The following is a 60,948-nucleotide window of genomic DNA, read 5'->3' on the forward strand; positions in this document are numbered from 1 at the left end:
ATATAATTATTACCCATTGTCTCATGCAACGAAAAAGAAAATTACTTACAATAAAATTTCTATGCCAGCTTTCATCCAAGGATCTCAGAACACTTTATAAACATTTATCAAACTATACCAACACCCATTTTACTGCCATTTTACAGATGAATACTTTGAAGAACAATTAAATGACAGCCCCAATATCACAAAACAAGTCAGTGGCAGAGGTTGGAACTAGAACCCAGGAATCCTGATGTTTATTCTTGTCTTACAACCAGTACACCACACTGACTATCCATTCAGAGGTTTCAGCTCTCTCTTTACAAAACAGAGAGAGGCAATGGACTTCTGAAGTTTCAATCATTTACACAGCAACAGTAGAGCCTTTTTGAACGGTATATATCTATTAACAGAAGAAAAATGCTTCAAAACTACAACTTCTTGTTAACAGAATACAACACTGGTGCAACAGGATTGTGGGTCTCACACACCATTACTCTGCACCTTGTGTAGCCATTTCCAGCACAGCACAGTGGCTGTACTAGCGTTCTCATCTGGTAGCACTTTATACCCAGTTTGTACTGTTGTAAATGACTGCATAAGGTGAAGGATAAGAGAGTGCCAGTCCTATGTGTTTAAAAGTCTTCCTGTATCACACAGGGTAGATATCTGGAGCTCAGACAGCTTGACATTATGGATCAGAGAATCTGTCTCGGTACATTTCACACCTGATGACACCTAGTGGAAGAGAAAAGCACTTAGAGACATCCGATGAAGTGAGCTGTAGCTCACGAAAGCTCATGCTCAAATAAATTGGTTAGTCTCTAAGGTGCCACAAGTACTCCTTTTCTTTTTGCGAATACAGACTAACACAGCTGTTACTCTGAAACTTGAAAAAGCCTTCCATGTTCTCTGAATGCACAACTTCAGATTTTCAGCACATACATGTTCCGCTTAGCTGAAGTAGCATGGCAAAAATCACCACAATAAAAAAAAAATCCAAAACAAAACACTACTGCATATAGTTCTCCCCTTGGGGAGAAGATGAGAGAACAAACAAGTGGCAGATGTTAGTCACATTACTTAATGCTCTACTTCAAGGTGCTCAGACACTATAATACTGAGCACTTCAGTATAAGAACAGAACAGATTAGAACAGAATAGAATGCAGTGACTATACCAAGAATTTTGAAATGCAGAACAAGGAATCGCAAAAAGAAAAGGAGTACTTGTGGCACCTTAGAGACTAACCAATTTATTTGAGCATGAGCTTTCGTGAGGTCATGCTCAAATAAATTGGTTAGTCTCTAAGGTGCCACAAGTACTCCTTTTCTTTTTGCGAATACAGACTAACACGGCTGTTACTCTGAAACAGAACAAGGAATGTTTCCACTTTTTCATGGGAGGTGTCTCCCTGTGATTCAGACAGTTGACCACTAGCTGTCCCCATTGCTTCACACAAGTAAAACGATCAATGTCTTGCAGTTGAAAGAAACCCTGACTTTGTTTTCCAGTGCAACATCTGTCTTCAAAATCCATCTTGCTGTTGCTCCTGGGGAAAGTGAACAGCTCATAAGAAAATAAAAGGAGATACCATGGTTGTATTCCCCCCTCCCCCCGACAGCACACCCTGTAACTATTTTTCTCTCTCTTATTCATCTTTAAAAAAAAGTGACAGTCACTTCAGCTTTTCCAGGACTACTATAAAATGTTTTATGGAACATAAAGGCCAAATTCACAGAGCCACCCCAGTTGCATTTATTTATGCTGCTGTTAAATTTGGCCCCAATGTTTCCAAAATGAAACAGAAGAGAGCTCACCATCTGATGTCAGCCTTATTGTATTGGAGCTGCATCAAAGCTCTTCCTTCTTTTACAAGGGGCAAGGAGACAGGAGAAAATCTAAATATAAACATCACCAGAAGGAGGGCTAAGTTATACAAATAAATATTTACACCTTAAATCCCACAGTGCTGCCAGTTTCTAGCTAACCAAGTGGAACCCCAGGAGAACATGTGTAGGTCTGCATTCTCCAGGAGTATTCATGTGGTTAGAGATTTGGAAGAGATCAACTTCAGAGGTTCAGAAAGTCACTTATTCAGATCTATTACACTGTGGAATAGCTAAAGGAAGCAGTGGAAGCCTGGTCATTTAGGAACAGAGGAACTGCCAGACCTGCATCAGACCAATGTAATGATCTTGTCTGGTATCCTGTCTCAGTTAGAGGTCAGTACCAGATGTTGCAGAGGAAAATGTAAAACCTGCATAGAGGAATTTTTTTTTTCAATAAATGTTTCTGGGGAAAGTTTCTTCCTAACCCCAGACTGTTAAAACTATTAGAACTAAGCAGTTGAGAGAGAAGCCATTGCTTTGGTCAGAGACGGGGAAGGAATGACAATGAGAGAGACAATGATCAAACTCCAAAATATGGATTTAAGACTTTCCATATTTGGGGAGAGTATAGATTTGGGGGTTGTTCGGGATTCATCTCTAGCTTAATATTCCTTTCTTTCCCGTTTCTATGACTATCTGTCATTTCCACCTGCACTTTGGCTTCTCAGCATGAATCCAAAACACAGGCCTGTTACCCACTTTACTAGATCTATGGGGCATCTGTTTTCTCAGAGAAATACAGTCTGTCTTTGATACGCTTGGGGATTACACCCACAGATGAAGAGGAAATAGATCCTTTTATGCTATAATGCTTAAGAATGCCTTTAAAAAGCATAAAAAAAGTCAAACATTGTTCACTGAATGCAGTAACTGATTAATTTTGAGATTTATTTTTTCCCATGCTTTTGTGGATCATCACAATCCAGTCCTATTATTGGCTAATCTATCCAGTGATCAAAATTAGTCAACAACTCTCAGAGCCAAACACAAAGGTATTGGGGTGTCAGAAGCAGTCACACAAATATTATAACTAAGGGGGAAGATTTATGCATGCTGAGTGAAAGATGAGCATTTGATCCAATCACACAATCTGGTTCTGGAAGCTTTGAAAATACTAAAATGTCAAAGACATTCAGATCCGACATTCAAATTCTCCTCCCTTGTGCTGTTCACACACACAGCCTTGTCTACAATAGTAAAATTAGGACTCATAATTCACAACCAGGGCGGCTCCAATGTGGTGGCAGCATGGTGAAAGCTGTGTTGTAGAGAGGGCTCAAGCTTTTTTCCCCACTGTGTCACTTGAGGCTCTCAGTAGGGAAAAGGTGAAACCACTCCTCACTATAGTACACATATAAAAGGTAGATGTGATACCGGCTGCCTGTCTGGGTCACTGAAGCATATGAAATTATTTAGATCAGAATATGCCCCTTTTCTAGCAGAGCCAATCAAGGACAACAAACCGAGGGAATACTAGGGTTATATTTTCCCTCAAAATATATTCACAGGAGTGGAGTGGAGGAAGGGCCCAATCTTGTAAAGGTCTGAGTTTCTTCAGCTTCCATTCAGGAAGGAACTTTCTCCACTCAGCAACTCCCATCCCTCAAACCCCTGGATGGCTTCTTGTAAGGAGCACCTATTTGGTCTGGTGATGGAAAATATACCAATACAGCATCAATTATACCAAGAAAGATTCCCAGACACCCCTCCCCCAGCAAGTAACACACATCTCAGTCCCTCTCTGCTCTTACATTTCCCCCGAATACCAGATCAATATCTTCCCCCATACAAAGTATCAGAACAAATACTGCCCATGCAAAAAGGGGATTTTAATGATATATTCCCATTAAATCTAACCATGTCTGCTTTGAGGACGAACAGCAGGCCCTACCAGTGATGAGATATGGCTATGAATAGCTGGAAGAGTCACCATACTAAACAACAGACATGCTCTTTCATCAGTGGAAAAACCAACCAATGTTTTACTAGATTTTACAAGGCCCAGGTCAACTTTACCAGACAAGCGTGAAACATCACAGCCTGATTCTTGGTGCAGAAATCCTAACATCATCTATGGCAGTTTTCACGATGACGGAGGATAAAATATGTCCCTAGAAGGTTTAAGCCTTAGTTCCTGATCCACCAGCTGTGGAAGTAGCATGGTTCAATGCAAAAACCTCATTCATATCTTATGCTGCAGGCACCTCAGAAGCCAAACCCAGCTCTGATAGGAATTGTGGATAAATTATCATCTGGTTGGAAAGAGGCTGCACTGTATCTGCTTCCCTTAAAGATCCTGCCACAACTGGACAGATGCCAGAAATTGCACAATGCACCAGCTTTGGATTTTCATCTCTTTTTTTTGTTTGTTTAATCAAGGTTGGCGGGTTTTGGGTGGGAAACTATAGAGGAAAGGTGCTCTATTTTCAAGATGAGATACTGAAACGATCTTCGTTACTGCATACAAAGTAGCGTGGTGCCTAGCTGCTTGATTAACCAGTCTATTTTGGGTTGAGTCGTATGTGTAGGGGGCAGGAAGCTAGTGCCCTAGGAACAGACACAATGAAAGCATCACCCATCAACACAGAGCACAACAGAGGGACTCCCAGATGGTGTCAGAGAACAGACGCTCATCAGGAGAAGCCTCAGGAGTCAAATATAGCTGAATCAATGCCATTCAGCACCCCAAAACAATATAAAAATCACTGGAACAAAGAACACTTGAAGCAAAGCCCCAGATCCAAATGGTCTCAAATTTGGAGGGGAGGAGTTCAGAATCCACATGTGGATCTGAAATTTGCAAGGGGCCTGAACTAAAACCCTGGATCCAAAATTTCCCAAACTTTGGACTGTTCAATTTCCAGATCCCAGTTAGGAGCCTCTGTCTAAATAGCATCAAGTCTTAGAGCCTCAGAAACATTGGGTAACTCAGGGGGGCTAAAAAAACATTATCGGTTGACTCTCTCTGTGAAGTGAATCGTGATTCTTGATGTTATCAATGTTTAGATGTATTGTATTAGTGCAATGTAACTAAATAGATTCATACACTGTTTCATACAGAAACTATGTAGTGGCAGGGAACTCCTTCAGGCTGACTATTTCCTGCATTCTCTTTTGTCTTTCTGTTATCCCTTTGATGTTAAGTATTTGTAGTTTTAAAAATTCTTAGCTTAAACCAAAACTATTTTTCTCAGCATGACAGATTTTCAAGAAGTGTCATACTACATGTGAGCAATTTTTGGTAAGATAAAAATATACAAATATGTCTACACATCTCTACATAAACTAAAATCCAACAGAAAATAAAAAGATGGGTGTGTGACACAACAAAGACACAGAAAAAAGGCAGGAATAAACAATAGGAATGTATTTTTCTAGACACAGGCTGCTCTTTGCTCCTGATTCTGGGAGTCATGTTGCAAAACCAGAACAGAAAGTGGAAAGCCTCATTATTCCCAGCTTGTAAAACAGGGAGTTATTATCATAACAGATAAAGTGATTGATTAAAAAAAAAACATTATATACAAGTCAATGATCTTTATACTACACCACATAGGGAACTCCAGATTTAAGACTGACAACAGACTGGTGGGAAACCTCATTTTTCCTTAACTCTTTTACTTTAAAAGATTGGCATTAGCTAAAGAATTTTATATTTCCTTACTCATAAAAATATAGAATGATGATAACAAATGGGACAACAAATAAGCCAGCCATGCTATCACCAGTATGATTCAAAACAATTCTCTCTTACAACAATGTTACGGCCGTAGTGTAGAGAATTCTAGCATTGCTACAGTCTAGGAAACCAAATATTCCAGAACATTGGGGAAGAGCAGGTCACGATCCAAACTATGCTGCTGAGGCCAATCTCCCCTGCGGTGTTGTGGGTCATTACTTTATTATATTCCTAAGGGTTACAGGGCTACAATGCTGAATACACATACTGAAAGCAACTGGAGGGCTGGGACTAATGCTACAGTAAATGAGCTCCACTCCAGCTGCTGACCCTTCCTCTGACTGATTTATTGTTACCCCGGCATTTGAGGGGGTTATGTTGTGTGTGTGTTTTTAACGGGAGGGATACAAAAATAGGTGGGGGGGTTTTAGAGGAAAGGAAACTTAAATGAAGTTCCTGCAAAGAGCAAGCAATCTTTCTGTTGAGCCATTTCGCTAAGGGTCCTATCCTGACAGCTATTAAGTGCCCACAAATCTCATTGACTAGATCCTAAAATTGTTTCCAAGGTGCTGGAAGGGGGAGTCAAAGACACTAGAGAAATCCATGAAGGAAGTTAACAGAATAGGGTCCTAATCATGTGTTGGGCTCAAAATGTGTAGACACTAAAATGACTGGCACCCTAGAAACACCAGAAAGGTAATTAGAGAGAGAAATTAATAGGACTTGATCTTGCTGGTAAAGATAAAACCAAACTGTATTATAAAAATATTCTCTCCCAACAGGAGACGATTTCTCCCATGGTGTGAAGTGGCACAGCTCCATTGACTTTATGGCCCAGGACTGTAGCATGGTTCCACAATACAGCTTGAACCCATCTATACAAGGAACTCTAAACCAAGGCCCTAATCCAACCGGATGGATTTTATACCAGTGTGGCATCCCGCTGACATGCCTGCCGCTCACATGGATGGATCAAGTGTCATATAACAACATGTTCAGGACTCTGCCATGTACAGATGAATGATTTGACCCATAAGCCATCATTTATTTAACAAGCTTAACCTCTTTTTGTGTTTGTGGATTATCCAGATCCATTTCCTCAAATGTATTCATTATTCATTTCTCTCTCTTTTTCTTTAACTCTGTGGATTGATCAAGAACAGTTCTTTGCAACTATTTGATACCTATTGGTTAAATTTGTTTGGCCAAATAAGTCACATGGGTACCTGAGCTAACTGGATGAGTTTAAGAGCCTTTTTGTTCTGTGATTGTAGAGCATCTAGCACAATGGGATCTGGTGTATCACTGGGGCCCTAGGTGTGATGATAATACAATAAATAGATAAATAAATATGCATATACACAAATGCAAAATTTAATTTCTGCAAACATTCACCCCCAGGATTTTATAAATTCCTTTTCAACAATTATGTCAGTAAAACAGTGATGCACATACTAACAGGAAGCAAACGGCAAAGGGGCACATGGCTGCCAAAGTGAATTAATTTAACATTTTTAACAAATAGTAATGGAAAATTGTTTGCACCACTCACCCAGCTCTACTATCATGTTCTAAAAAGATTCCCACAAACACAGATCCAGGACCTAATGTGGCCAGGGCCTGAGGCTATTGATCTCTCATAAGAGGAAACTGCAGAGGCGTTGTCAGGTGTGTGATGAGATTCTTTCCTTCTGGGAACCAGAAGGAGGGACCTGTAGGTTTAAACAGTGTCAAAGTGCAAAAGACCCTTAAAGAAAAAATACACCTCTGAAGAAAGGAAGACATCATTATACTTTGCACCTGTTTAACAGACATATCCCTTTAACATGTCAGCTCATTAATAACGGTGCAATTAAGTACCACATCATTAAAGGGGACCCTGCTTTCCCAAAAACTAAAATACAATGCACTTTCATAAGGGACAGTGCCGAGGTGTTTCACCTCATTTATAAAAATCTATCCCCTCTCTCCTCACTGTTGATTAATAAACAGTCCCTTAGAAGCTTAAAAGTGGGAATTTTTTTAATTGCATTGTTTTGCTCTATTATTTGTTTGTTATTGTAGGGTTGTTCATGAAAGTTGAGCTGCTCATACAGTTTTTTTCAAAGATAAAGGGCCAGATTCTGCTTCACGTGTTGATGCTTATGGGGTGCTACTCATTGTGAGTAATGGTAGCAGAATATGGCCCAACTGAAACAGGGTTTATTTAGGGAAATTACAGATAAGCAATCACATCTTATGTGGAGATGATGGCAAACTTGGGGCTCTTCTGAATCTTAACAGAGTGTCTTTCTGTTAAATTTCTGGGTGTGATTACGCAATCCTTATTCACAGCAGCAAGCACTTACACCTAGGAATAGACTCACTGACATCAAGGGGACTAGTCATGTGAGTAGACATCCGATGATGTATGCATCCGATGAAGTGAGCTGTAGCTCACAAAAGCCTATGCTCAAATAAATTGGTTAGTCTCTCAGGTGCCACAAGTACTCCTTTTCTTTTTGTGAGTAAACACTGTGTCTTCTTATGTATGTCCTTAACAATGCGATATGGGTTAAAACGAATAGAACTGCTGTGGTTTGTGAGTACTCACCAACCTGAGTAAGGATTGAAGACAATGAGACAGCCTGTGTGAGTAAGTGCACAGCTACTGAGTAAGTGTTGTGTACTGTAGCCCTTAGATTTCAATATAAAAGAGAATTTTTGGCATTGAACATTCTGGCTCTTTACCAGAGAAGGAACTATTGAACTGACAGATATCTGGTTTTAGACAAATGTAACTTGGGCCATCTCTACACTACCACTTATGTCGGCAAAACTTATGTCGCTCTGGGGTGTGAAAAAACACCCACACCCCTGAGTGATATCAGTTTCATTGGCATAAGTGGCAGCGTGCACAGTGCTATGTCGGTGGCGGCTCATTGGGGGTGGTTACACGAGAGATCTTACAGCAGTGCAGCTGCATCGATACAGCTGTGCCGCTGTTAGCTCGCTGGTGTAAACATAGCCGTAGAGCCTCGACTCTAATTCTGTTTGTGAGCTCCTTGTGGTACGGACCTGTCCTCCCCTGTGCTGTGTGCAGTACCAAGCATACTGCAGGCATGAAACAAATAATAACAACAGTGGTGAGCATTTCCTTACTCATATTTTCCTGTATTTTTCAGTGTATTCATATAAAAACTTCTTTAGAAACCACTTAGTGTTCAACCAGCTTATTTCTTTAGCTTTCTAAGAAAGTCTTAGGTTAATTATGTGTGGAACATGGCTCCAAGACTAAGGCAGGTCAGAGTGTATTAAAGGGGATGGGACCAGGATGGATACATAAAAAATCTGTGAGAAAGGAAGCACCAGAACTAGCAGCAAGGTGGGGCTGCCTGGATGGTCAGCCCTTCATTTGAATGCAAATGTAATTTTGGGGCAGGCAGTTATCTGTGACATCAGGCAGAACCTTAGTAAACTGTTACTACCAGCACCTGGTAACACCATTGTTAATCATGTGTAGTAAAGAGACATCAGGGCTAGCATGAGTCATTTATAGAGCCAGTTGGGGCTAGAAAAGAGAGAGAAAGAAAGAGGAAGGCAGGAAGAGATCAAACAAACACTGTGAGGAGCAGGATGTCCTGGCAAGACAAAGCCAGGCTATGAGCATCATGTACGTGAGTTATCTTTTGGATAAAGAAACCAGCATGTATCCAGGATCTGTAAGGTGCAACAACAACAACAACAACCTGCCAGTGCAAAACTTTGTCTCCACTCCATCCTATTCAGATTACATGGGATATCATCATGTGCCAAGTATGGACAACCAAGGACAGTCTTTGGGAGCTTGGGGATCTCACTATGGCACGCAAAGGGAGGATTGGAATACTTATGGCCCAGGACCCTCCAGTACAGTTTCTGCTGCACAAATCAATGGCTCATCTCCGGGACAGATCTCCTACAGCTCTGCTGATTACAATTCCCTGAATCCTGCTGGATCTGGGGTTTTACCTCCTTTAGGTACAATTAACACAGAGCAAATCTCTCCCAACAGTCAAAGGCACAGCTCTTATGAATGGATGAGGAAAACGGTGCAATCCACTTCCACAGGTATGTGGGTACTGAGGTTTATGCTGAGAAGGGCTTTCACTTTTTTTACCCAGTTTCTAGTTCATAAGAAAAGCTAGGAAGTGTGCAGTGAGAGGAAGAATCCTGATCATTTTGATGGGTTCTTTTACTATCAGTTAAATATTGATTCTGCTCTTGAATGATGTCTTTGATCACATGCTGATTTATTACATTGCCATTCCTAATTTTTAGTATTCGGGCACATGGGAAGCAACCTCTTTGGGCTGTAAAAAAATTGCTCAATGCAGGGAAGTTACTCCATTTGTGATAAAATGTGAAATGGAGTAACTGGATCATTGAAGAATATGATTCCAGTGAGAATCTTAAAGATCACAAGTGTTTTAAAAGCATTGAATTTTTTTTGTAACTTTCCATATTACTTTTCCTCTGGTCTCACAGTAAGCGTGAAAAAATACAGGCCAAAACTATATATTTGGAAATGTGTCAGAAACAGGGATTATAATAGAAATGCTCTCTCTGGCCCTGCAGACCTTACTCAGGTAAATAGGCCCACTAGATTCAATAAGATCTGTAGTATCATGCCACTAGCACAGAGTCAATACCATAGCTTCTTTTAAAAAAATTAGCATTTCAAGAGTGAATAAATGAGAGTGGATGAAAGGGCTTACTTCACTTTATAGATGGTGTCTTAGAAAAGGCAGGAATACAGACATCCATGGTTACACAGCTAGTCAAATACCTTGACAGGTCAATTTCTGATTTATAATAGTGAGCAAGTAAAAGCAATAGGTTGCATTTACCATCTTATGCGTAAAAGTAAGTCATGAAGCATTCAGAAAAGCAAAAAAGCAAAAATGAAGCAAAAAGGCTGCCTGGAAAGAACTAAGGAAAAGTTAATTGTGAAGGCACCTGATCCTGTGAAGTGCTGAGCACCCCTGGCTCCCATTGGCCTCCGTACCTCTTGGAGGCACTCAGAACCCTTGGAGGTGCTCAGAGTCCTTCAATCAGTTGCAGTTCATGAAATTTCCTTTTCTTCTCTCCTTTTCCAATCTCTGCCCCATGCACTACTGTAAGCAATGTTGAGGGTTTTTTAAAGTAGGAATTAAAACTGTCAATTTTGGGGTAAAAACAAAAAAGAAATCTTAAATCATCAGTCAAAAGAAATACAGAAAATCATACATTAAAATGGTGCATCAGATTTCCTAAAGCCAGATTGTGATAAATTTATTAATCCTGAATAGTCTCTAATTCCGTGAGTAATCCCACCGAAATCAGTGGGATAAGTTGTGGAGTAGGGTACTACTCTGGATGAGTAAGGACAGCACAGTTCACCCCCTAAAAATAAATATATGCACCAGGTTTTTTTAAAATCGTATTTGCTTCTGACTCACCATTCCCCAACTGAAACGCAAACCAGGGGCCTAATCCCGCCATTATGCCTTGGCATAGTGCATCCTATCTGTGAGTAGTCCCAGGGAAGGCAATGAGATTACTCATAAGTGTTTTCAGTATAGGGGCTCAAATCTAAAAGTGACACTATGTCTCCCAAGTAACAACCCAGGTTGCCACAAGCCCCTGTGGGAGTCTAAGAAATGCTGTCAAGAATATAGAGCTACAGAGAGTTGGCGGTAACACACCAGATGGCAGGAAAACCTATTCCAAATAAAATAATCCCCTCTTGCTCCACCCCCAGCCAGAATTGTCGAACTCCGACAGACCCCACACTACTTTTTCTTTCTTCCCGAGCCCCACCTGTATTTTTATTCCTGTCTTTCTAGACGGCAAGCTTTTTGGGACAGGAACTTGTCTCCTTATCTGGCTGTGCAGTGCCAAACATACTGTGGGTCCTGTATTATAAATAACAAACAATAACATTCCGATCACCCATCTAACTAGCAAACCTTAGGCTCTTTCACACTCATCCTGCCAGGGCCTGATCCTATAAAGTGCATCACACTCATCTGAGGCATGGGGCACCTAGTAGGAATTCAGGGTGCTGCTAACACATTTCCGCTCTACAGCACCTGGTTCTACAAGCCACTGAGTGCCCTCAACTTTTTTGTGCTTAAAAGGAGTTGAAGGTGTTCAGCTCTTTGCAGGATCAAGCCTCGCAAATATACAAATAATTATTATCCAAGGCCCAAATCCTCAAAGGTATTTAGGAGCATAACTCCCATTAAAATCAATGGGAATTAAGTGCCTTAATATCTCTGAGGATCTGGCCTAAATGCCTATGGGGGACTAACTCCCACTGATATTCAGTGGGAGCCTATTGACTTAATGGGTATTGGATCAGGTCCTCAGGTCCTTGTCAAAGATTTGCTTCATTCTGAACAATAGTATCAAAACAACAGCTTTTCTTTCCTGCCTCCTCTTCCCTTTACTAATTATTTTTTAAGCCAGGAAAGCTCAGCTCAGATACAACAGCTGTCTAAGTGGGGCCCTGATTCTAGCCCTAATCCTGTTTCTTCTTGTCTTTGTTTTCAGAAGAGCAAATATTTCCCCATTTTCCAGCAGGATTAAAATTAACAGCAGCAGCACACAACACGTATAGGCCATGATTCAATAAAGCACTTCGGCATGTGCTTAATTTTGAGCGTGAGTTTTCCTATTACCCTTGAGCACATGAGTAGTCCTGTTACACATGTTCAAATGCTTTGCTGGATTGGGATTAGCAAGATCAGCACTTTGTAGGATTGAATCCATTACACTTTGCACCCTCAAAGCCTTGTACTGTACAGACACTGATCCCTATCTAGGAGTCTTTCTAGGCTAAAATCACCACTGATTTCAAGAGTTGTTTTGCCTAAGGAAGGACTGCAGGATCAGGCCCACTGTTGAATTAGAAATCTAACAACCTGTGAAGTAGATAAGCGTATTATCCCTATTTTACAGATGGAAAACTTGAGGCTCAGAGGCTGACTTATCTACAGTCCCTCAACCAGTGGAAGAAATGAATCAGATGAATAAATTACTATTTGCTGTTTAAATGCTGTGAAACTATAACAATACAGCTAAGTGCCATGTCCAATAAAAATACAGTTTAATTATTGAGACAATTATATTAAAGCAAGATGATTTTTGCAAGATGACCTTGCAATCCTGCAAAAAATTACTCCTATTAGTAATTCCCTTTGAAGTCAGCAGAGCTACTTGTATTAGGATCACTCACATGAGCAGTCCACACATGTGAGTAAAGGCTACAGGTGTGGGCCCTACACTGATTTTGTGGTGGGTTTTCTTTGTTGTTTTCTGGACTCATGCCCTGATGAATGTGGAAGGAAAATGTTTAACCTATTCTCTACTCTTCTCTTATCCCCTGGTCATCTTTCCACCTTTTGTTCTTCATTCCTATCGTTACTATGGATCTGGAAAGGGAAAAAAAGGAATGCAACATACTCTTACCTTAAACCATTTTTCTTTCTTTTTTTTTAAAGCAATATTAATACCAGGTCCTCTACTGGTGTAAAGTCAAGTCAATGGAACTATGCTACACCAATGGAAACTCTGGTTTTAGTATTTAATATTAGAGGCCAGCCTATAAGTCTTGTGGTGCTAGAATGCATTACCATTCGGGAGATAATCTGACTGTGGTCCATCATTCTCAAGCTGGAAGACATGCTTCATTTTGATCTGTAATGCCTTCTCTTACCAGCTTTAGAACTGGAGGGATTGGGTTCTGAGCCAGCACCCACCAACGTCAATGCCAACATTCTCATCAACTGCAGTGGATGCAGGATTGAGTGCTTGGTCTTTGCATGGATGAAGGTGCTGAGCATGCAGAAGAAAACAAAATGTATTAGACTTCAGAGAAAGGCTCAAGGGCAATTCCACGGAGAAAATGCTGAATATTAAATATTTACTATTTTTTATCCAATGATATAGCTGGAGCAAGGCTCCTCTCACTTATCCCCCTGCCCTCCAAAAAATTACCACTCAGAGCACAGAACAAAGCCAGGCCAACTATCACTGTAGGGTGCTTTATGTGAAAAAAAAATGGAAGCTCTCCCCATATTTTCAAAAGTATTCACAGCGTCAATTTTTGATGGAAGGTGGAAGAAAATCCACCCTGGAAAACATTACAAATCACCACAAGTTGGCTTCACTACTTTCATAGAGCTATTTTGTCATTTTCACTGAGGAGGAAGAAAGGTCACTTTTTGTTTTTAGAAAAAATAGCAACAAATTTGCAGTGAAACCATACCCCAACAAAGTATTTCTGTGACACTGGTGAAAACTTGCTTCTCCAGCAGTTTCACCAGCAGTGTGAATTTCTTCACACATCTGTAGGGTGGAAGAGAAGACCTGACATTAAATAGAAAGGGGGTAAGAAGGGTTTCTGATGGTGTAAAGAAGGGGAAGGAGGGAAACTTTGATTATGGGCAGAGCTTGTAATTTCCTCCACATGAAGACACGAAAGCTCATGCTCAAATAAATTGGTTAGTCTCTGAGGTGCCACTAGTCCTCCTTTTCTTTTTGCATATCTTCCTTGTTTAATTACAGCTTTCTTAGGACACAGGCTACACTTCCTGATGATGAGCGATGCTGATGACATCACTGGCGCATGCACTACCAACAAAGATTATCTAATCTTTGAAGAGCATAGAAATCCCATCCCTTACCATCTTTAGAAAGGGGAAAATATTGTGGGAAAGAATCACATTCCTTTTAAAAGCCCAATCTTGCAAGGTGCTGAATGTCTAAAGAATGTATGAGAGAGCACTAACACTGCTACAACACTGCATATAAAACAATATATGTAACACTTTTAGGAATTTCAATTCATCCCTTGCTCCCTTGGCTTTAGAGAATCACAAAAAGCAGATTTCTTCTGATCTGGTCACTTTCAAATCTATCCACACCTTCAACAGCTTGTACACTTTTGATAGCCAAAAATCAGACTATTGGGTAGGGAATCCATTCAATCAACAGAGGGTAGTGGGGGGGAAATGGAGAGCAATTCTGCTTTGGATTCAATTGATCTAATTTGGTTTACCTTAGTGCAGTATCTCCAAGTTTATACTGGCAAAACCAAGAACAGAATTTGGCCCATGAGTTTTAGCATAAAACAACAGACTAGATTCAAAGTAGAAAATTCAGGTATTACAAGTCAGGCAGAAGTCAACAAAACAAAAAGAAAAATTCTGCACTTAAAGTCTCATGATGGATCTTGACTCCAGTATGCTGCTCTTCTTCTCCCAGACGCACCATTCAAATCTGAGACAGAATTTCGTTCATATTTTGAAAACATGGGGCAAGATCCTGGTAAAATTGAAGCAAATAAGTAATTTTACTCATACGTGTAGTCCCACTTAACGCAATGGGACTTTTCCTGGGAGTAAAGTTACTGATACACATGTATGAAGGTTTGGGACAATGTAATGCTTCTGAAATGGAAAGATGCTAACCCTGTATTTTAACTATTAATGAATATCTTATATTGAATGGGGGAAAGTGTTCCTTGTCTTAATTCATTCAAAACTGCTTTGGTTTCATAACTCTGTTGAAGTCAGGGAAGTTACCCCAAGGATGAGTTTGGCCCTTTCTATCACTACTCTACAAAGTAACTCCAGGCATATTTAGAGACGGGCTCAAAGCAAAACTCTGGATCCAAGGGCAAGCAAAATCAAAACCCAGATTTGGATTTGAATTTTGAAAATGCCCTCTGTCTTTGCAATGGACTGAATCGATACTTCCAATCCAGTCACCCTCAAATAGTGGGTTATACAAGAATCCAGATGTGAATTGTGTGTCTTGAACATATTTTGTGCCAGAATGTGTTCTCCATTCTACTAATTTCAGTTCCTCCCATTTAATTAGGTATAACCATTACCCCCCTCTGGCACAAGTTGCACCTATGTAACTGAGACCAAAATATGAGCCTCTATAATTAATATGATACTGTAGTATTGATCTAGCTCTCTCTATAGGCATAGGTAGATGCTAGATTTTTATGAAGGATGTTAGCTCACATAAGACAGAAGCTCCTAAACAGCTGAGAGAGGAGGCAATGAAAAAGGGGCCCGGGCCAGTTCTAATGCTAATTTATTTTGCTTTGTAAACTAGTTGTGAGGTCTGAGAGTATTTTTTTTCTTCCCTGGGCTACATTGTCTTGGGGTTTGAGGCCTATCTGTCATATTGAGGCAACAGACCCTTTTAACACTTCTCTTTGCTTTGATATGCAGCCCTGTCTCTTCCTTCTCCCTCTTTTCTTCAGCAGTTATATTGCCGGAAAGGGTGATGATTTTCACAGCAAATAAAGAGGCCTTCTCCTAGCTTTATTGTCTTCAGAAGAAATGCTCTGTGAATTTTATGACCAATGGGAAAGCTCTTCCCTTCCCCCCACTTAGATCCTGACCAGAGTCACAAAAATTGCTAGAGTAACTAGCCTTCCCTCTGTGGAATTGTTAAAAACCCTTTTGCAAGGTGCAGTTTAAGTCGTAAATGTCAGGTGAACCCAATTTTTCCAAAGGCATTTCCAAATAAATTTTCAAACTTCCCTACACTTAAGCTGCTTTTCAGAACCAGGCTATCCATGTATTACTGCTTGGAGGGCATATTACAAAGTAGGTTAGACTTCTGCTAGCCTATTAGATCAAGCCTAAACATGTGCAATTCCATGACAGAGTCCCCCAAGAGAGAACATCTCTAGTTAAATCGATACCACACATTGACAACACCAGTCTGGCATCAGGAAAAGACTCAGGGGAAAAAAAAGCCAAATAGGGCAAATTTTGCTCACTTGACTCACCTGTGTAGTTCCATAGACTCCAGTGAAACTATTCACCTGAGTAAAATTAGGAGGGTTGGCTAAAGGTTGGATTTAAAATTTATTTTTCAGCTTTAAGAGGGGGAAACTGTAATTATTGTCTCCAAAAGGACTTTGAAAAAGACAACAGCAGCATCTTTGTTGTTTATTGGCCAAATCCTTACAGCCTTGGAATTTTGGCTGCATAAAAACTGAGCAAGATCCTCAGGATTTGGGCCAGAAAGAATGAGAGACATGTCATTAAATGTAATGAATGGAATTACAGGGCTTTCATAATCTTGCAAATGGTTTGGGGTTAACTTTTGGTTTGGGAAGTTTGTTTTGATTTAGCTTTGGCAAGTGTCTGAAAAACGTATTCCTTCACCCTCAATATAAAATGCTGTATGAATAATGGGGGTTTGACCCAGCTCCCAATAAAGGAATTGGAAAGAGTCCCACTGACTTAAATGGACAATAAAACATTCTCTTCTTAGATGCGCCAGGCAGACCTCAGCTCTGATATTCTCCTCTCCCAGTGGGTGCGTAAGGATTCTGAACACGTAGGAAAAGCAGAATATTTAAATCAAGAGCCACACCAGGCAAATCATAGAGAATTTTGCTCTTATTATTTACTTTTTAAAAAATCAACCCATCTCAACTAGATTTGTAAATTTCTGCTGCCTTTAATAAAGGAACCATAAAGTACTATCATATTTAAAAAGAAACAGAAGTGTATTTGCATGATAATAAACAAGCAAGACATGTATAGACAAATAGGTGCTGAGTTCTGCAAATATATTTAGCTTCTATTTCAGTTTAAAAAGCAAATAAAAATTCCTCCTGATGGATAATAAGAGTTTAATACTTAAAATCAGAAACTGAGAGGTTAGTCATGCTTATTCTAATTCTCTTCAGCCTACACAGATATCAAGTACATTTGGAGATAAAAGGGGATCTGATATTTGTTTATGGCTTCTGAATGTGAATAGAGTTCATGATAAGATCACCTTGTAGCTCTTTTGTGTACTTCATCTTAACACCACAATGGAGAGTTTAGGGAAACATTTTAGGCATTTTGTTCCACAGAATGACCCCAAATTCACATTTAAAGGGGAAAAAAACCTAAACAAAAACACAGGCTAGAGAGATCAAAAGAAGTTTAAAAAATATCAAGTAAGGCATTAAAGCACCACAGGTGACCATGTGTTAAACAAACAATTTACACTTCCAATGAATGAAAACAAATGTACTTGATATCTATGTAGGCTGAAGAGAATTACTGCTGTTTTTCAGGACCTCTTTAATTTTTTTGTCAGTAGTGTTTTGGAATTGGCATCACAGCTAACTTGACTATTGGAATAAGCATGATTGGGTTGACTCTGCTCTCACTCCAGCATAACACTGGTGTTATCTACATTGGCTTCAGTGCAGTTACGACAGATTTAAACCAATGTACTCAGAGCTGAATCAGTGGGACTCTTTCCTGGGGAAGGTGTCAGACTTGGTTGAAAGTATTCTTGGCTTTATGGACAGACTGGTTCTTAAACAAACAAACAAATATGAATAATAAGTATGAAGATGGACAAAAATATTTTTCCACACCAAAATGTTCAGGCCTGTCTTCAAATTATACAGATTTGACGAGAAATGTCCAGATTACTTAAATACATGTTAATACATAGTGCTTGCCCAAGGCTGAGCTATATGTATCATGGAGGCTAAAAATTCAGAGAGTAGGACCTTGTGTTCTTAAATCCTGGTGAACAGAGACCCCAGAAGAAAACAAGTCTGTCACACTCATTAGATCAGGTATCATTCATAGCCATAGGCAGAATATAATTTATTAATTATTTGTAATGAGGTAGCACCTAGGAGCTCTAGTCACGGAGTAGGATCCCATTGTGACTGGTTCTGGGGCCATGATGATCTGGACTTCAGCATTAACACAGGGGGAAGGCCAGTGAGAAAGGAAGCATCTATGGTCTTCTCCCTTTTTACTGCTGCTAGGACTGGCTGCCCGAAGAAGCTGTCTTATTATGGAATTAATAAAGTTGTAGCCTTTTGGGTGGTTTTGGGGAAGTCCCCCTTTTCCCTGAGAATCAGGCATTAACACACCTTTCTCAGGAAAAGGGTTTGTGAGTAAGCATGAGCCATCCTACCAGGCACGTGCATTCTCCAGACAGGTTGCAGGCCATAATGGGCCTTGAGAGTAATGCAGGCTCTGAGTTTTAAGGAGCTGTTTAGCACTGGGGTAATGCAGACTCTGATAAGGCCTTGGTTTTAAACTGCTATTAATAATCACTAGGTCTGTGATGCTCTGACTGGATTTAAGCTTTGACAAAGGGGAGGGGAGGGAGGTGATAAAAGGAGCATCTATGGTCCTCCCCCTTTTTACTGCTAATAGGACTGTTTACCTCGAGAAATTATCCTGATGGAATTAATAAAGTTGCAGCCACATGGCCAGAAATTCCAGATGTCTGGATCTGTCCTCAATGGCTGCTGACATTCACAATTACTTTTTAACAGTCCATGTCAGCCATGTTCAGCCATGTCACGGACCCAGACTTGAAATGATGTAACGAGATTAGTAAAACACTGGATGCTGCAACTTTAGCATGGTCTCTACATCAAGCATTATCATTCTCTCAATCTCTATCTATTTTCAAATGAAAATATTTCATACTTCCATTCCTTGTGCTGACATCCAGGCAGAGATAGTTTGTCTCCATCTTTTAACCCAAGGGACAAAAAGAGCCGCCAATCAAACTATAATAATAAACTCGGCACATATCAATCATTATCATGATTGTTTTTACAGCACCAAGAGTGCCAGACAGACAGTGTGCTTTATAGACAGTGAAAGAAGCCTCACAAATCCCCCTTTGAGGCAGGTATCATCTCTGTTTATGGAAACCGAGCAATAGAGATGTTTTGTGACTTACCTAAGTCCACAGAGGAAGTCTGTGTCAGAGCTAGGAATAGAACTCAGATTTCCTAACTACCAATCCTTAATCACAAAACCACACTTCCTCCCCAAAATGTGTTGATAAAGAAATCTGAGCATCCATTTGTCATCAGTTTACTTAAGAACAAAAGTAAAGTCTATGGGTCAGATTCAAATGTGGTGTAAATCAACACTAACTCTACTGAAGTCAATGGATTTACCCTGGAGTAAGTGAACGAAGAATCAGGCCTCAAATTTTCAGGAACATTTTTTCAAATGTAAAACAGGTATTTTATGCTATTGAAGTTAAAAACTTTCGCTTGAAGCTATTTTCTTTCAAAACAGGTAAAACAAGAACAAGAGAGAAGTACCGGGTGGTTTACACAGATCATCAGAGATTAGAACTGGAGAAGGAATTTCATTACAACAGATACATTACAATCAGGAGGAAGTCTGAACTTGCAGCAAACCTAAGACTTTCCGAGAGACAGGTAGAGTATGGCTCACATACTCGGATTTCCCATGCATTGTTATTGTTGATCAGGAGATGACAAGACTGGTTAAAAACACAAGCATCCTAATGTCTCTAAGCACCAGACAACATGGCTGGACTCTGTTTGCAATGTACAAACCAGTAACTTATTCAGCAAAGTGTGATTACTCCCACTGGCCTTATCTCCACATTTCCCACCATTGCTACCATGGACTCAGCTGTACCAGTGGTGGCAATGATGCTAGTGCAAGTACAGACAAGGCACTGGCATCTGGCAGCCTTTTAAGCAGTGTTGTTTAGACCTGCTCTGAATAGGGACAGATGAGATGGTCTTAAAACACCAGCAGCTGCCAGGGGGCTTGTCTAACCTGGTGGGAAATTTTAGCAAAAAGTCCTAGGGTGAAATCTTGACCCCACTGAAGTCAATGGGAGTTTTGCTATTGACTTCAATGGGGCCAGGATTTCATCCTTAGTTTAGACATAGTAAGTCCAGTTGACAAGCTCAAGTATATTTAGGAAGGTATTTATTTATCCCCTGGGTTCCTCTTGACGTTGACGATTCCCTCCTCCCTCAATATTTCCTCCATTCTATCCTCTAATCTTGAGGTTCTATATTCTAGCCAAGAGCTGAATAAAGTTTGCTCTGGAATCCATCAATGTCACACTCCTAAATCAGGTGTTTGCAATGGCTGTGCACTGCTCCTGCAGTGCTTCCAGCCTTTTCTTCCTCCTACCACTTGAGCTGGAAACATGGCCTCTAGCTCTAAAACACCTCCAACTCCAGCTGGTCCAGGAAGCAAGACACTGAGATAAGAAGTCTAGCTGGATCACCCACAGAGCAATGCATATAATTATTCCTTCGGCTAACATAATATGTTCTATTTCATGTTACCTGGGAGATCCTTTAATCATTGCACTGAAACTAGGCAATGAAATACAGAATTATGAGTTTTATTGATTGAGCTCTCTGAATAATTCTTGTTGGGTAATATATGCAACATTTTCACCTTGTTTTGTTTGCAAATTGTCTGCAAAAACATCAAGATTTCTCCAGTTGTTCAATGAATAATGTGCCTGACTCTCCTCTTTTTTGTACCGTGTGATGTGCAAAGTGGATGTAAAAGCTACCAGATCAGATTGGTAGCATTGTACATCCAGTCTGCCCTCAATTTACAAAGGTGTAAATGACAACATATGGTGAAGTGGAGAAACAGGCTTAAATTTCATTAATAAGTATTGAGCTGCAGCGAGTTAGCAAGTAATTCATTACACATATTTGACTACCAGACACTTGAGTTGTTTTAACTGGACATTTGAGTCACATTATATATATTTATTCCCTGATTGGATAAACAAATTCTTCATATCTGGATTTACGTATGCCCACGATTACTAATTCAAGTTTCACTTTCTGTGAATATTCAGCCCAGTCATGTAATGTTTGAGTTACCTTGTATCTTAGGCCTCCTCTAATCACAAAAGCTGTATGTAGGGCTTTAATTATGCCAGTATGGTTACCTTGTTACAACGCGTCACCACCACCCCACTGTGGATGTAGTTATACTCATATAGCTTATTGCCATTCAGGAAGGGGTATCAGCAATACCAACGCCATGTCTATACTACCCGCCAGATCAGCGGGTAGTGATTGATGTATCAGGGATCGATTTATCGCATCTAGTGTAGGCGCGATAAATCGATCCCTGATCGCTCTGCCGTCGACTCCGGAACTCCACCAGGGCGAGAGGCAGAAGTGGAGTCGACGGGGGAGCGGTGGCCGTCGATCCTGTGCCGCAAGGACGCGAAGTAAGTGATTCTAAGTCGATCTAAGATACGTCGACTTAAGCTACACTATTCTCCCCCTCCCGCCCCCCCCCCAGTGTAGACCAGGCCCAATATAAGGCATCTGTTATACCATTATATTGGTGTCTACATTCGAGGTTATATTTTTGGTTTTAAAAAAATCACATACCTAACCCAACAGAATTATACCAGTGCAAAAACTGTGTGTACAACAGACCTTAGATTAGATCAGTGATAACACTGATGGTTTTTGGACAGGCTGTTGTGCCTGTGAGAAAAATGTGTGTGATAGTTGCCACATAGCGTAAAGTGACTGTAGGCAAGATTTTGTAGCTTTGGTACAGTAGGTGCTGATAATCTGGGAAGCAGGGAAATTCATTCACCCCGTGAGATACTGGGAGAAATGGATCCTCTTATAACCCCAGAAATAGCTCATATGGATGGGAGGAGAGGTTCTTTCCTGCAAATTAAAAATTAAAATACAAAAAGGTGATTGTGATTGGTTAAAGACTCTATTAACAATAATGAATGATACTGACATATATATATATATACACACACACACAGAGAGAGAGAAAGCATGCACACAACATTTTGCTTTGATGGATCTCAAAATACTTTACAAACTTTACCACAGATATATATGTATTGTTTTACCCACATCTCAAATATAGCCACTGTTGAAATGAAACACAGCAATTATTTACCTAGGGACAGCAATGCTACAGAACAGTGTTTGGACAATAAAAATTAATACTAAATCCAACTGAAATTGCTTTTGGAAATGTAGTAAGCAAAATGGGCCTGTTGTTAGGGGAAGACAGAAACAAGTGAGCAGGGGTGGAGGGTGTTGAGGCGGATGCTGGGGAACAAGGAAGAAGAAGGAGAGAATTAGACTGGGAGAAAGAAAACTATTTGTAGAGCAACTCAACAAGGGAAAATGTCCCCACGGCCCCACAGTCCGTGACCCACAAGCCTGAGTCAGCTGGCATGGGTCAGCCGCAGGTATTTAAATATAATTTAGACATACCCTTAGACAGGACAGTAATGGGGGAGCTATAGCATTACCTAAAAATGAATAAGTCTCTTATTTTGGGTTTTGCCACCATATAATTTTTTTCTAAAACAAAGAAATTTGGAATTTTAAAAATTCTTCGGCATAGCACCTATGGAGAACACCCATTTTTATTGCTTTGCCTTCTCTCAGCTCACCACAGTCTGTGCCTTTCCATGATGCTGGCAAAAAATAATTGCTCAATGAATCCCATTTCTCATTAATTCACAAATTTCTCCTAGGATTATAAAAAATTGGTTGCAACACTACTATGTTTCTGATCTGAACATCAAAAGGATGGCAGACTTTTTAAATTGTCATGATAATTTTGCCTCAGTAAACAGATTAGACTTCATACAGAACTACTTATGCAGTTCCTTAGCTGGTATTAATTGGGGTCAGTTTACACTAGCTGAGGATCTGCCCCATGATCATTATAGATGCAACAGAACTTTTCACAAGAGTAATGAGTAAACCCTAGATTCCATTACATTCTGTTGCCTCAAAATACCCCTTCACCCATAGTTTCAATTGGACACAATATTCTTCATTATCTATCCTACACTGTTGCTGATTCTTTATTGCCTACCCTAAAAAAACTGTAAGTGTTATCGCAGCATGCTCTTCAACCATTGCTTCATTTCACCGCAAAGGTGGCTGCATTTCAGTTGAGAGTGAAGTAATGAATTGAGTATGTAGTTATCATTCTGCCCTTCAACGTGTGTGCACATTGCCCATTGACTTCAATAGACTGTATGCACATATATACTGAAGGGCAGAATTTGGTCCATATCTGTTTGTAAAGCACTTTAGGGTCCTTCTGTTTGAGAGAAACAACAGAAATGTAAACCATTAACATTATTCTGGAACACAGCAGAATACTATGTAAATCGTGTAGCAGGCCTCAGCCTAGCACTCCTTACCTAAAAGGTGAGGTCAACCCAGTGTAAAGAAATAATTATTAAAAGATGTATTTCTGAGTTAAACTGGAATATAGGTCACTGAAAATGATTTTTAATAAGAAAGGGGGTTGAAAGGTAAGTTTTAAAAAAGGCTGTTTTCTCTGTCCCAAGTGGAAGAGCTGGGGTCATCTTACAAATTATGAGCAAACTTTTCAAATGTGTATGCCTAAACAGACAGCTAAATCCATATTGAGGAACTGGTATAAATCAGGACCAACTCCACAGAAGCCAACAGAGTTACCCTGCTGTAAATTTGATGAATGTGAGAAGAGAAAAATGGCCTGGGTAAATTGGCCCTGATCCTTTGATTTGGCCAAGCTGGACTCAGTGCACAAGCAAGGCAGGGGCTAAGGTGGCTGTAACACTACTTCTTTGCTCCCCTGATCTCTGGGGCTATTGATGCCAGGTCAGTCCACACCATTAATTAGAGCAGTCTCAAGCATTTGGACATCACAGTGATGCATGCAACATAAGAATTTAAGTAAGATTTTGTACACACAACCTAAATATGTTACATATAAAAGGGCCAAAAAATAAGATTCTAAAAACAATAAATCTCCCAACACTGAGAAGCTGACTTATCAGACTGCATTCTGTTACCTCTTGAAACACCTTTTTCTTTGTTCCTCTGCAGGTGAAAATCTGGTTCCAGAATCGCAGAGCCAAAGAAAGAAAGTTAATGAAGAAGAAAATGACTCATTTTGATGGCACCAGCCTTGGCTCTATGCAGAGTGACTCTGGCTCAGTGAGCCCCATCCCTGTACATAACCCACAGACTCATTCGGAAATGTCCAGTTCTTTATTTCCCCCGCCACCTCCTCCGCTTCCAATGAACAGCTTACAGCACAATGGGAACCTTCAGCAGGTTGTGGCCTCTCAGTAAGTCCATTCAAAGAGTTATTTTATAAAGAACATTATAAACCAACAGTACATGGAGCACTACCGTTCAAAAGGGGACAGGACAGCCAGAGCTGTTTCGCAAGAAATTCCAGCATCACAACAGCCTTGTGCGCAAAGGGTCCACGTACAATCAACTAAGGGCCAAATCCCCAGGGCCTGTGAAAGGACAGTGGAAAATCCCCAAAGCCAATGGAACTACTGTGTGCAAAGGATCCTGGTTGGATGCTACATGGGGATGCCAGACCCTCTCTGGGCCACAAAGCAGGCATTTCCCATGGCAGTGCAGAGGGTGGGCTGGGAACAAGGGGTGTCCAGTTGTTCTGCTACTATGTGGATCCACTAGCCAAAAGATGTATGAAGTGGACCACAGGCAATGCTGCATTCCTGAGAGCAAAACAGGGACTGTGCATGTGCTCTGTGCCCTGCCACTGGATTAAGAGGGAAGATTCCTCCCCCTTCTCATTCTTATGTAGGTCCCACGTGCTAATTTCACTTTCTCAAGCTTTGCACATGGGTCCAGGATTTGGCCCTGAAAAACTAGTTCATGCTTTGGACGACTTGATTGAAAACCTAGATCAAGGTAGCTACAGACTGCTGAGTTATTATTGGGGAGGGTCCAGCTTGATTTTTTTTTTTTTTAAACAGAAATCACTTCCAAGGCTAAATAATACTAGAACAAACACGCGCTCTTCAAATCATCCCATAAATGTTTCTGGAGAAACATTATGGAACTGTGAATCTTGGCCCATTTTCACTCATGGTGGAAGAGATCATTTCAGTCCATTTTGTTTCTTAAAGAAATAGTGAAGGGAGAAAAATTCTTAAAACTTAGATATACTTAAGGGAACAATTGCATTTTGTGAGACAATGAAACCATAGATAAAGACACATCTAATGCATCCAAATAATGTTTAAATTCCTTGAAATTTAGTCTGGTTTTCAGACATATTAATATTAAAAAATAGAAAGGCCAGATTAATGGGAGACTAAGCAAATCAATGTCTTGGTTGAATAAAACCTCGGGCCAATATTTTAAATGGGTCCCTAATACTAAGGTGCCAAATCCATATTTAGGCACCTAAATAAGTAGCCGGATTTTCAAAAGTGGTGCCATCTCATTGACTTCAGTGGGAGCTGTTGGGTACTCAGCACTTTTGAAAGTGTGGCTACTTATTTAGCTTTAGGCACCAAGGGTAACATTTTCAAAAGCACCTAAATAGCTCTGTCCCATTGTTAAAAGTGACAGGCTCCTAAGTCCCATTGACTCTCATTAAGAGAAAGCGTCTTAAGTACCTAACATGGTGACAGGTTTCAGAGTGGTAGCCGTGTTAGTCTCTAAGGTGCCACAAGAACTCCTTGTTGTTTAAGTACCAAAGTCACTTTTGGAAATGGGACATAGATTCCCAAGTCACACAGGCACTTTTGAAAATTTTACCCCAAATCTTGGCCTAAGCGTATGTACATTTTTGTTTTCCTTTTAATTATATATCATAATATTATTTTGATGATCTAATGTGGGTAATGAAAAATTACTTTGTATATAAAGAACTCTAAAATAAAGTGACTTTTCAATAAGTGTTTCCAATGTGGTTTAAACCTACTGCAGAAAATGATAATGCCAAAAAGGATTTTCATCATCAGTCTGTTATTTAATATAATTATGATATAAAATTTAAATATATAGTATAGGTGGAGGTGTTATGGTGAGAACAAGATGGCTCAGGCAGTTGGTAATGTCACGTCTAAATCACCAATTTTAGTGCAGCTCAGATCATTAAGGATCAAAGTTTTTTTAATACCTCATGGTTGTGCAATGGCCTAAGTGAAATAAGGTTAGAGGTCCCAGTCCAGCTCCAATGGGCATGTGTTTGTATCACAATGCCCTCTAAATACCCTCTAAAATTGCCTTCCTGGTTGGCAGTAGCCACATAAGGTGTTGAGACTAAATTCAGCCTTAGAGGTGGCCCTTCCATATCAAGATTCAGGCAGATTGGCTGGGCAGCCTGAGGGAAGTCTGCACTGCTGCTGCTGTTCTGAGAGGTACAGCGCACAAAGAGGAAGTCATTCACCATGGCAATCTGTGTGACAAATTCACTGTATCAACACCTAGAGATGGTTTGGAAGCTCCTACTGCCATGACGGGCAGGGCTCCGAGTTACTACAGAGAATTCTTTCCCAGGAGTCTGGCTAGCGGGTCTTGCGCACATGCTCAGGGTCTAACTGATCGCTAAATTTGGGATCAGAAAGGAATTTCCCCCTGGGTCAGATTGGCAGACAGCCTAGGGCAGATTGGCACTGATCCTGCTTTCCTCTACAGCAGGAGGCATTGGTTACCTGCAGATTTAAACTAGGACAGAGTTTCTCAAACTGGGGTCCGCAGACCCAAGACACTCCAGGGGGGCTCCATGGGCCCCCCCCAATCAACTTCTCCCCCTCCCTCCCAGCGCCTCCTGCATGCCGAGGAACAGCTCTTCAGCAGTGTACAGGAGGCGCTGGGAGGGAGGGAGAGGAGCAGGGACAGGGCGCACTTGGGGGAGGGGGCAGAATCATGTGCAGGGCCGCCAGCCCCGCTGATCAACTCCTCCCCCTTCCTCCCAGTGCCTCCTGCATGCTGGGGAACAGCTGTTCAGTGGCATGCTGGAGCCGCTGGGCAGGAGGGGGAAGAGCATGGACTGGGCGTGCTCGGGGGAGGCGGTGGAAAGAGGCGGAGAAGAGGAGGGGCAGGGGTGAAGTGAGGGTGGAGGGAGGTGGAGCGGGAGGGGAGCCTTATGGAAAGGAGTTCAGTGGGGGCATGCCCTGGGGCTAAGTGGGGGTCTTGGGGAATCCGTGAAAAATTTTAAATCAAAATGGGGCTCCTCGGGCTGCTAAAGTTTGAGAACCACTGAACTAGTATAAATGGTGGATTCTCTGTAACCTGAAGTCTTTAAATCATGATTTGAGGACTTCAGTAACTCACCCAGAGGTTAGGAGTCTATTACAGGAGAGGTTTCATGGCCTGCAAAGTACAGAAGGTCAGACTAGATGATCATGATGGTCCTTTCTGACCTTAAAGATATGAGAATTATGGAGAAAAAGTTCATAGTCCATAATGGTCAGAATTGGGCACAAATGAGGCACAGAATGAAGACACAAATACTGCTAACAAAATTACATGTAATGTATTTTGTTATCTGGATTTGCATTTCATATCCAATATTTGGTACCTGAAAATGGTGAATTTATCACTTACCATTGAAATATGTAAGAAGTTACTTTAATCAGTCTATACTGGCATACTGAGACAGAGTCCAAAGTCCACTGAGGTCAATGGAAAGAATCCCACTGATTTCAATGTGCTTTGGAAGCAGGCTCTTGATTACAGCATTTTGCTACCAAAGTGATTTATCATTTGCATTGCTAACCATGTCAACCGTATCAAGACGTATTATCTTCCAGATATGCCGATCAGAATTGCAAACAACAGCCATCCGACTTTGAATTAAAGGAAAATTGTACATACACTGTGTACAGACTCCACTGTATATGGTATTTCTTCTTTATATTTTAAGCTTGATCTCACTTGATTTCCAACAGACAGAGAAAAGAGGACTCTTCTAAAGGAAAGGGGGGGGACAGACACACAATCAAACTATAGAGATCAAAACAGTAAAACATTTTGAAATTCTAAATCTGAAAATTATAACATTGTGCCTACTGTGCCTCCATATAGTAACTTCGGGACCAATCCTATGAGGTGCTCAGATACTTAGGCAAGGTCCTAACTGCCCTCAACTATTATTGATACTAACAGAAAATGAAGGTGTTCAGCATCATGCAAAAAGGTGCCCCACACCCTGCAGGATCAAGTTCATAGTTACCTACTCTTTCTTCACATCTCTGTGAAGTGCTTTAAAATTCCATTGCAGGATTAAAGGAAGAGAAATTCAAGTCTCTAACTCAAAAGCTTCTGTATGAAAGGAAAAATATACCCAAGCACAATTGCTTGTTCTTTATAACTAGACAAACATGCCATTCAAAGAATGAGGGATCTGGCAAAACAGCCTGTTTTATCTTGTTTACATGCAGAAGAGTTATTGAGGAAGATAAGTGATCACTTTGAAGACCTACCTCATTTCTGTTCCAGTTTGCTGAAAGTTTGCTTGCTATAGGTTGCTATGTGTTTCCAATCAGAGGTTGTTAGGTACACAAAATGAGGCTGAATTTTATTTGCAGAAGCAAATGTTCAAAGGTTAACATTTATTGCCCCAAATGCAGTATCTATAAACCGGGATAATACTTTAGGGATCATTAACCTTCTAGTTACGCCAGCGATAAACATTTTGTAAAACATACAGGTAATCAATTCAACTAAATATCTTAAGTGTGCTTTTGTTCATTATAACATGGATTGCCCACAAATGCACAAGGAATAATATTTCTCATGAAGAAATTTGCCAAGTATATTTGCCTACATTATATGTGATCAGCACAATTAGAAATAAAAAGAGACAGATAAATGCGGAGCCAATCAGCAATAGAGGTGGTTTGATCCAGTCGGCTGAGTAAGAACCAGAAACCAGGAACTGCTGGTGCTAATCTTAGCTCTGACACCAACTTCCATTGTGGTTTTGGGCAGATGACTTAATCGCCTCTCATTTTCCTCACTTCTGTAAAAATGTGGATAACACCATAGATTGTGGTGAAGAACTAGTTGCTAGCAAAGTGCCTTGAAGAAAAGCACAATGTAGGCATTATCATCATCACACACCAGATTGTTTCACAAAGGTATTGAAGCTCTTTATCTTTATTGTGATTGGACCCAAAACTGTATAAATCCAAGCTCAGATGATTTCAGTGATACAACCTTGAATTCTCACTGCTCAACAGGAAGCATAAATAATATTAAACAGGGAAGATCTGGTACAAATGAGCAAGACATGCAAATTCAAAACCATCAAACTTCAATGATTTTCCAAAACTAAGCTGTGCAATCTCTGCAGTAAACTGGACATTATCCAATGCATAAGGAACAAACATGGTTGAATTTCAGGCATGTGCCACCTTCTATTCCAGCTGTTTTTTCCTTGGGCAAATATATTTACTCTGGGCATAGAGATGGAAGTCTTGGTCCCAGTTAGAACCCTTATTCAATTTTCAAATATATTAATGCAGTACAGACTTGTTCCAAACCAAAATCTCTACATTTGTAATTCACAATGAAATGCTAAAGCCACATTTGTCTTGACTGGCCAAATAGTGACTATCACAAGTAGTCCCATTTTCTAGGTACTGAAAATAGTTGTCACTATCTGGATACATGGTCATATGTGTCTGATTGCTTGACAGCACATGCATTGACACCAACATCAATGACATGAACGCAGAACAGGGACAGCAGAAGTAGTTACCAAAGCATCATGACCAAAAAGCATTCCAGCTCCTTTCCTCCAGTATTTAAAGAGTGCAATTAGTTCCCTGTGCACTCTGCAGTGAAGAAGACTCCTTTCCTACTGGATGTCACAAAAAATGGAGAGGTAACTTTAGGACATATCATGCATGTTCCATTCTAGGGTTAAATAATCTCCTTTGTCAAAGTGACCTATATTCACTCAGTTACACGGTGGACCCCATGCTGCCAGGATGTACTTTAAAGCATCCACACTCTAGAATGGTGTGACTCCCCTTCAGTCCTGAACCACTCCCTCCTGCCCTTTCTATAAATCCATTCTGGGTTGCATGAATTATGTACATGCCATTTATTTATGAAATGGAAAAGACAGCACTAAAAATTATTCATTATTATAAAGAGGCCCACAGGGGAAAAGCCACAGAAGGTTATCATGGCCCTTACACTCACTCTCTCTCCTCTCACAACTAATTGATAGTTTGAAACATTCTTTTGAAATGTTGTTAAAAAACGAAGTATATAGAATTCAGAATGGCCACCTTCAGGAAATCTCCATGGACAGCTGACATGCTGATTTCCACCATCTTTCTCTTTGCTAACAAAGATTTTACATGCAAAAATTCCCGATGCAAAGTTTCATCACCTGATGCATCCATTCTTTTCCAGAAAGGTCCAATGCAAAAAGTGAGCAAATAGTTCAGCCTCCATGTTAAAGTTAAGCACATACTTAAGTGCTTTGCTGGATCTGAGCTGGTAAGCCATAGTTCTCACTAGGGACACACTGAATTAACAAAGAGGGCAAGCTAACCAGCAGTCCGCCCTATACCACTGAGTGAAGTAGCTGCCTCACTGTCCCATGACCAGCACATGACTCATGGAGGGTTTCTGTCCGCTCCTGTTAATTTCCTACCAATCCAATCAAGATTAACAGCAAATTCTAAAATTTAGATGGCTTCAAGCTCCTAGCCTGTTGGCGGAGCCTTTAGTTTTATTTTTACTGCATGCTCATCACTTAGCCGTGAAATGTTGAAGACACAAGAACCAGTGTGTGGAACAACAATAGTATGTTGGCAGTTTAGTTATCTTATGTTGGTATGGATGCTAAAAATTTGCAGTCCTACCCAGAAATCTTATCCTTTATGTAAATCTGTTTAAGCAAAATGCCTTATCTAAAGCTGCTATTGTAACCTGATATTGAATCAGTACAGCAATCTGCCATGGGCATATCCTGATCTAATTAAGAAGATGTTCTGGAGAGGACTGAAAGATCTGAAGAAAATTCAGATAATAGAACAGGCAAAAACAAGAAAGAGAAAGGAGGAGCAAAAACAAGAGATAAAAGACGAACAGAGAAAGAAGGGTAAAGCTCTGTGATACAAAAATATAAGATTAGCTAATAGTGAAATTGTGGGAAAGGGAGAATAGAGCCACTAAGAAGGAAAAGGCCAGGAATGAAAAATCATATGTAGGTACAATTCATGCTATAAAAATAAATGCCATTGATTTATATATGAGTGTGATAATTCCTTTTTTAGGAGGAGCAGGCTTTGCAAAATGTGTTTGACTTGAATTTTGTAAATAGCCCATTTTTACTGGAAGTCTATGGCCATGGTGCTAATTGAGTTGACAGAGCTGAAATTTTATCCACACCTAATTGCAACTACTTGGATTTGTCTAAGTTGATAGTACAGCATGGTAGACGTAGCAGTGTATAGCAACGTTACATCTCGCACGATGCTCATGCATAGAGCAAATTTCCAGTCTGCTCATATTTCCAGTCTGATCAACATTTAATGTTTCATCTGAAAGATGTTCACAAACATCCATGAAAATCCCTTCTATGCTCCACTGAACACCAGCCATCACCAGCAAATAGTACTTGAAAGTGAGAGATTATGTTGTAATATTTCTTTCTCACAGCTAAAGAGAACAGGATTCCCTTCTGACCCCATCATCGCCACTCTTTAGTAGGAAGAGGGGGTGCTCTAGTGACACAAGGCCCTATCTTCGTCCACCCCCTCCCACGACACAGCTTTCTACAGTATTCTCTGCTGGCCTGAGAAGCAAAGAAAAATGTAATATTACAAAATCATTGATAAAGAAGTGGACACATTTTCCACTAAAGCCTTTAAATACTGTATACTCCTTTTCCTTCATTTGTTGGAAAAATAACCCTTCTTTCTTCCCTCCCCCTTCCCACTTTCTATTAGGTACACAGGTAGGTTGCTGGAATTAGAAGGGATGTGTGAGTCTGAATGGTGTCAAAGTGCAAAGGGCTCTGAATGAAAAGCCACACCTCTGAAAAGGAAAAGATCTCATTATAATTTGCACCTCTTTTGCAAACATATCTCTCGACAAATAGCTCATTATTTAGGCATGCATCTGAGCTAAACATGTGAAATGGAATCCACTGCACAGAAATCTAACATATACAAAAAAACAATGGTGATTTTCAACTAGTAAGACATGGTTTATCCCCTTCGTTTAACAAACACTCAACAATGCCTTATCAAAACATTTGTAAAATTCCCTTTCTTGATATTACTACTACTATTTACTTTTATAGCATCCAGGGTGTGCTAGGTGCTCTACATACAGGTATGAAGTCAAATTCAGAGAGCTGACAATTAAGATGTGTCCCACCAATTTCACCTGAAAAGAAAATGTAAACTTCAAAAATCACATTTGTCTCAGAATTGTATATTTCCTATTAGTAACACCCAAGAAGACTAGAACTGAAAGAAATTTGGATAATTTTTTTTTTACTCCACTTATTTCATTTGGTTGCTTTTGATACCATCTGTGTCTGATCCGTTGCACTGCTTACCTTGAAAAGTTAGTCAGTTAGCCCCTGATCCAGCAGTGGACTCTACATCGGTAAATCCCTTTAAACCCCAGTGAAGTCAATGGGGCTCCATATGGGCGCAAAAGTCTAGCTCATTGCAAGGTTAGGGAATTAACATCTCCCATGCTGAAAAGACTAATAAATATCACCAGAAAAGAAAAAAACACTATGAGCACACATTTTTAAAGAATTATATTTTAAAAATTCAAGACATACTACTTAAAGGGTTGGTCTATAGAAACTGGACTTCTCTGAAACTGGACAGTTACAAAATATTCAAGTGGGTAGTGTCCCTTTAAAAAGAGTTGAAAGATAAACAAGTAATTTGTGAAGTTCAGAATATAAAGGTTTAATAAAAATATTTACCAGTATACTTTATCCCCCTTAAAACTATATAAATAAATGCTTTAGACAAAAGTCCTCATTTTAAAAGATCTGAGGCAAAATCCTTTTGGCAACATATAAATTGCAATTATAGTTACCTATATAGATTTTAAAAAACAATTTTTTTTTCTAGAAGCACAAGCAATTTCAACATCATTGTGCTGTGGTGAAATTGTTTTAGGTGAGTGGGAATGGGGGTAGGATACATAAAAGATCTGTGAAAAAGGAAGCACTAGAACTAGCAGCAAGGTGGGGTTGCCTGGATGGTCAGCCCTTCATTTGAATGCAAATGTAATTATGAGGCAGGCAGTTACCCTGACGTCAGACAAGATCTTGGTAAACCATTACCACCAGCACCTGGTAAAAACAGTTGTTGATAATACAGGATGAGTTAGAAGATTCCAAGTAGAATATCATTTATTAAGATCAGGAATACAAATTTTTTTTTAAAGAGTGAAAGAAAACATTGATGAACAGGATGTCTTAACAAAGTTCTTTCACCAGTTGCAACCATCATGTACGTAAGTTATCTTTTGGATAAAGAAACCAGCATGTATCCAGGATCCGTAAGGTGCAACAACAATCTACCGGTGCAAAATTTTGTCTCCACTCCATCCTATTCAGATTACATGGGATATCATCATGTGCCAAGCATGGACAACCATGGACAGTCTTCAGGAGGTTGGGGATCCCACTATGGCATGCAAAGGGAAGACTGGAATACTTATGGCCCAGGACCCTCCAGCATAGTTACTGCTGCACAAATCAATGGCTCGTCTCCTGGGCAGGTCTCCTACAGCTCTACTGATTACAATTCCCTGCATCCTGCTGGATCTGGAGTTTTACCTCCTGTAGATACAATTAATGCAGAGCAAATCTCTCCCAACAGTCAAAAGCACAGCTCTTATGAATGGATGAGAAAAACGCAATCTACAACTGCAGGTAAGTGAACTTTCAACCCTCTAAAACATTTTCTATTATCTTTCACTGGTCTCATTTATAGAGAGTCTTAATTGGATCTCATACCTAGCTGGATTGCTCATTATATTTAATGTAGCACTTTATAAATACAGTTTGAACTAAATTCGTACTAGTTTCACTTTTCTCTTATAAATGTTTTTTAATGTTGCTTGTGTGGAATGGCTGCTGTGTTCTACCTTAGATCTGGCTACATTTCACAAACTATAACATGATCTTTGCACATAGTCTGTAATGCACTTTAAGATCCTTTTGGATAAAATGTATTGTAGACAAAATATTATTAATGTACATGCAGAAAACAGTACTCATAACAAAAATTATTTAACTAAAAGAAAAGCCATTTAATAAGTTTTATGAGAAAGTGTTAAATGTACTTACTTTTAATAGTCATATTTGCAAAAATACTATGTTACTATCTTGCTAGCTATTGAGCAATAAATGTTTTGACATCTTCAGTTTGGCTTTATTCTTTCAACAATTCTTTAAAAGAGAATTCAGTTTAGGCCCCTCCAACTATGATGATTAAGCCATTTTCTCCTGGTTAGTATATTTTTTATTTCACTTAGTGGATTTATCAATTGAGTAGATACATTCCCTGGCAAGCGATCAGCCTTAATTATGATTTTATTGATTGTATAAATTTTTTTGCAGACATGACAAGTCCCAACGAAAGGAGAGCTTCTCATTTCGGTTTGGTTTTCTTTTTAGTTGTTTTTAAAAGTATCTCCTTGTTCAGCAGGATTTTGTTATGTGTTACAGTTAGACATTTAAAAACCTCCCTTGTTCAAACTGTCAGAGCTTGATGTGCTCGATTTTGTGACAAGCTGCATGCCAGAAGACCCTTTCTGTGTAGATCAGCTGGGTGTAGATTATGTGTAGCAAGGCCTGCCAGCTGCTAAATCTATTGTTAAGGTTAAAAATAGTAAGTGTGTGTTACACACCATCAAAGAAAATGGCCTAAGGAAAGAAGGGCAGTTACAACTGGAACAATCTTACAGGATACATAAATTCAGTTACAGATGGCTACTAGTAACTCAAGAACAAGATTAGTTTTGCAATTGTTTTTCAGCCAAAATGTCCATGTTTAGTTTATATTTCATTTTTGTTAAAAAATAAAAATAAACCTAAGCCAGTCTTCAGATATCACAGAGTGTCCATTTGGAGCCTGTATATGTCCATACGTACATGGTTCCTCAAAACCAGGCATATTAATAGGATCTGGTTTTCTCCTCACATTCTCTTGTGCAAATCAGGAGTTCATTCATGTAAAACGGATGTAAGAGTTGGATGGACTCAGAAGAGCTGGTGTGACTGAATTAAAGGGCAATGGGACAAAATTCATCCTTGTGATGTAACTCCACTGAATTCTAATTGAACTAGTATGTTTAAGGAATGAAATAGATACAAAAAATCAGGAAGCCGAGTTCCATACAGTACTTAAAAGTTTACCAACATCGGAAGCCATTAATAGGCCCAGACCTTGTAAAGACTTATACACAGGCTTAATTTAATGCACTGAAGCCCCAATTCCGCCAAGCATTTAAGCAGATGCTTAAGGCCATCTTTATTCAGCAAAGTACCTAACACATGCTTTGTGAACAGAAATGGACTGTTGAATTGAGGCCTGTGAATAGACTCAATTTAAGGGACAGTTAAGCAGGTAAGTTTTTGCCTGATCAGGGCTTTAGCTTCCCAGGGCCCAATCTTTTGAGGTGTTGAGCACCTTCAACTCTCCCATTTGACTTCAATAGTTTGAGTTCACTCAAAACCTAACAGGATCAGGTCCAAAAATGTCTTAATCTTGTGAAAAATAAATTCTATTTGGGAAAATGAAGTATATCGTGTGAGATGTATATATAACACAGTCCAAACAAGATTTCACCAAGCTTGATTTTTTAATTTTAAAAAAGGAAAATACTGAATGTAAAAGGTAGTTAATGTTATTAGTCCCACACATGTCCCTAGTAATAGTCCAAATGTAAATACAGTTTTAACAATTTGCTAAAAAGTCTCTACATTTAAAAAAAAAAAAAACCTAAACGCAAAGGAGATAAAATTAAATGGGAATCATACAGGCTAACTGTTCAATGCTTTCTCTAGAAGACATTGCAATAAGAAGAACTTAAAACATTCCATCTTCTATAGAATTAAAGAAATCAAAGACGGAAAAAGCCTGCTGAGTCATCATATCCACCTCTACCAGTGTAGAACTGCTCCCCCATATGTATTAACTAGAGCTCTGTCCAGTCTAGTTTTACATGACTCTAGGAATAAGATTTCTATCACGTTTCTTCCAAGACTATTTCATTGTTAAGAAACTATATCTGAAATATATGGCCCTGACCTACAAAGATTTCATATGTACTTAATTTTACTCATTGTGAGTAGTCTGATATAACTCAACTTTATTTCAGCACATGTAAGTCTTTGCATGATTGGGGCCAAAATGTATTAAATGAAATGAAATGCGGGAACTTTCCTAAATGTAGTGCTGAAGATATCAGCAGGGATTACAAAAATAATGTCAATACTTAATGCATTAAATTTTGACAATATATTTTGTACAGTACATACTGTAGCAAAATACTACATTTTGCTGGATATATTTTAAATTCAGTTGCATCCAAAGCAAAACCATTAAAAGTAATAACTCACCAAACCAATTCTCAGGAAAAAAATGCTGCAATAAAAAAAGAAAATTATGATTTGATACTTTCCAATATTATGGACTCTTTGAAATGTAATTATTAATATATTTTTGTATAAACAATTACATATTATATAGTCCTCTAAAACTGTATTTTCAAAGAAAATGTTAAATTCCATTCTTCAAAAGCTACAGTGCAATTATGTTGGGGTTTTAAAAATAAGAAACACATTATTTCTGTAGTATCTGGCTGGTGAATCTTGCCCATATGCTCAGGGTTTAGCTGATCGCCATATTTGGGGCCGGGAAGGAATTTTCCTCCAGGGCAGATTGGAAGAGGCCCTGGAGGTTTTTTGCCTTCCTCTGCAGCATGGGGCATGGGTCACTTGCTGGAGGATTCTCTGCTCCTTGAAGTCTTTAAACCACGATTTGAAGACTTCAATAGCTCAGACATAGGTGAGAGGTTTCTCGCAGGAGTGGTGGATGAAATTCTGTGGCCTGCGTTGTGCAGGAGGTCAGACTAGATGATCATAATGGTCCTTTCTGACCTAAATATCTATGAATCTATGAATTATGCAACAAGAATTTTTTAAAAATGCAAATTGAATCAAGCTGTATGCCTTTCAAGACAGGGTGCCACAAACTGAAAGGAACACATCTCTATTTCCCCAAGATTTGATCCTGTTTTCGCTGGAGTCAAAAACAAAATCCCTGTTGATTTTAATGGTGTAGGATTAGACCTTAAATCCAATTTATTTTTAAACCAATTCAAGTAATGGTATAAAATGAAACTCAGTATTTCCTTCTCTTATATCATATTCTGCGAGGGGTGAAAGGGGAATGGAGGGAGGAAGGAAGGCACATTTGTACAGAGGTCCAGAGAACGTATTTCAAACCGCCAAAGAAGTGCATGTGGAAATTGTAGGGGGAGCAATCTGGCAAACCACATTCACAAAAATATCAGCATGGAGTTCAGTGGGATTATTAAAAGTAAAGATTATTCATGCATGGCTTGCAGGAACAAGCCTCAGACACGTTTTCTGTTTCGACATATTACACACATTTTATATAGATATGTGTGTGTTTAGATAGATCACGATGTACAATTAGTTCAGATGTCATCACAATAAAAATCTGTTGGAAAATGAAATAGGAAAGAAGCCATGAGGAAAAGGGCCAGGTACCAGTTCTAATGCTAATTTATTTCACTTTGTAATCCAGTTGTGACATCTATTTTTTCCCTGGGCTACATTGTCTTGGATTTTGAGGCCTATCTGTCATATTGAGGCAACAGACCCTTTTAACACTTCTCTCTGCTTTGATATGCAGCCCTGTCTCTTCCTTCTCCCTCTTTTCTTCAGGAGTTATATTGCCGGAAAGGGTGATGATTTTCACAGCAAATAAAGAGGCCTTCTCCTAGCTTTATTGTCTTCAGAAGAAATGCTCTGTGAATTTTATGGCCAAGTGGAATGGGATAAACTGTTCCTTCTATCCTACTCCCTCGAATCTTGGTTATATTTACTGATTATGGAAAAGTTAGAATAACCCTGTTTAAACTCTTGTTTTCACAAGTTAGACTAATGGCTTAAAATGTAATTGGAACATAATAGCTAGACCACTGTTAACAGAACACCCATCACTTAAGGCAAATATTTCAAAGCCAGGACTTTAGCCATCCTAAGAAAAGCAAAATATGGGTTGAAATATTCAACAAACTAACATCACCAATAAATGTAACTTTTAGTGATAGAAACATTTCCTATTTAAAGTAATATTGGGTTTAGGAAATCACCCTAAATTGTGTAACTTTAGATAAACCACCAGGATTATCTACACAAATCAGCCGTGCTGTAGTCTACAAATTAAAAAGCCATGAGCAAAAGAAATATTCCTTCATCTATTTCTGTCCCTTTCTTTTTTTCCTAAGATGAAAGAGAGTCTGACATTTGTTTAGGGCTTGTAAATTCCAAACCAATTGGCTGTGTTTCTGAATGTGAAAGAGGTTCTTGATAAGATCTTCTTGTAGCTCTTTTGTGTGGCGTGTGCTTCATCTTAACACCTCAATGGAGTTTAGGGAACCACTTTAAAGGAGTCTTTGTCCTACAGTTTGTCCCAAAAAACCCTCACATCAAAAACAACCTGGGAAGATCAGAAGGATTTTACAAAAAAAAAAAAACACCACACACCAAACACACCACCCTTCCCAATCAACTTTGGAAAGTGCTAAAGAGAACAAATACATTACAGAATGACCTCTCTGTATTAACATCTGATAATCTTACCAACAGAAAATGAAAGCTTATCTTCCAAACACCAAGTAATAGACATGGTAATAATATTAATCCAGCATACTTATGAGCATCTTTTGTCTGATTTTGTTTTGGGATGGGGTGACATTGAAATCGTTTTTGTACACTAATGTTAGGGCCTGGTCCAGCATTTTACCATGTGCCTTCAATTCCCAATAACAATTGAAGGCACTCTGTACCCATAATATCAAGCTCAAGAGGCATTCAGTACGCTGCAAACCTGGGCCTTTATTTTGCAGGTAATTCTAATTAAATGTTATTGAATTGCTATTTGTGCCCTAGAACTGAACAAGGTCACGGATAAAAAACATATTTTCTATCTGTTTTTTAGTAGAACATTTCTTTAATTCTATGTTTGAAAGAGATGTGAAACCAATGTCTTAGGGCCAAATTTATTTCTTATGATACCTTGGTTGTACATCTCAACCAGACATGGAATTAAAGCATGTTTCTAAAAAAACAGATGGTGGCTGAATTTTAGTGCTGCGGGAAGTTACTCCCGTGATGTATATGTATGCATATGCACACACAAAGACCACAGGCATCACATCACCTGGCAGTGAAATACAGCAGCCTTTGGGGCAGAAGATAGCAAACACCAACAATTTATACGTTTACATCACATAATTTGTATTAAGTGCTTTAGGATCCTCTCAGAAGAAAGGTGGCATAGGATATTTACTTTGAGAAATAATTTTGATTGCTGATTATTTTGCATGTATTAGTAACAAAAAGTAATTAGGGAAAACTATGAAGAAATGACTCCCTAGAGCAATAATGGAACAGAAAGAAAGCATTAGTTAAAGCATAGATATAAGGAGATCTGGATTCTGCTCACAGCTATGCTATAGACACACTGTGTGACTCTGGGTAAGTCACTTAACCGCTCTGCACCTCAGTTTCCAAATCTGTAACAGAGAAAATAATCCCATATGGGTAATGTGAGGCTGAATTCATTAATGTCTATAAAGTTCTTTGAGATCCTCAGATGGAAGATGCTATAGTCAAAGTATTAAAATACGTGTGTTTCTTAAACAGGTAAAACAAGAACAAAGGAAAAGTACCGAGTTGTTTACACAGATCACCAGAGACTAGAATTAGAGAAGGAGTTTCATTGCAACAGATACATTACAATAAGGAGGAAGTCTGAACTTGCAGCAAACCTGGGACTATCTGAGAGACAGGTAAACGGAGCAAATACAAGATTTTTTATATATTTCGTATTTACAGGCCAGGTCCTATTAATGGTAGTTATCAGAGATGATAAGCCAATGAATTCAGTGCTGATGTTCTATAAGTAACATAGGACCAAGACACAGTTGATTGGTTGCAGCAATGTAGCTGCCATGGCTATAGGAGCTGTAGAATATGCTAAATACAAATAAATAACAGTCAGTTTAACATAAAAACCTGGAGTCATATATGTTTTCTCTGGTTACTATGTGGGAAAAGTTTGAATAACTAACCATAAGGAATTAACCTCAAACCACAGGCATGGAAAAGCACTCTTTCTTGCCTACACACCAGCTAACCACATGTACACAGCTGGAATTTTAAAAAGACCCAGTTTAACATAACATAGCATTGTTTTAGTTCTGTCCGTTATAACTATGGCATTCTCCATTTTGCTTCATTCTTGCAGTCGCAACAAAATGGTGACCCAGAAGAGATCTACAGCATCACGCTCAGTTCAGCTATCAGCAGACAGAATGAAAATGGAGAATGCAAATAGCAATAAAACATGTCTATGTATTTTTTGGTTTTGATTTATTAATATTACTTTCTGTGGGCCATATCTGCCTTTGATCTATGTGAGTTCAGTGCCTGGAGTGAGGGTCTTACATAGCCCTGGATAGTCAGCAGTTTTTTCACCAATGCTTTACATTTCACAGGTAGCACACAGGTTACTTTAAACCAGAAGTTTTAGGGCCAAATTCTTATCCCTATGCACAGCTCAGGGCCCTAATTCAGGAAATCACTCCAGCACACACTTACATTTATCTCTAACATTAAGCACATGATTAAGTGCTGTCCTGAATATGGATGTTTCCCTGCAATTGAGCCAAAGTATATAGACACTGTTTAGGGGAAATCTATAGGTATTCAGGGTGGGGAATTCCCCCCATAAATCACTAGATTGGATCCAGCACCTGTGGAGCACAGCTCTATGGTGTGCGGGAGATATAAACTAGTGTAAGGGGTCTCAGAATCCCACCCCTCCTTGTACAACAGAACTTTACAGGTTCTGCTGAAGTCAGTAGGAGGAGACAGGATTTGTTAATATTGAAAAAACTATCACCTCTCCAATACTTTATTTATACAGAGTGCCTCTTCCCTGCCTGGGCAGATCTAGAGATTTTTCTTTTTAGTTCTCTTCTGAGTAAACATATTCAGCTCTTTTGAATAGTCTCCTTCTTTAGTTGCCTCCTCTTCCTCCACATGCAGACTAAGAGACAACATGGAGTAGAATGAGATCGCTAAAGAAAAAAAGGGGGGTAATGATGCATAGATGTTCAATTTTAAAACTAGGCGTTGGATTTTGAGGAATACATAGTGTAAACCAGCCTACCTACATTACACTAAGGAGATTTCTGAAGTAATCAGTGCCACTGCTTAGAACCAGCAATTAGTCCTCTATTATGTTCAGTTACTTTTCTCTTATATAAAGGAGCCCTGTTTGTGAATGGCAATCTGTGCTTTTTATTAATGTGGACTTTAATTTTATTGCTAGTAAAATTTTGACAAAATTTGTAATGATCTATTAGCATTTCTAAAACACACATCACATACATATCTAAATCCTGCTTATCACTTTGATTCAGTTTCTCCACTTGTATATATAATGGTGATAATGTAAATGACCTCCGTTGTAAAGTGTTTTGAGTTCTACCAGTGAAAAACATTATATGAGTTGTTGTTATTATCATCAATATCTATAAAGGAAGAGAAATGGTAGAATGCATAAGGAATGTCATGGAAAATACTGAAATTATTATAATGCCATTATATAAATGTTACATGCTCACATGCAATACAGCCTTCAGCTCTGGTCACCTATCTAAAGGAATGCAGCAAAAACACAGGAGGTTCTGAAATGTATCAGTGGGGACATAAGAGAGGTATACAAGATGATAAATGAATGATATGGTGAAGGTAGACCTTGTGATGATACACAATTAAATTGAAAAGGCAGCAGATTTAAAACTGATAAAAGTGAAATCTTTTTATATGCATCATTAGTCCATGGAACTTACTGTCACTAGATATCATTGAAGTCAAGAGCAGAGCAAGATTAAAAAAAAAGTGAACATCCACCTTTTGTTAAATAGTTTTGGGGGGTTTTTTAAGTGTTGAAGGTAATAAACTCTCATGCTTCAGGACATAAATCAACCTCTAATTAATGGAATAGAAAGAAACTTCTCTTATGGACATATTCCATAATTGCACGTTCCTCAGAAACATCTAGTACAGGCCACTGTCAGAGAAAAGATAGTGGAGTAGAGGGACCTCTGGTCTTTTTGAATAAGGTAATTCCTATGTTGCTGTAGTTCTAATTAAAACACAAAAATATCTATAACATGGGCAGACATGAGAAAGAAATAAAGTTTCTATTAGCTATAATATGGTTGCATAATAAACATAGCTTTTTCACTCCTTAAAGGTAATTTTTCCCTTTCTGTTGCTAATGTTATTGTACACCACTCTAACTACTTATCAGAATTAAACATACACTGTTTATAACATTTCAGGTGAAAATCTGGTTTCAGAATCGCCGAGCCAAGGAGAGGAAAATGATCAAGAAGAAAATCTCTCAGTTTGATGGCAGTGGAGGCTCAGTTCAGAGTGACTCAGGTTCAGTTAGCCCAGCTGAGATGTCTAACTCTCTGTTCCCACCACCACATGCAATAAATGGATTACAGCCCATTGAGATACAGCAGGTCATAGTCTCAGAATGAACAGGAGAAAGTGAAAAGGACTCATCTTTTTTTCTCCCCTTGAAATGTCAATTTTGTAAAGGACAATTCTCATTCAACTTGTGTCAGACTGCTAGCTGTCCTGCACAGGAACTAGGACTGTTTTCAAAATGTTATAATCATTGCAGCTATCTCAGGGAACCCTTGCTGCTAAAATCCATCACTCAGAAAACTTTGAGTAGGAGATAATTTTGCTTCAGATACTGACAGAGTGAAACAACTGAAAACTCAGGTGAACGTAGTTCTAGTCTGTTTATATATTGCGGAAAATTTCTTGCTGAACTGATTATAATGGACTAATATACCAGGAAATATATGATGCTGGGTGTGTTTGCGCATTACTTTTTAAAAATACAATTAGAGTAAATTGTAGTTGTTTACAAAATGTTCAGATTTAGACTATCAAATGCCACCTTTTAAAAAAAGATAATAAAAGAAATGTTTTAACTCAACAAGAAATAATATTCTGTTCTATATAGGATTTTATTTCATGCTCATAATCATAGTATTTTAGCATCTATATATACAATGTTATTCTATAATCTTGGCAAAAACTGAATGGAAATATAAACAATATATTGCATCTAGCTAAATAAAAAGTATCATCTTTATCCTACATAACTGTACATTCAAGTTTTCTGAATACAACAGAATTTCAAATTTGTAGCATTATATAGCAAACCTACCAAGAGCTGGTATACTCACAGTATATACAAAGTGGTTCAAAAGATGCAAACATTGTTCGCTTTTCAATGACTGTATATATTATTGTTTAAGAATGGGAAGGAAGTCTAACATTATCGTGAAGTTGTTCAGTAATACTGAAACAAATTCTGTTTATCTAATGACATAAAAAGCTTAGAGTCAAATATCAGCCTCCAGCTCGCAGCAGGCACGACCCATTGATTTTAAATAAAATGTGTGTGTTGGTCCATGGGCAGAAGATAGCCCTTACAATTAATTTGGGATGACAGGTAGAATACCAGTAAGTGTGCCAGGGTACAGTGCATAATCACTAGCAGCAATCTAGTATTTACCAGCAACTCCATAACCTTACTGATATGGAAACAAAAATATTTTACTAAAGAACCATCATTCTGTTTCAGTCTTCAAACAGATCATTAGAAACAAGGACAAGAAAAAAGGGATACAAAAAGTAAGGAAAATACCAGCAGTTGTTCTCTGAAAGACTCACATGTCCCAAACACATTCATTACTTCAACAGGGTTGAATTCTTTTTCTCAGAACTAAATGATCAAATTCTGCCTTCGTTACCGTCAAGCAGGATTTTTAAAGTTAAATAACTTTAAACTACTTGCTTTCACTGCTTTCCCAATTTATTTAAAGACGTCCCACCATAATTGCTGTAAAATGGTTGCCAAGATTCTAGCATAACATTCACATTATTATTACTACTCCTTTTTTTTTTTTTTTTGGTAGAAGGAAATGTCTAAGGTTAGATTTTACAGGCAGAAAATCTGTAACCTTATGGATCAATAACCTATTCTCAGTGATTTCTCCAAGTTACTTCCTAAAACAGGGGAGGCCAACCTGTGGCTCCGGAGCCACATGCGGCTCTTCAGAGGTTAAAATACGGCTCCTTACCTAGGCACTGATTCTGGGGCTGGAGCTATAGATGCTAACTTTCCAGTGTGCTGGGGGTGCTCATTATTCAACCCCCTGCTCTGCCCCAAGACTTGCCCCCACTCCACCCCTTCCCCCAAGGCCCCTGCCCCTTCCCCTGAGCCTTGCATGCCCTCGCTCCTCCCCTCTTCCCCCCATAGCCTCCTGCGCACATGAAACAGCTGATTGCGGGGGGAGGGAGGAGTAGGTGCTGATTGGTGGGGGCTGCCGGCAGGCGGAAGGGACTGGGGACTGGAGAGCAGATGTGGGGGCTGCTGACGTATTACTGTGGCTCTTTGGCAATGTAATTGGTAAATTCTGGCTCCTTCTCAGGCTCGGGTTGGCCACCCCTGTCCTAGAATATGATATTCATATGGAATTAAATAAATTCCCACCGTTTATTGCAAGCAAACTGCAAACAGTAAATCTTTTGTGTACATGTAGGAATCAATCATTGCAGCTTCTGTAAAGTGAGAAGAAAGTCAGATTATTAATAGTGTATGGATAGTCAAAAAGTGTGCAATGGTATTATTGGAGGCCTATTTGTATGGACACTTTGGGGGACAGTGAATCATATCTATTAACACAAGTATGTTTAAATTAGTATGCCTTGGTTTGTGCCAGAAGGAACATATCTGCCAACAGAAGACTAGGCCCATACATATGGTACTCTGCATTGTTCATTCAAAGAAGACATATATACATCTATTCTGGTGAACGATTGGAGGGGATGGTTTCCTCAGTTTGACCAGTTCTCCTGGACATATTGTCCCTTTGTAGACTTAAGGACAAAGTGATGGCTGCCTAAAATATGGCATGGATGAAGGAAGCATAGCAAGTCATTCTCCCCACCCCATCACTCCCATTCAGAAGGCAGCCATAATGCTTTACAAATGCAAGAGGGAACATGTCTGGAGTAGGGCAACTGCCTTACTATCCCAATTGCCCCCATACCGGCAAACATCAGGAGGTCAATTCTCACAGAAGGGCAGGCTACAGCTTTTCTGAAGGTCTTAATCACTGGTAAGCAAGCTCACCCTGACACCCCACTAGTGTTATAATTATTCCTTCTCATGCTCTGTGTAGGCTTAAATCCCTCCAGCCACAGCTGCTCCGACAGTTCACTTACTCCTTCCCCACTAATGCTCCTCTGGTTCTTGAAGGCTTAATTGAGACATAAATGTAACTTGTTAAACAACAGTGTGAGATTTTGCAAGTGGCTCCAAGCACATCATGAAATGCATATTTTTCTAGTACTTTAAGAAACTGCTGTCCTTCTTAGGCCATGTCTACTACAGGGAAGGGACTGTAGTGGCATAGCTGTGGTGCTGTAGCTATGCCAGCACAATCCCATAGTGCAGATGCCATCTAAAGCAATGGATGGGGTTCTTCCGTCACCGCAAGAACACTACCTCCCCGAACTACAACAGCCAGGAGCATTCTTCAGTCAAACTAGCTGCTGGTCGCTTCGGGGTACGGATTTTTCACACTTCTGAATACCATAGCTATGTCCACCTACATTTTAAGTGCAGACCAGGCTTTAGTGACTAGTGTTATTCTGGCTAATTAATTGTAGGTATCAAGCAAGGCTTGCTAAATAATTAGCTTTTTATAACTTCTAGATTAACGGGGAAGCCTTGAAAAAAATCCCATCAAAATACTACTGTCAGTAGCACTCTATGGGTGGATTTTAAGAAATATAAATAAACAAGCAAATAATATTTTCTCTTCTGGTTCTCATCTAACGTATCAGTAGGAAGCTTTTAGCTGAACTGTTAAAAGATTAGCGAATAACAGTAAAATTTAGAACTGAAATAGAAGTTTATATTTTCAAAGCAATGTATAAATATTAACTCATCAATCCTCACCATACATGTGAGAAGCTGGCAAATATTTTCCCTTTTTCCAGCTGAAGAAAATGGGACAAAGATTAACTGGTTTACCCGGAAGCCACTCAGATAATCTGTATAAAAACTGGGATTAGAATTCAGTGTTCCTCACTCCCATGCCTATGCTATTGGCCTGCTGCCTTCAAATCAAGAAGCAGGAATGGCATGAAAAGTGCGGCAAAGCTGTTGGAAACATATTACAAATTATTCACTGAATAGATGTACACAGGAATTTTTGCTATCTAAACAGGCTCTCTTTCCAACAAGTTTATTGTACAAACTAAAATCAAACCTTCATCTAGCTATTTATCTGGTTCAAATCCAAGATCATTCATAGCTAACATACTATAGTCACACATAAGCTGCAGTTTGCACACTAGCCTTTCTGAGAGGCCAGGCCGCCAGGAAGCAGGGATGTTCACAAGGGGTGGAGGCAAGCAGGGACACAGCTCCCCCCCAGTATTCATCTAAAAATATGTATTTCTGCTCCAGCTCCAGCCCCAGCCCCCGCCACTCCTTTGCTCCGGCGGCTGACCGTTGTTCACTGCCCTAGCCCCAGCAGCTGCTCCAGCCCTGGCCGCTGACCCAGCCCCCAGCCACTGCTCTAATGTGCCCCTCCAAAAGCAGTCAAATTTAAATTCCTGGGCACACCCCTGCCAGAAAGTGACATGTTGGTAGGAGAAAGGAAGCAACAGAACTGCTGAAAGCACAAGATTATACTTCAGAACAACGGCCATTGTTTGTATAAGGATCACCTCTAAAATGGGATTTTGATTTTAGATGTGGATGTGCTAAGACAGGGGTCGGCAACCTTTCAGAAGTGGTGTGCCGAGTCTTCATTTATTCATTCTAATTTAAGGTTTTGGGTGCTGGTAATACATTTTAACGTTTTTAGAATGCCTCTCTCTATAAGTCTATATTATATCATTACACTATTGTTGTATGTAAAGTAAACAAGGTTTTTAAAATGTTTAAGACGCTTCATTTAAAATTAAATTAAAATGCAGATCTTATCAGTTTAGTGCAGTGGTTCTTAACTTGGGGTGCGAGATGCCCTTTCTGGGGGTGTGAGACATGCGAGATTTTTTTAGAAGGTAAATCATCGAAAACACAAATTAAGCACAGGCACATAAGTACAACTACTTTGTTTCATCAAACCTATGTATTTATTAACATTACACATTTTTTAACGATTACTGTAATATACAAAGTTTTTAAGTTTTCAAGTTTTTAAGCTAATTGTAGTGTAATTTTTTATAAGGACTGCAGAATGCTGGGCCTAGGCCAGGAGCAGATCCCTGGGCTGGCTGCTGGTACCCCAAGTTGGCAGGAGGGCTGAGCAGGGCCAGAGGCCTGGACCCCAGCTGGCAGAGGGCTGGGCAGCTGGAACCCTAGACCAGCAGTGAGGTGAGCAGGGCCAGTGGCTGGTATCCCACACCAGCAGCAGGCTCAGCGGGTCAGATGGCCGGGACCCCGGCTGGCAAGGGGCAAGCGGCCGGAACTCCAGACCGTCAGCGGGCTGAACAGGGCCAGCGGACAGAATCCCAGACCAGCGGCGGGCTGAACGGCTCAGCTAGTCGCCGGTCTGGGGTTCCGTCCACCGGCTTCTGTCAGCCGGGGTCCCGGCCGCTGGCCCCACTCAGCCTGCTGCCAGCCTGGGGTTCCATTCACCCTAGCAGGTAGCGGGCTGAGCGGGGCCGGCGGCCAGGACCCCGGCTGGCAGCAGCATGCCGCAGGTTGCCGACCCCCTGTGCTAAGATGTGTAACAAGTGAAAGTCTATGAATGGAACAGAAAGAGAATGGAGCATGTATTTAAACCCCAAGAGGACATTTTCAGATTCATTTTTTTCTATGAAAAATGTTGATGGAACAAAAAAAATTATTTTATTTTAAAATTTTCTATGATTTTTGTGCATTTTCATAAAAAAATTAAATGTTTTGGCTTCTGGCAAATAAAAACTGGAAAATTTTCAACTGACCAAGCAGAATTTTTCAGTTTAATAAAAAAAAGATTTTTCTAATGAAAACTCTGAAAATTTAGTCAAAAATGGTCATTTACTGTGGAAATTCCCATTTTGACAAAATAGACAATTTCCATCAAAAATGTTTGTGACTGAAAATTTTCAACCAGCTCTGCTTTAAAGGATGTAAAAACATATTACTAAAGATTTTGGGCTTGAACATCCGATTTGGCACTGGACTCAGGTGCCTCTAAGCCTACGTCATCTTTGCCACCAATTCTGGTCCCAGACTACAGTACAATTTAGAACTGCTCTACACTACAGCCTTTTGTACCTACCTGCCATGGGATCTTACACCAGGATAGACTAGCTCTAGCCACATCCCCTGCCTGCCACCCTCAACCAATCCTCTATGTCAGGAACCAGGACAGGAGGTCAGCACAGAGCGATTACACACCAGCTCTATGACTGCCCCTACAATCGAGATATTCTGCTGGGCCACTGAAAGCCTTCATTATGTCCCCTTAATGCTGATGGAGCAGAGTAAGTGGCTGCTTCATAAGGCACAATCTGGCCATTAATATTTAATGTTTATGCCCATGACATCCCAGGGTGAGAAAACAAAGTGAAGGATAAAAATAACATTTCCCAATATTTATCTTGTCTTCTTTGAAGGCTTCTCCACTGATTTTAATTAGACTCTCCCTTAACACAATAAGGCAATTTAAAAAATAGTAAATCAAACATGATCTTTCTCACCTAGTAGGTATAGTCTCCAAGCTCTCACACTTCTTATCTTTTACACTTCATATAAATATAAAATGACTAGACTGCAAATCACCATTTAAATTCAGCTATTTGCTTGGTATTATTGGACCGTAACCAGTGAAATGCTTTAAAACTATACAGATTATAAATAAAAACCTCTGCATCTCACACTTGCCTAATTCCAGCAGCCAGCAAATCCTGTTTCTTTGAATCATCTTTATTCTTAGGTGGATACTGCAGCTCAGCCAATGGTTTGCCAACAACTGCCTTTCTCAGGCCCACTTTCTATAAATACTTAATCAAGAACCAGGGTTTTTGCCATTCAATTAATATGAAAGCACAATGTCTTACACACATTGCAGCACACTTATGTGCAATGAAGTACTCAACTCTTTGGATTCATGAATACAATCCTAAAAAAAAAAAACCTATTTAAAAACAAACTAGTGACTGGAAAGAACCACATCTGAAAACTTCCCAGTTTCTAGAGAAAAGTGCAAAATCCAAACCCAGACCTTGCCACTAACTATCTGTAGAACAGGTCAAATCAAAGCCCTGAATCAGAATTCTTCAGGGCCAGATGTGGAGCGTAATTGCACAACTTGGCCCCAACTCTGGATTATACACTAATGGTCATTACCGAGAAGCACAGAACTAAATATTCCTGCACAGAAAAAATTACTGGACTTAAAGAGTTTTAAATGACACAGAAAAATAATTTAGTTCAGCCTCCATCCCTCTCACATCACCCATGCACTTGAATCCAGCAAATTAGCCTGTTCAAAGATGCCTAGTAATTTACATATGTTAAATAGTCCTGTAAAAAGTGCTTAGGGTATCTCAAAGAGATGTTGGATGCAGATAAGTGGGAACAAATTCCCATCAAACACAAAAACCGAGCAGTGAACATAGGAATCACATAAATGTAGGAATGGAAGGGACTCAAGAGGTCATCTATTCTAGACCATCCCCCCATACTGAGGCAGGATAAAGAAAGAAAAAGAGGTACACACAAGATTGCTAGTGGGATTCACTATGAAAAAGAGACCCACAATATCATGAAAATCAGCTGTATCTTTGTGTAATGTTCCCAGTCGATAAAATATCTTTAATTTCCAAACAGAGAAACACCTTTAATTTCCAAACAAAGAAATACTGGGTAATATTAATGCATCCTTTTGGGGCTGTTTCTAAAAAGATCAGTTTAAGGCTCAGATATTTGACAAACAGCACCAAAATGGATGATTATTGGGAATTTTAATACTTCTAGGGGATGTCCTTTCAAAAAAAATATAACTTTGTATTAACACTGAGGGGCAAATTTTGATCCCCTTACACATGTTTAGTAGCACCACTAGACCCATGAACTTCAATGGGAGTATTTGCAGATTAACCTCATCAGAAGTATCATAATCTGTCCATGAATGATTATGAAAGAGAACAGTGTAGTCTAGTGGCTGAGCAGAGCCCTGATTCTGACATCAGCTTCTACCAAAACTTTCAACAAGTCACTTAGATCCAATCCACAAAGGTATTTAGGTGCCTAAACCTCAGATTTAGGCACCTAAATCTCAGGCTCCACTGTAATCCACAGAATTCCTGCCAAATACTGAAGGTACCTAAACTCATCCAGCGCCTATGTTTTCAGGGTAAAAGTTCCCTAGGTGCCTATGTTTCTGCCTCTGGGCATACACACTGCTCCCTAACACTACACACATTCAGTCATACCTGCCACATAAGCCCCAGAGCAATCCACAAACTGGGGGGAAATAGGTGTTTGCACATATCTCACATGCTGGCCCTGATCCAGAAGGCATGCTGAGGCTGCCTCTTGGATCAGCTCCCATTAAATAGCTGGCTAAAGTCAGAGAAGGTTGTGATGCTGGTGATGTGTTGATGTGTACCTTGTAACTTTCAGCCCACTGGTTAGATCACCCATTTGTGATATGGGACAACCAGGTTCAATTTCCCCCTCTGCCCATATGGGAAAATCACAGAAATGTAGGGCTAGAAGGGACCTCAAGAGGTCACCTAGTCCAGACCCCTGTGCTGAGGCAGGGCCAAGTAAACTTAGACCGTCCCTAACAGGTGTTTGTTTAACCTATTATTGAAAACTTACAATGATGGAGATTCCACAACCTCCCTTAGCAGCCTATTCCTGAGCTTAAATACCCTTCTAGTTAAAAAGTTTTCTCCATATCTACCCAAAATCTCCTTTGCTGCAGATTAAGCCCATTACTTCTTGTCCTACCTTCAGGGGACATGGAGAACAATTGATCACCGTCCTCTTTATAAAAGCCCTTACGTTTCAAGACTTATCAGTTCCCCCTCAGTCTTTTTTTTTCAAGACTAACATGCCAGTTTTTTTAACCTTTCCTCAGAGGTCATTTTTGTAGCTCTCCTCTCGACTTTGTCCAAATCTTTCCTAAAGTGTGGCACTCAGAACTGGATACAGTACTCCGGATGAGGCTTCATCAATGAACAGAGTGTGACAATTACCTCCCATGTCTTACATATAACACTCCTCTTAATACACCCCAGAATTACGTTAGCCTTTTGAGCAATTGCATGACATTGCTGGCTTATAGTCAACTTGTGATTCACTATCACCTTTTTGGCAGTGCTACTGCCTAGCTAGTTATTCCCCATTTTGTAGTTGTGCATTTGACCTTTCCTTCCTAAATGTAGAACTTTGCACTTGTCTTTATTGACTTTCATCTTGTTGACTAAACACCAGTTCTCCAATTTTTCAAGGCCAATTTGAATTCTAATCCTGTCCTCCAAAGTGCTTACAATCCCCCCTGCAAATTTTGTAAGCACACTCTCCACTCCATTATCTAAATCATTAATAAAAATATTGACTACTTACAGACCCAAGACAGACCCCTTCAAAACCCCACTAGATACATTCTCCTAGTTTGATAGCAAACCATTGATAACTACTATGAGTATAGTTTTTCAACCAGTTATACATCCACCTTAGAGTAATTTCATCTAGTGTACATTTCCTTAGTTTGTTTATGAGAATGTCATGTGGGACTGTGTGAAAAGCCTACTAAAATGAAGATATATCACATCTACAGCTTCCCCCACATTCAGTAGGCCAGTAACCCAGTCAAAGAAGGAAATTAGATTGGCTTGGCATTTGTTTTTTACAAATCCATGTGGGCTATTATTTACCTCCCAATGGCTAGCTTAGGTGGCTTCCCACCTAGTGTGCTGGCTTTTGTGTATTGCATTCTTAGGTGCTTATTTCTCCCCATTTATTGTATCGGGAGTCTAGGCAATGGCTTTGTGGATCACCATGGTGTTCCTGTGATTTTCTAGTTGCCTAAAAGTTAGGTGCCATGACGCGAAGTAGTGCAACGCCCAAGACCCTTTGTGGATCTGGGGCTAAAATTCTAAAGAGCCTGGCCCTTGCCACCTCCAAAGCTGTGCAAGCAGATGCACACACTGCACTAGGAAGTGGAACACCTGATAGTTGCTAGAGTAGCTGTAGCAATGGGGATAGGGGAGAGAACCCAGTAGGGCTCTCCCACAACTTACTGTGAAGTGCGGGAGAGAGAGAGACCTGGGCCAGTCTTCCCATGTAAACTCCCAGGACATTGCCCCAGGAGACCATTCCCTGCAGTGGGATAACAGCCTTTTCCAACCTCCAACTAATGTAGTTAGTCCTGCAGTTCAAGTGGTAACAATGAGCACTGAAGTTTCAGAGTTCAACCCTGCTGAGCATGCATGATATGGAGATTGTTACAGCTGTACATCACAGAATTTGTTTGCATCTTTTTCCTTTTTTAAAAATGTAGAAAATTAGATTAAGAAAACAACATTAAAAGAAAGTTACTTAGGTTGCAAAATCAAGCGCTTCAAAGAAATGCTAGAATATAGGTTGCCCATGCAACCTTCATTCTACCTCCTTGGGCATACGTGTTATGATACAGTTTTTAATTATATGATCACATGCTATTTTTCTCAGAGGACCTTATGTCAAGCTGTCCTGCAACAACTCAAGAGCATGAGTACCAACCTGAGGGCAGACTGTTAAGAGCCAGGGCACAAACCCCAGATTGGCTGTGAGTTCTATATTTAGATTTCACCAACCAAGTATTAAGTGTAAACTCCTCAGGCACTAAAACAGCCTAGCCGTGGAAGTATTCTGATCTATCTTGTCAACTAGGCGAACTTACCTTTTGGTATCAGATAGATGGTCTCTTCCACCACAGATCACAACAACATTCAGGTTACTTCCAGTCCCAAAGGACCAGTCACTTACCCCAGGTCAATTGCACGTTTGATCTCACACCAAAGACAACTCTTGTAGACAATCCTATAATAAACTAAATATTTATTTAAAAGGAAACGAGAGTTATTTACAAAATTAAAGCAGGTAAACATATAAAAGTAATAGAAGCTTCTATAAGCAAGCTCTATATGTCCTTTAGGGCTAACCCAGGCTACATACTGTATATCTTGCTTATGCCTAGACAACCTTGTCCTCAAGAGTCCAAGTGCCATAGAGATGCAGTTCCTCCTTGTTAGGCCTTTTTATTCTTTTCCCCCTTCTGCTTCAAATTGCAACCTCAGCTGATGGGAGGAATTCACATACATTTCTCCTCTTCATGGGCAGGTGAGGGAGGAATGGGAGAGCCATCAACAAAGTCTTTTGTTCTCTGTTGTTCCACAATAGCTCTGGTGTCGATGGGCCTTCTTTGTCGGGCAGGTCACAATATCTTCTGCCAGAGACTAGTATTTCACACAAATTAAAGCTTCTCTCCTGTCTGGTGATTTACACAGTTACAGAGGCTTATAATGTAAATGCTCAAATATTACCTTGCAGTACGGAGATGTTATAACTGAGATTAATGCATGCAGCAACTCACAAGCATTCAATGAAGTCTAAACAATAAGCACATTTCTGTAACTCTAACACCTATTTTAACAATACAGTACTAACACACAAGTGAACCAGACTGGTTCCAGCTATGTATTTGTCAGTATTCAGTTGAGGCGGGGGACCTTGGCATAAACTGACACATGGTTTGCCAGCATCACAACTCATTCAAGGCACAGGATGGATGTACAAGGGGACAGAAGTAAGACTGTATGGACAACTGTAAATCTGGCATTTCCTAATTTTCAAGTCTTTGACTTTGTAACCAAAATAACTTATTTTAACAGTTTTTGTAAATTATTATTATTGTTAGACTAACTCAACTAAGGCAGTTAAAACATCCCCTTTTTTTTGTCTTATGACTGTCCCTTATATTTATTTGCAGAGATTACAATGAATGTTGTCGTAATCAGGGATAAAGTTAGAACATTTCAAATAATAGCAGCATATATGAATTTCTGGTGATTCACTATGCTCATGTTTTTCCAGGGGAAGAGGAGGAAATTATGCAATGTTTAGGAAAGATACCAGCTTGTCCCACGTTCTAACAGACTACTCCCAGCAACTGTAAGTAGGGGTTTAACAATCCAATTCCCATTCAGAATAAAGTGGTAAAATCCTAGGCAGCAATTTGAAAATCTCCCCTTAGGTCTTCACCTATTGGCCTTATAGTACAGTTCCCTGTACTGTAAACACCTGCCACTGTAAACTTTTATTCCACAGACACAAAAATTACTCTCCCCTGACTATACTGTACCTGAGAAAGTGTATGAAAGTAGTATAGGAATGTACAAATTTGAATAATCTATATATTACATTTTCCTAATAGTCTTGTTCAGTTCACTACTAATTAAGCACATTGTGCTGAGAAAAATAAACATGTACCTATTTTACTAGGTAATCAGTAAATGTTTTTATGGCTCTGCCATAAACTAAACTGTAAAGAGGAACTATGCTCTCAACCTGTCCATGAAGATGAAATAAGTTAAAAAAAAAGGCATTCAGCATTTCCCCATTGTATAAACCGACCATGACATCAACTCTTCTTTCACAGATCTACTTACTCCTTCATATAACAATTGAGCTAACTTTTGAATGCCTTTGCCTGCCACCCTCAATACTCCTAACTATACCATACTACCAGGTACTATGCAGCCCAGATTCATTGTTGTACATGTAAATTAATCTCTACTATTAATAATAACCCAAGGCCCCTGTGATGGGATAGTGAATACCAGGTCAGAGAGCTCTCCCTCCTGTATTGGGTTTGGGTTCCTTTTTTAATTTTTAACGAGGAAGGGTTTTTAGGGACAAGAAGACATTCAGATTTACTCCTGAGGACTGAGCTGTGTAGAGCACTGAGCTATACCTTGGTGTAAAGGTCTCTGTGAGTGGAACTTCAGAAGTGGAGAAATTATTTTAAGATATTATCTAGTCTCTTTTTTTTTACTTTTGTACTGTAACAGGAAAACCCTATATGACCTCCTATGTAACTATACTATCTTCCCAGCTCCCAGCAAACCTCAAGTCTGTTTCTCACTTGCCTCCCTTTCCCTTTGTGAGGTGCGATTTGCATTTCCTGTTTACAGCAGCCTGTAACACCACATTATGTCAGGCATTAAAGACCATGGCTCAGATCCTCAAAGGTATTTAGGCACCTTTGAGGATATGGGCCCATGTTCCCAGGGAGCTAATTTGGTTTGTTTTCAGCAAAAAGATAGGGAAGCATAGCTGGGCTGAAATGAAAGGCACCAGTGAAAAAAACAGGACGTAGTTTCTCATTGATAAATGATGGCTGTGGCTTTAACTGTGTGGCCTGATGAGATAGGTAGACACCATAAAAACTCACAGGCTCTCAATCTCATGAGACTCATACTGTGTGAGAGGACTTCTAGAGAGCTGACAGAATAGCTACGGTAGTAGCATGACTCTTGTCTATGAGTAAGGTCAAGAAATCATCTGGCCTCTTTTCCCCCCTTAATTAAGCCATCCTTGTTTGAAAAATGTTAAATCTGGACTCTATTATTAACCAGTGCACCCAACAAGTTGCCATGGTGCCTCAAGCCTTTTTGATCTCACCAGAGTTTGTCACATAAGGGATTAAAGAAGTAATGCTACAAAACAGAACTCCCTCTACTTTCTGTTCTTGTATTCAAATCCATTCATTCCTTTTCCCTTTTAATCAAAGCTTGCAGAAAATGATAGGGGATACCCAGATCTATATGCCTTTCTGATACTACTCAGATTACCTGCGATTTTCCTGAAGAAGAGTTTGGTGTAAGTTTGTCTCTCTCACCAACAGAAAAGGTAAAAAGATATTACTTTGTCTTTCCAATATCCTGGGACCAACACTGCTACAACAACACTGCATTTTCCAAAAAGGCTGTTTTAAAGTTAAAAAGTTAACAAAATAGTTTGCTGCACCATAAGTGAGGCATACCCAGCTCCAGCGATCCCTTGCAGCCCCCTCAGCAGAGAGATCTCCCAGTTTACAATGGCTCATCTATCAAACTTAAAATGTGTACTGAGTCTAAAGATACACTTCTATTACTTCAGCACTATCTACCTATATGAAGATGTATAATCACCCTATGGCAGTGGTTCTCAAACCTTTATACTGGTGACCCCTTTCACACAGCAAGCCTCCAAGTGCGACCCCCCCCCCCCCTTATAAATTAAAAACACTTTTTTATATATTTAATACCATTATAAATGCTGGATGCAAAGTGGGGTTTGGGATGGAGGCTGGCAGCTCTCAACCCCCCATGTAATAACCTTGTGACCTCCTGAGGGGTCCCAACCCCCAGTTTGAGAACCCCTGCCCTGTGGGATAAGCGTGAACTGTTGGACTAGTTCGTTATCTATGAAATTTAAGATCTGGTTGTGTGATTCTGTGCTGAGGCTTTTTGTGGGAGCATAGTTTTAAAAAATACAATAATGGAAAAATAATTCAGAAGAGAGGTCTTCTAGAGTTAATGCAAATAAGCATCAAGAAAAGTGAGAACTGTAATGCAATATTAATTCCAGGACAGGAAGCTCCAGTATTTCTCTACATAATCACATAGGCACTGACTTCCCCTCCTTTCCGTGGGTGCTTGCCCCCACTTCACCCCTTCCATGAGGCCCCACCCCTGATCTGCCTCTTCCCACCATTTCCATAAAGTCCCCGCCCCAACTCCAACCCCTCCTGCCCCTATTCCAACTCCTTCCCCAAATCCCCGGCCCCGCCTCTTCCCCGCCTCCTCCCCTGAGTGTGCCATGTTCCCACTCCTCTCTCCCCCCCTCCCGGAGCATGCAAACAGCTGTTTGGCGGTGGCTGGGTGGGACACACTGGGAAGTAGGCAGAGGAGTGGGTAGGGAGGAGGTGGAGGTGGGGTGGGGTTGTGAGAGGAGCACCCACTAATTTTTCCCATTCAAATATATATATTTGTTCTAAGAAGAACCAGAAAATAATTTATCCACTCCAACTTGTCTCACAATTTCAATAGCTTCTAAGACCATGTTAGCATAATACTTCCCAGGTTTTTTTTAACAAATTTGTGCAATAATTTCTTGATTTAATCCTTTGTTTTAATCTGAAACCTCACCTGTCTGGAATTGTGGTTCCAGGTGGTAGACAGCAATCCCTTATCCCTGCAAAATGAGAAAGTTAATTTGGACACACATTGTTGGAAGCCCCATCCATCCACACTAATAAATATTCTGACATGGTAGTTTTCATAGAATCATAGGACTGGAAGGGACCTCGAGAGGTCATGTAGTCCAGTCCCCTGCACACATGGCAGGACTAAGTATTATCTAGACCATCGCTGATAGGTGTTTATCTAACCTGCTCTTAAAAATCTCCAATGATGGTGTCATAAATATAAAGGGAAGGGTAACCACCTTTCTGTATACAGTGCTATAAAATCCCTCCTGGCCAGAGGCAAAGTCCTTTTACCTGTAAAAGGTTAAGAAGCTCAGGTAACCTGGCTGGCACCTGACCCAAAATGACCAATGAGGGGACAAGATACTTTCAAATCTGGAAGGGGGGGGGAAGGATTTTGTCTGTCTGTGTGATACCTTTGCCGGGAACAGATCAAGGATGAAAGCCCTCCAACTTCTGTAAAGTTAGTAAGTAATCTAGCTAGGAAATGCGTTAGGTTTTCTTTGTTTTGGCTTGTGAAATTCGCTGTGCTGGAGGATATGTATATTCCTGTTTTTGCGTCTTTTTGTAACTTAAGGTTTCGCCTAGAGGGATTCTCTATTTTTTGAATCTGACTGCCTGTAAGATTATCTTCCATTCTGATCTTACAGAGTTGTTCTCTTATCTTTTTTTGTTCTTATAATAAAGTTCTGATTTTTAAGAATCTGATTGGGGTTTTTGGGTCTCAAAAATCCAAGGCTGGTTTGTGCTCACCTTCTTTATTCTCACGCCTCCCCAGAAAAGGGCGTGTAAGGGCTTGGGGGGATATTTTGGGGAAATAGGAACTCCAAGAGGTCCTTTCCCTGTTCTTTGTCTAAATCAATTGGTGGCAGCATAGTGTTCAAAGACAAGGCAAAATTTGTGCCTTGGGAAAGTTTTTAACCTAAGATGGTAAAAATAAGCTTAGGGGGGTTTTCATGCGGGTCCCCACATCTGTACCCTAGAGTTCAGAGTGGGGAGGGAACCCTGACAGATGATGATTCCACAACCTCGCTAGGCAATTTATTCCAGTGCTTAACCACCCTGACAGTTAGGAAGTTTTTCCTAATGTCTAGCCTAAACATCCCTTGCTGCAATTTAAGCCCATTGCTTCTTGTCCTATCCTCAAAGGTTAAGAAGAACAATTTTTCTTCCTCCCTCCTTTTATGTACTTGAAAACTGTTATGTCCACTCTCAGTCTTCTCTTTTCTAGACTAAACAAACCCATTTTTTTCCACCTTCCCTCACAGGTCATGTTTTCTTGACCTTTAATCATTTTGTTGCTGTTCTCTGGACTTTCTCCAATTTGTCCACATCTTTCCTGAAATGTGGCACCCAGAACTGGACACAATTCTAACAAGTTTTCACACAGGTTATTACAGACCTGAACTGCAAAGGTAATAGCAGCTAGCTACTTTTCCCATGAAGCCACAATTCTTGACCAGTCACACTTGTTGCACACTCCTTTCAACACTTGTGCCTGCAACTGAATGCTAATTAGACATCTTCTAAACATCTGTCGTGTGCATTAGTATGAAGAGTGCTGGCTGTTGCTCTGACACTTAGTTTTATTAGAGACACAAGTTGGGTGAGGCAATATCTTTTATTGAACCAAACTCACTAATTTAATTAATTAATATTCTGCAGGTATTGAGGCTGGAAATTGCTAGTACATAACATAAGTGCTCTGGTTCTAAACTGTTCCACTGATTGACTTGAAACAACTCCAAGACGGAATTATTCTGCAGCTCAGCAATAGCTCACACACAAACTTGGATCTCAGAATCTGCTTTTTTTCTTCCTGAGAGTCATGTTGGCCAAGAGGAGAGCAGGATTTTGCCCCCTGCAGTTGTATTTTAAATAACACCAGGAAGCCTATAGCTTCAAGGACAGTCCACCAGAACTGCCAGAGCTGAAGAAAGTCTAACATAAAAGGATAACACTTACAGTATTGTTGCATTACACCTATCTAGGCCATGTACTGCATTATAAAAATTTTCTGTGCTATGACTAATAGACGGTCATATCTTTTGGGTCAGTTACCACCACCGAAATTAGCCACCAGGTATTTATCTTACCCCATTGTAATATAACACTAGGATTGGGAGGGTTAGATTTTTATTAGTAAATTAATAAAGGTTGATTTCACAATACACATACAAACCAACAAAAATATTTCCATCAATACTAATTGAAGTTTACAGATAAGTAAAGTAAGCAAAATGCTGCTTGACAAATGACATATAATGTTAACAATCCATTATTTGCACATGACAAGAGGAAAGCTTACCCAGGTGTCTAACTTATCAAACAATCCATAACATAAGCTTTGATTTCTTTTAAAAATCTATGATTATAGAACACTTTCTTCCTAGGTTATGAAGAAAATTTTCCAAATGTGAATCATTACAGAGCTGTCTTCCCAAGTCTGCAAGCAGACTGCTCTGTATCTCCACTGCTGATAGTTTGGTCAAGCAGCAGAAACTGACAAGACTCTAGCCAGTATCACCTTGCTATTCAGAACCCTGTGGGTAGCTAGCAGTGAAACAATCCAGAAGCATGCTGGTTCCACCTTGCTGCTACTTTGGAAAACCATGAAGAGTAGCAAAGGCAGGTAATGGAACTATTCACCATGGAGAACACTCCCAAACACAAACAAAAGGAGGCTCGGGGTGCAGACCCATTCCCCCTCTTCCCAGAAATGGAGGTGAAAGAAGTGGAAAGTGAGCTACTTCCTTCTAGCACCTTCAAACATGACTTTTGTAAACCAGGCAAAGATGGTGATTGAAGACAGCACTCTGGTAGGAATCTAAGGGCTTGTCTACACTACCACGCAGGGTCGATCTAAGGTATGCAACTTCAGCTACATGAATAACGTAGCTGAAGTCAATGTACTTAGATCTACTTACTGCAGTGTCTTCACTGTGGTAAGTCGACAGCTGACGCTCTCCCATCAACTCCGCTTGCGCTCCTCGTTCATGGAGTACCGGAGTTGACAGAAGAGCGCTCAGCGGTCGATTTATCATGTCTATACTATAATATATCACTGCCCGCCGATCTGGCAGGTAGTGTAGACAAGCCCTAATATGCCCCTTTCCTGC

The 60,948-nt window shown here is 39.8% G+C and overlaps 2 protein-coding genes across 2 annotated transcripts; both read left to right on the forward strand.

The window, feature by feature from the left end:
- The first annotated feature begins 9,203 nt into the window (after positions 1-9,203).
- On the forward strand, positions 9,204-31,285 carry LOC144269766 (homeobox protein CDX-1-like). Its single transcript, XM_077825564.1, has 4 exons — positions 9,204-9,642; positions 19,659-19,804; positions 24,260-24,504; positions 31,087-31,285. Exons 1-4 carry the CDS (start codon positions 9,204-9,206, stop codon positions 31,283-31,285), a joined length of 1,029 nt encoding a protein of 342 aa, XP_077681690.1.
- Positions 31,286-33,655: 2,370 nt separating this feature from the next.
- On the forward strand, positions 33,656-43,033 carry CDX4 (caudal type homeobox 4). Its single transcript, XM_077826205.1, has 3 exons — positions 33,656-34,082; positions 40,116-40,261; positions 42,827-43,033. Exons 1-3 carry the CDS (start codon positions 33,656-33,658, stop codon positions 43,031-43,033), a joined length of 780 nt encoding a protein of 259 aa, XP_077682331.1.
- Positions 43,034-60,948: the final 17,915 nt, after the last annotated feature.

The sequence above is a fragment of the Eretmochelys imbricata genome, chromosome 9 (assembly GCF_965152235.1).
Source record: "Eretmochelys imbricata isolate rEreImb1 chromosome 9, rEreImb1.hap1, whole genome shotgun sequence".
NCBI classification, from domain to species: Eukaryota; Metazoa; Chordata; order Testudines; family Cheloniidae; genus Eretmochelys; species Eretmochelys imbricata.

Coding starts and splice junctions, on each gene's coding strand:
- LOC144269766 (XM_077825564.1), top strand. CDS start 9,204: ATGTACGTGAGTTATCTTTTGGATAAAGAAACCAGCATGTATCCAGGA. Junction 9,643..19,658: donor GGTGCAATCCACTTCCACAG/GTATGTGGGTAC, acceptor CTTTCAAAACAG/GTAAAACAAGAACAAGAGAG. Junction 24,505..31,086: donor CAGCAGGTTGTGGCCTCTCA/GTAAGTCCATTC, acceptor CCTTATCTAAAG/CTGCTATTGTAACCTGATAT.
- CDX4 (XM_077826205.1), top strand. CDS start 33,656: ATGTACGTAAGTTATCTTTTGGATAAAGAAACCAGCATGTATCCAGGA. Junction 34,083..40,115: donor AACGCAATCTACAACTGCAG/GTAAGTGAACTT, acceptor TTTCTTAAACAG/GTAAAACAAGAACAAAGGAA. Junction 40,262..42,826: donor TGGGACTATCTGAGAGACAG/GTAAACGGAGCA, acceptor ATAACATTTCAG/GTGAAAATCTGGTTTCAGAA.